General features: G+C 53.2%; 3 protein-coding genes across 3 annotated transcripts; all 3 read left to right on the top strand.

Moving 5' to 3' along the window:
• Nucleotides 1-33,785: 33,785 nt before the first annotated feature.
• LOC113181340 (keratin, type I cytoskeletal 42) lies at nucleotides 33,786-40,354 on the top strand. Its single transcript, XM_026386828.2, is given in 9 exon segments — nucleotides 33,786-33,990; nucleotides 33,993-34,207; nucleotides 36,334-36,416; nucleotides 36,546-36,702; nucleotides 37,769-37,930; nucleotides 38,501-38,626; nucleotides 38,865-39,085; nucleotides 40,038-40,087; nucleotides 40,257-40,354. Coding segments are annotated over 9 exon segments (1,296 nt in total). The 5' UTR covers nucleotides 33,786-33,806.
• A 2,097-nt stretch (nucleotides 40,355-42,451) lies between these two features.
• LOC113181374 (keratin, type I cytoskeletal 17) lies at nucleotides 42,452-47,272 on the top strand. The gene is made up of 8 exons (XM_026386872.2): nucleotides 42,452-42,883; nucleotides 43,880-43,962; nucleotides 44,365-44,521; nucleotides 45,121-45,282; nucleotides 45,840-45,965; nucleotides 46,061-46,281; nucleotides 46,379-46,404; nucleotides 47,178-47,272. The coding sequence occupies exons 1-8, from the start codon at nucleotides 42,452-42,454 to the stop codon at nucleotides 47,270-47,272; spliced, it is 1,302 nt and encodes a 433-aa protein (XP_026242657.1).
• A 6,439-nt stretch (nucleotides 47,273-53,711) lies between these two features.
• LOC113181391 (keratin, type I cytoskeletal 16) lies at nucleotides 53,712-56,392 on the top strand. Its single transcript, XM_026386925.2, has 8 exons — nucleotides 53,712-54,209; nucleotides 54,657-54,739; nucleotides 54,866-55,022; nucleotides 55,135-55,296; nucleotides 55,392-55,517; nucleotides 55,813-56,033; nucleotides 56,121-56,170; nucleotides 56,295-56,392. The coding sequence occupies exons 1-8, from the start codon at nucleotides 53,712-53,714 to the stop codon at nucleotides 56,390-56,392; spliced, it is 1,395 nt and encodes a 464-aa protein (XP_026242710.2).
• The last annotated feature ends 12,842 nt before the right edge of the window (nucleotides 56,393-69,234 follow it).

The following is a 69,234-nucleotide window of genomic DNA, read 5'->3' as shown; positions in this document are numbered from 1 at the left end:
TAAAAGCAGGCTTGTAATTCCAGCCTGCCGGGACTGTCCCTCCCGAAACCTGTGGGAATAGAAGACAGTACCACAGCTCTCTAGGAGTGCAGCTTTATAGCACAGAAAGTTGCAAAAAGCGGTGGCGGGGGGACGGGGGGGGGGGTGTCTTGAGAACTTACAGATAACAGAATTTTGACAAGCATAATACAAAGGCAGGTAGTAGGTTAATGGTCTAAATGGTTCAGCACTCAGGGAGTAAAATTAGATCCCAACATCAGAATTTATGAGGTGCCATTAGATTTCAGAGAGGGTTGTTAACTGGTCAGGGAAAACCAGGCATGGGTGAGTTCAAGGCAAGGGCAGGCATTTCTGGAAAGTTTAAAACATCAAAATATGGCCAGGCCAAATAGAAATCCTAATATTTTACAGAAAGCAGAAATGAATCTTTTATAACTTTTGACAAGATGGCTCCTGATCTTCAGAGCGAAATAGGCTGGGTTTATCAGTGGTGGAAACTATAGGAAGTGGGCCTGCTTAGAGGAGATAGGTCACTGGGTATGTGCCTTGGAAGGATATTTCATGACCCTGGCCTCTTCCTTGCTCTTTCTTTGCTTTCTGACCACCATGAGGTGAGCCGCTCTGAACCTACTCCCCTGTTTGATTTTTTTTTTGCCTTTTCTATCAGAATCTTTTCCATATCAGCTTCTAAAAGTTAGATCTTCAAATACACCAGGAGTATCTGAGTATCTACAGTTTTAACCTTGATCTTGTACATAACTCTGAACTATTATAAAAACAAACCTATCTGGACACAGAGACACATGACCCTAATCCCAACTACTTGGGAGGCTGAGACAGGAGGATTGTAAGTTTGAGGTCAACCTTGGTGACACCTGCCACAGGCCGGCTGCAGCAAAATAACTGGGGGGTGACGAACAACTTGTGTAGATTGATACAGCAGGAGAGGGAGCCGTTTACTGTAGGACAACAGAGGTATTTATACATTCCACACAGCTTATCTTAATTAACATAAACTAGATACAGCAGTCAACCAATAAGGAATCTCCACACTTAATGGCTTGCTGGCGTTACTTCACAAACCACTCCCTCTGCAAAATGCCAGGCGCCATCCAGACTTGTTTACAGACTCTAACATTTGCCAGGCGCCATCCTGACTTGTTTACAGACTCTAACAGACACCCTGTCTCAAAATAAAAAATGAAAATATCTGGGATGTAGCTCAGTGGTAGAACATTTGCCTAGTGTGCATAAGGCCCTGGATTTGATCCCCAGTACCTCAGAAAAGAAAGACTAACCAGGAAGAGAAAGGATATCTCCTGTTTTAGTCAGCTTTTTTTTTTTTTTTTTTTGGTTGTTGTTGCTGTGACCAAAATACCTGACAATTTTTGAGGAAAAAAAGTTTATTTTGGCTCATGGTTTCAAAGGTATTATTCCATAGATAGCTGTCTCCATTCTTCTGAGTAATCAGCTTTCCATTATACCTTTCAAAAGCTGATCATTTCACCTCTGAGAATTTTTGCATTGGTGAACACATGAGTTTTTTGGAGACTCCTCATATCTAAACCATAACTATAAGGTCCTTGCTTAGCATATGGACTGCCATCTTAAGTGACAGCCGCCATTTTAAGGAAAAAGTTTCGCTTTCCTGCCCAAGGGCATTTCTGAGAAAGGCTCACTGCTCCCTCATACCAACCCACTCCCTTAACCACCCTCATTAGGACCTGCCCAGCGCTGATTTCTGAGCCTCGCCCATAAAAGTCCCAGAACTCAAGCCTGTGTTGCCTCTCTCTCCTATAGAGAGATGGCCTTTATTTGTCAGCTCTGACAAATAAACTCTTGTGTGTATCTCTGCCTGGTCTCCATCTTTCATTCCTCACTTTCCCTTCACTTTGAACTTGTGATCCTCTGGTTTCAGCCTCCTGAGTCGCTGGGTTTACAGGTGTGTGTGCATCACCATGTCTGGCCATAAGATTGACTTTTGAGGCAGGATGTGGTGACACACGCCTGTAATCCCAGTGGCTTGGGAGGCTGAGGCAGGAGGATCATGAGTTCAAAGCCAGCCTCAGCAAACTAACAAGGCCCTAAAGCAACCCAGGGAGGTCCTATCTCTAAATATAATATGGAAAAGGGCTAGGGATATGGCTCAGTGGTTAAGTGCCCCTGAGTTCAATCTCCAGTATCAAGAAAAGAAAGAAAGAAAGAAAAAAGAAAAAATTAAAATTAAAAAAAAAGTTTGACTCTTGATAATAGTGGAATATGCCTTCAAATCCCTCCTCCTCTACCTCCTTCTTCTTCTTTATCATACTGGGAATTGAACCCAGGGGCGCTTAACCTCTGAGCCCCATATCCAGTCCTTTTTTATTTTGAAAACAGGTCTTGCTAAGTTGCTTAGGGCCTCACTAAATTGCTGAGGCTGGCTTTGAATTTAGCAATCCTCCTGCCTCAGCCTCTGGAGCTGCTGGGATTAAAGGCATGAGTCACCATGCCCTGCAGCAAATTCCTTCTTGAAGAAAATAAAACCTTGCTTCTCTGTGTTTTTGAGTTGTCTAAATTTTTAAAGTGCACTCTTTAGGAAAATGACTCATAAGAAGGACAAAAAGGAAAATTTTAGAAATAAACTGGCAAATAGAAAATCTTAAAATTCCTTTGCACAAATGTCAATGAAAAGCTCTAGTCACCTGAACAGGTAACTTTAACTGCCAGAGAAACAATTTGCACCCATTTAGTGAGATTTAGATTATTACACATGACAAATGGACAGCATTTCAGATTAGAAGCCATAAACTCCATTTGCATCTATCCGTATGTAATGTATGTCTCTGCATATATGTATGGTGTTTAAATGGACTATTATTTTACCTTTGGATGGTATCACTAGAAATAATTTGTAAAATATCTATTTAATTAGGTTAGAGAAAAATAAATGGTTACATAAATTATTTTTTTTCAGAAAATAAAACTCAAATGGTCTTCAGGTTCATGACTTGAATAATCTTTAATAAATAAAAATATTGGTGATATAGTAAAAATGGATATTCTACCTAGTTTTACTTATGCTCTTTTTCTTTGCTTTCTTTCTTATTTTTTTCCCCCTGAAGTGCTTGGGATTGAATCCAGGGCCTTGTGCATGGTAGGCAAGAGCTCTTCTATTGAACTACCCCTGCATGTGATTCTCTTACAAAATGTGCCAAAAGGAAAAATAACTTTTTGCAGCTAGTTTTGTTTAATATTGTAATATATCTGTATTTAAAAGTTCCTAAAGTATTATTATTATTTTCAGAATTGGGGATTGAACCCATGAGAGCTTTATCACTGAGATATATCCCCAGCTCTTTTATTAATTTTGAGACAGGATCTTGCTTGATTACAGAGGCTAGCCTCAAGCTTGTGGTCCTCCTGCCTCAGCCTCCTGAGTTACTGGGATAAGAGGCATGCACCGTCATGTCCAGTTCTAAAATATTTTTGATACTTGAAATTTTAAATTTTTACTGTTAAATTAAATGATATCCATTCAGTATCTTAGATCTTTTCCTCATAAGATAAACTGCTAAAACATTAATTGCTGAAAGCAAGTTTAAGCTTATATATTTTTGGCTTCTAATTAAAGAGGAACTGGAGATACTTGGGTCTGCTGATAAGCATTCCTGTGTTATGAGGAAGTGTATGCTATTTAAAAACTATGCAATTATGTACTTCCTAATTTTCACTAGATGTTAAACTTACTAAGGATTGAGAATTCTAATTAACACTCAACTGAAAGTACTGGAATTGTAGATATGAAAGGAAACAAGTATACATGAAAAATGTACAATGCAAGTAGGGTATGGTTTTAATAAGGAAAAGCATCCAAGCTCTATGTTTTCATTAAGGAAAAAGACAGCAATTTTATCTTAAAGCAAGATGACTGAGTCAAGCACAAGGGAACACACCTGTAATCCAGTGGCTTGGGAGGCTGAGGCAGGAGGATCACAAGTTTGAGGCCAGCTTCAGCAATTTAGTGAGACCTGTCTCAAAAAAGTAAAAAGGATTGGGAATATGACTCAGAGGTAAAGTGCCCCTGGGTTTCATTCCCAGTACCTGAAGAAAAAATATATATATATATAATTTCTCATTTCAGAGTTAAAAAAAAGAAAAAAAAATTGAACTGTAAGAGGCCTGTGAAACGGATTTTTTTTGTGTGCGTAATCCTACTACTAAGATTAGACAAAAAAACTTTATAAGGTTCCCCCACCCTCAGAGAAAAATTAGCTCATTAATGTACTGATGTAAAGCTAAAATTCATCTTTTTCTCTGTTAAAAGGATAAAGTTTTCTTGGAGTATTGGACTGCTCTTGATTGTGCAATTTTTTTTCTTTACTTTTTAAGGAAGTATTTTTCCCAGAAAACAGGATTTTTTTTTTTTGTAGCAGGGACTGAATTCAGGGTACTTAACCACTATGCTACATCTTCAACCCTTTAAAAAAATTTTTTTAGTAACTTATTTTATTTTATTTTATTTTTTTGTGGTGCTGAGGAGCAAACCGAATGCCTCACACATTTTAGGCAAGTGCTCTACCACTGAGCTATACCCCCAGCCCATCTCCAACCCTTTTTATGTTTTATTTAGACACAAAGTCTCATTAAGTTGCAGAGGCTGATCCTGAACTCGAGATCCTCCTGCCTCAGTCTCTCAAGTGGCTGGGATTATAGGCATGTGCCAGTGTGCCCAGCAAAGATTTTATTTTTTATCAGAATAATTTCTCATATTTCATGTTGTTTTTTATTGGGTTGTTGATTACTTAAGAAAAGTGAGTCTTTTCAGTATTAAAAGAGCAGAGGGATTCAGGTGTGGCTCAGGGGTAGAGTACTTACTACCTTGCATATTTGTGAAGCCCTGGGTTCAATTCCAGCACCATAAAAACAAAGCAAACTTCTTTTTTTACAATTATATAACTTTCTGTATTTGCATTTAATCCTTTTGTCACTTTGGTTTTTACAGTGACTTATCATCTTATTTAATCATGTTTTAAACTTTTTTTTTTTTGTACCAGGGATTGAACCCAGGGTTGCTTAACCACTGAGCCATATCCCCAGCTCTTTTTTAATGTTCTACTTAGAGACAGGGTCTTGCAGAGTTGCATAGGATCCCACTAAGTTGCTGAGGCTGGCCTTGGATTTGCAATGTTACTGCCTCAGCTTCCTGAGCCTCTAGGATCACAGGAATGTGGCACTGCGCCCAACTCACACATGAGATCTGAGGGATACCATATATCCAAACTACAAAAATTGACCTGAGGCTGTGTCTCAGCAGTAGTGCACTTGCCTGGCATGTGTGAGGCGCTGGGTTTGATTCTCAGCACCACATATAAATAAATAAATGAAGATCTATCAACAACTTAAAAAAAATTGACCAGATATTTGATTATGTTAAGCATTATAGTTGTATGTGGCTATATTGAAGAAAAAGAGTTTTATCTGCTAGCTACATACTGAAATATTTATGGATGAAATAATAGGATGCTTGGGATTTGTTTGAAGATAAAATATGGGAGAAGGGGGGAGTTGGTTGGGGTTTAAGACTGACCATGACTTGATAATTGTTGACTTTGGATGATGGGTACATGGACATCTATTATTTTGTACTTTGGTGTATGTTTTAAAAATTCCATAATAAAAGGTTGACACATATATGTCTTGACTCTCTTATTGGGCTGAGAAAATAATTTTACGATTTTTTAATGGCTGCATATTTTTTTTGGTGTAGATTTGGCAAAAATATTGTAATCATGTCTTTTCGTTGGGCATCTAAATAGTTTCCAACCTTTGGTTCCAACCTGGGATTGCTGGGACAGAGTGGCTCATGCCTGTAATCACAGTGATTTGGGAGGCTGAGGCAGAAGGATTGTAAGTTTGAGGCCAGAATCAGCAAATTAGTGAGACCCTGTCTCAAAATAAAATAAAAAGAATTGTGGATATGAATATAGTTAGTGGTAGAGTGCCTCTGGGTTCAACCCTCAGTACCCGCATGTACCTCCCATATGGCACCAAGAATAATGAACTTGTGGATAATTCAACACATAGACCCTTCAGAATTCGTAAATTTTTCTAAGTAGGTTTTCCAGATGAACAGATCAGCATACTGTTTTTTTTTTTTTCTCTTCTCTGTATTGGGGATTGAACCCAAAGGTGCTACCACTGAACTAAATCCCCAGAACTTTTCATTTTTTATTTTAGGACAGGGTCTTGCTAAGTTGCCAAGGCTGGCCTTGAACTTGTGATACCCCCTGCCTCAACTTCCCAAAAAGCAAGCATTTTTTTAAAAAGACATTTGCCACACTGACCTGCACAGACAAATTGGTTCCTGTTCCCTCCAGCAGCCTATGAGAGGTCCTTACCCCTTTCTTATGGAGACTCAAACTGGTCATTTCCTTGGTTTCTATGAACCTCTTTCAGATCTTTGCTAAGGGCTTTGCAAATCTTAGTTCAAAACATTTAGTTATTATATCCACTCAAGGAGGCAGGTACTTTCACTATTGCCGTCTACAGATAAGGAGACCAAAGTTCAGAAAGAGTAAGTGGCCAGTTTGAAGACACACCATTCCCAGCAAGCTGTGATTGACAGGAAGAGCTGTCAATCCCAGGAGGTGGCCTGGCAGCCACTGGCTCTTTCAATGGGCATCTCTCTTCCTTGGGCTTCTCTGCCAGCTCTCCTTCTTTCTCTGGACCCTTGCATGACTCTAAGTTTTCGCTTCCTGCTTTGGTGGATTTCTTGATCCTTTATTTTGAAGCCAACTTGTTTCCCACCAGCTCTATGAAGATGAATCCTAAATTTGGGTCTCTATTAAATTGAGTTTTCATGGATTTCTACGTCCAGGTCTCTCTCCAGGGGAGGTGTCAGAATCACATGCAGCTCAGTGCACACATGCATATGCACATGAACGTGCGCACAAGCATATGTGTGTGTATACACCCATCTTCCCCCAACCACACGATTACCAAGTGGGCTGAATGAAGTTAACCCACAACACTCCCTGTTGATGTTTAGCAAACATCTCAAATTTGACGTGAACCAGACAATGGAGACAACTCTGTCGCCTTGGAGACAGCATCCTTGACTCTTCTCCCATTCCACATGCAAATGATCAGAAAGTCCTGGGCTCTTGCTCAGTGCTCCAGAGTCTGACCATTTCCTGCTTCTGCCTTTGCCCCCGCCCTGGCATCCCTCCCGGGGTTATGCAGTGGCTTCTCATCTCCCCTAGGCCCTCCCTGCTGTCTGCTTTCCACGCAGCTGCCAAAGCCTCCAGCACGGTCTCTGAGGTCTCCTGGCATCCATTTGCTGACCTTTCTCAGCTCATTTCAGCTCCCCTGCCCTGACTCCAGCCCCGTGCTGGGGCTACACATGCCAGAAATGCTCCCGCTTTGTGGTCTGGAAGCTTCTCCCAGGACAGTTACGTGGCTTCTTTCTCAAAGTCTCCAGGTTTTGCTTAGATGTCACCTTTGTACCAGGGCCTTTCCTGACCACCCTATTTTAAATCACGTCCCCTTTAGTTTCTCCATGGTCCCTTGGCCTGTGTTTCTGTCCCTTTTCTCCATAACACCTTCTATCACGCTCGTAGCTTCCTGATTCATTAGGGCCATTAGCTGCTGAGGCTGCCCCACTGGAATCTAACGCCGGGTTCACGATGTGCCCGCGCTCCTTTGGCAAAGGGCAGAACGGGCGCACTTCCCGCTGTGGCCGCAGGGTGGCAGCACAGACCGGGCTTCGGGCGGAGGAGCTCTTCCCGTGCCCTCCTGAGTAACAGGTGACCTTCAGGGACTGTGCTGCCGGGCCCTCCCTAAAGGGCTTTAGGGCTGGGACAGAGACACCAGGGGCCGGTTGGATGCTGGTTCTGTGCTTCAGCCTTGGGCAAAGTGTCGCCTGTGTACCAGGAGTGAGCCTGTCACAGAGTTGTAGCAAAACCCGTGAATATTCATCTCCCTGTCCTTGGGCCCTCCGGGTCAGATTATAGATGTGACATCCATGGCATTCTTTCCTTTTCTAGGATTCTGTGGCTGAGCATGGGACCAGGGAGCTTCCTGGGCCCTGTAGGGTCCTGTTTCCATAGCGAGGCCGGTTTGTGCCTCACTTAGAGACAGGTTTGGTCTCCTCGGGGACCTGGAAAACACCGGGGTTCTGAAAACTTCTTGCCGCCTGATCTGGGGTAAGCTCCTTCACATCTGTCACGGGAGGGACACTCTTCCTGGCTGGGATTGGTAAAGTGACAAAATGGGCCTGGGGAATTATAACGCCTAGTCGGTGGCATCTGCCAACACCGTGGTTGTTATTTTGTTCAAGTTCCTCCCAGCCCCAGCAACTGACGGTTCTGACTTCTCCTTACAACTTGAGAGGGCAGGGGAGGGCGGGATGCCTAAAATGTGTTTTCCAGGGAGCAGGTGAGAGGAGTGAGAAGGACAGAGATGTCCTGGAAGTCCTTCATCCGTTCAGTGAGCAGCGGAGCACCCACCTAGCATCAGGCCCTGCAGTCCGAGTGAAGAGGTGAACAGGACACATGTCCTGCCAACAGGTGACAGAGGTCAGCCAGGGTTCTGGGGAGCACAGGGGAGGGGGATCTCCTGCCAGAGAAAACTGGTGAGCACACAGAGGAGGGAAGGCATGGGGACCCCCAGGCAGCTTGGGGTCAGTTCTCTGAAACATTGGCTCAGGGCAGACCATGTTGAAGCCACTGTGAATCCAGGGCTAAACTACAGCAGAGGAGGTTGCAAATGCGGAAGTGCATGTGGGGTGGGGTAGGCAAGTTCCAGACTGGCACAAGCGGAGTGCTAGGACCTCAGGGCTGGTAGGCCAGTGGGGTGTCTTTGCCTACTTCTTGAAGGTAAGTGGGCTGTGTGGAGGGTGGGCAGTGGACTTCCCTGATTTGGTGGGGATCCGACAGAGAGGTGGAGTGGGAACCATGGGCATCTGCCAGACAGAAGGAAGGGGCAGGTGGAAGAGAGAGAGGTGGGGTGGACAGTGCAGATAAGGTGACCAGGGCTTCTTGGAGCCTCTGAGCCTCAGTTAAGTCAGGTGATACACAGGAGAAGTGGGCAAGAAGAACAAAGTGAGGACTATCTTGATTCCATACTGAGGAGTGCCTGATCAGGGAGGTGATAATGGTCCCTGAGCAGGTCAAAGGGCAAGTTCTGGGGGAATTAGAGCTGGGGGGGGGGGACCTTTCAGGACACTTATCTGATGCTTTCCTCAGATGAGGAAACTGAGGCACCGAGACAGAAAGGGAAACCTACTACCCCAGACTGTGTTCTTGGTTCTTTGTAGGACTTTTTTTTTTTTTTTTTTTTTTTTTTTTTTTTTAATATTTATTTTTAGTTCTCGGCGGAAACATCTTTGTTGGTATGTGGTGCTGAGGATCGAACCCGGGCCGCACGCATGCCAGGCGAGCGCGCTACCGCTTGAGCCACATCCCCAGCCCAGGACTTTTTTTTTTAATATTCATTTTTTAGTTGTTGTTGGACAAAATATCTTTAATTAATTAATTTATTTTTATGTGGTGCTGAGGATTGAACCCAGGGCCTGGCCTGTGCTAGCTGAGCTCTCTACCGCTGAGTCACAACCCAGCCCCTTGGTAGTACCTTTTTAAGATGCAGGACCCTGACTAATAGCTTGTTGGGAAAGGATCAATTGGGATGAAACCATGTCAATGTCAACATCACCATCATCAGCGCTGAGTACCTATGGGTGCTGAGCACTCCCCAACACTACCTCTTTCACATGGACAACCCTGAGGTCAGCAGGGCTACTATTCCTCTTACAGAGCAGAGATAGCAGTTCAGAGAGGTTAAGTAACAGACCAGGGCTCCACAGCCAGGGAGGGGATAACTGGGAATTCACATGCAAAGCCTGATTCCAGAGTGCCCTCCCTCTGCCCTGTGATACTTCTTCTGCTGTCACCATGAGGCTGTCACAGGGTGAGGGACTGTGGTGGTGGTGAGAGTACAGGATGGGACTCTACCTGTGTATGCCCCCAGGGCCACAGGAGAAAGAAAATAACAAATGAAGATAAAAAAGAACACAGGAGGACTTAAGGCTCAATGCATGGGTTGGGTAGAGGTTGGGTCAGCCTACCTTCAAGTCCCCTACAAGTCACTCTCTGGCAGCAGCTGTTGTTTGCTTAGCTCCCCAGGAGTTAGAATCAGAGCCACAAGGAGCAAATGTTTGTCTGGTTTCCTGCTGGCAATATCAATGCTTTCCCACTAGTCAAATAACAAGCAGGGACGAAGTGCAATTTTTTTTTAGTGGACACTGGCTTGGCGGCTACAACCTTGCCTAGAATAGTTGGCGCTTTGGTCTCGGTTATTGCCATACCTGGCTGCACCTGCCCAGTCTTTTCCCCATCCCAGTTCAACTTTTGCCCCATCTGGGTTCCTAGGTGCGCTTTCAGAAATGGCCATCAGGTGGCAGCAGACGCCAAGAGTCAGGGCTCAGCACACGCTGGCCAGCTCTGATCACCGGCAGGGGGCGCTGCTGCTCTGCAGGTGGGCAGGCGAGGTCCTGAGGCAGAGAAGGTGTACCTCTGGGACTAACAGAGGTTGAGCCCGCCCCGCTAGGGTGCTGGGGGGATGGGGAGAGAGGGTCCTAACCTCAGCCCAAGAGGAGGGCTGTGTTTACTGCCTTCATTTGGAGAGTGAGTAGCTAACCCCTACTTTACCAACATTATAGGCAAATTGTAAAAGGTCATGTGGCAAATATTTTAGGTTTTGCCAGCCAGAAGGTCTCTATTTCAACTATTTAGTTGTGAATAAATGGGTGTGGCTGTGTTCCAAAAAATCTTTAGAACACCAAGATTTGAACCTACCATAGTTTTTATATGTTACCAAATGTTGTTCTTTTGATGTTTAATAGAACTACCTAAAAAAGTAAAAATCATTCTTAGCTCTTGGACTGTATAAAAACAGGCAGGGTGACCCTAAACCAGGGCCACTCTTTTTTTTTTTTTTTTTTAAAGAGAGATTGAGAGAGGGGAGAGAGAGAGAGAGAGAGAATTTTTAATATTTATTTTTTAGTTCTCAGCGGACACAACATCTTTGTTGGTATGTGGTGCTGAGGATAGAACCCGGGCAGCACGCATGCCAGGCGAGCGTGCTACCGCTTGAGCCACATCCCCAGCCCCAGGGCCACTTTTTATAGGAGGGCCCCGTGATGGCCAGCTGCCCTCTCTGCTCCCTGCTGGCACACCTGGCTGCATTTCCCCACCAGCAGCCTCTGCCTTGTCCGTCCCTTCTCTAAGGAAAACCCTTGTCCTTTTCATCTTTGGAGGCTCAATCTTGTGGTCTCTTTTAAAAATTCAAGTTTTTTGAGGATTAATTACATAAGATTAAATGCACCTACTTTAAGCATAGAGTTCACGAGGTTTTTTTTTTTTTTTTTTTTTTTTTTTTAAATTTATTTAGCTTGTTGGCTTTGGTGCTGAAACCCAGGGTTCCTCCATGCTAGGCAAATGCTCTAACCATTGAGTTACACCTCCAGCCTGAGTTCATGAATTTTGACAAATACACCCAAGGAACCACCACCACTGGGAAGACAGCGAACATTCCTTCATCCTGAAAACTTTCCTGTGCGGAAAGTTTTCCTCGTCAACTTTGACTTAACATCAAACAATAACAACAACAACTGAATCTCCCAATGATCAAGCACTTGCAATGTGCTGGGCCCCAGGGAGGCCCTTGACGAGTTCTCACTGAAGCCTGGGGAGCCTGGTGAGGTAGGAGCAGGTGGCAGAGGTGGGCACTCGCCTGAGGCCCCGGGCTGTGGGATGGGAAGTGACAAGCCCGCTGTAAGAGCAGAGTTGGGGAATTCTGGCCCCTGGTGCCCAAGTGCTTTCCTTCACTACTGTCTTGCCCTGCCTGTCCCAGCCCCCTCTGTGTCCCTAGGGCCATTTTGAGTACATTTCCTTGACTCTTGGCTATTCCAAATGTGGCCTGGGACCTGCAGCCTTGATATTCCCTGGGCACCCATCCAAAATGCCCAGTCTTGGCCCACAGTGCCGGGTCTGCACCGTGGCATCAGAGCTGAGAAGCTCTGTCCTGGGCTGTCTCCACTCCTCAAGTGGTGGCTGTGCCTGTGTCCCTGTCCTTGATAAACCCTGAGCTCCTGGAGGGCAGGGGCTGGGCCTCAGGTGCCCACTTCTTGAGCTCTGTCCTCCAGCCCCCTGTGAGTCAAGGCTGGATTCCTAGATGCAGGAAGAATGGGAGGTTGGAGCCTTGGGAGAGGGGTTGGGGGCATGGGGCTGGAGTGGGGCCAGCGGGCAGGGGTGGCCTAAACACTGAGAGTTTGGAGGTCTGGTTCCCCACTTGTTCTGGCCTTTGCCCAGTGGACTCAGGCAGTGTGGGTAGATTTGCATATCATTTGCATGCACATTGCTTTGCTTTTGGACGCCCTTTTGCCCAGAGGAGCAGGTGGATTTGGGGGGAGGGTGAACAGGACAGAGGATAGGGCGTTGGGGAGGCCCATCCTGGGAGCAGGTCTGGAGTGGGAAGTGCTCTCTGCCTCTGGGCGAGGGGAGGGGCTCACTAGAGCCTCCCAGGCCGGCACCAGCTGGGGGAGCAAGGCTGGCTGCTGGGCTGGTCCTGCCTCTTTGGCTTGGAAGGCCCTTTCCCCTGTGTCCCTGTCACCATTCTGCATACTCTCCTCAGGCTGTGGGATTCGCTGCAGCAGTGAGGGGGAATGTTGAGCTAGGAGACCTAAAGGAGCCCTCCTTATAAGTCTGCTTACACACAACACAAAAGCAGGAATCCTGCAGGAGGGACCCTGGGGGGTCAGTGATGTGCCTGCAAGATTCTGCTTTGGTGTAGGGCACCGACTGAAGACTTCTAGAATGTTCCTGCCAATTCTGAAAATACCTTAGTTACTCTTCTCTTGGTGTCCTCAGTCTTAAAGGGGGACGAGTCAGGTGAGGTGAATTTAGGGATAACAGGCCTTGTATCACCAGCTTTTAGACTCTCATCCCTTGAATGATTAACATGCTCATAGGCAGAGGGCCCTGGGAGTGCCACTGCCTATGGTGCCTGTGATGGTCCCTGATTGTCTCAGAAGCTGGTAAAAGTGGGCTCTGGGAGGTGGCTCCTGCTCTTTTGTGGTCTGTGCCTGGCTCACTCTGCAAGTTCACTGAGTTGGGCAGTAAGTATACATGCATTAATTTTTTTTTTTAAATAATCCTGGGGATGGAACCCAGGCCTTCATGTGTGCTAGCTCAGTGCTGTCTCGCTGAGCTTGTACCCAGCACACACGCAAGCATCTTCCTATATAAAGAAAAAAAGTTGAAAGAAGTGCGGCTCCAGTTTTCAAGGGGCTGGGAGACCGTTCCGGAATGCCTGTCCCTCCCAGCACCCTTTGTGGTTCGGGCTCTGGCTGCGTTCTGACCAAGTTTTATTTGTTACTTGCTCTTCTTTTCCACTGGACTGTGAGCTACCCGAGGGCAGGGTCTGTCCTGTCCATTCCTGTGTCCCTTGGCGTGGGACCAGGATCAGAGCAGGCGCTAAGTACATGGGTGATTCCTCAATATCTCTGGGGCTCCCCAACTCTTAGAGGGGGTGCCCTGCCCTCCGCCAGGGCAGTTAAAACACCCCTGCCAAGGACCCAGGGTCAGAAGTAGGAATGGGACAGTAGAAGGTGCCGGAGAGAGAGGTGGAGCTCGGGTCCCAGGATGGGGACCCAACATCTGGGTGTCAGCCCTCTGCCTACTCCTGTGCTGGAACGCTGGCCTCTTGCCACTCTTCTATCCTGAGTGTCACCTTCTCTTGCCTGTGGGTCCCCCTGACCTTGAGGCTGCCCAGGTTTCTGCAGAACCTCCTCCTAGACTTGGGGAAAGGAAGCAGAGACTGGGCTGCTCTGGACTTGCCCCATCCCTCCTCTGCCCACTCTGTAAGCTAGGGCCACCTTGTCGCCCGAGGGCCCCCCACAAGCAGGCTCCCAGCCCCCTCCCCACTGTCTGGAACTTGTCATTGAAGGACTTTAATTAGTGGCGTGTTCTTTCTGGCCCAGTTTCCTTCTGTGGCAAGTGGGAGAACAGTGCAGGCGGCTGGGAGGTCAACTGAGTTGGAGGTGTGTGGAGCAGAGGTGGCTGGGAGGGGTGGCTAGTGAGGGGCCAGCTGAGGTCTGCCCTGTGGTGGCCGATGAGGGGTGGGAACAGCCCCTGCTAATCTGTTCCAGGCTGGGGGTGCTAGGAGAGCCTGGGAGAGTTAGGGGCCTGGGTTTGACCACCCTGATCTGAACTGGCTGCATCTGCCTTGGGCCTCAGTTTACCCTTTTGGAAAGGGGATCATTTAGTTAGATTGTCTCTTGGGGCCCCTCAAGCTTTGAGGTTCTTTCCACTTGATGTTGTGTTTGGCCTGCACAGGGTATTACTTTGGGATTAGTATCTAAATCGAAAAAACTGGGAGTTTCCTTACCAATCAAGTTCCAGCTTCCAGAAGGCAAACAGGAAGGTGTCACCACTGTGGAGTCCATGTTCATCTCGGGGAAGGGACTCACATCTCACCAGCCAGGCCCCGGGAGCCCGCCACTCCCACCTTCCACACCCAGAGGCCCAGCCATGCAGCAACTTGAGCATGTGCCCTCTGGTCCCCCTTCATCTTGGGGCTGTGCCTACCCGGGACCCTCTGCTTGTGGCTGCCCTTGCCCAGGCCCGGGGTCAGGCCCCGCGCACAGCCCTCCTGGCCACAGCTGGAGCACAGGCACGGACAGGCTTCTTTCTCTTTTGTTTTGCCAACCTGAGGCTTCAGAGGGCAGGTCTGGATCGGACTGGTGTGAGCTCACGTGTTTACCAAGCAGAGAGTTAGGCCTCGGCATTTCCTGGGGAGTAGAGGGGGCCTTGGTCAGGGCCCAGGCACAGGCATGTGTAGCGGAGGGGTCCCTCCCACCTGGGGCCCAAGCCCTTCCCTTCCCCCTGGATGATCCATTCCCAGGGTCTTGGGGCTGCCCACGCTCATGGCCTTTTTCTGCACTGCCTGGCCAGTCCTCCCGATTTCTTCCCTGACGGCCCTCATTCAAGCTGCAACTTCTTTTCCTCTGCAGCCCCAAGCATGGGCCCGCCTGCTCTGCACTGACCCGTGCCATGTGCTCCCCAACTCTGGGGGCCTCTGTCCTGACGCCCCTGCCCTTGGCCTCCAGCTCAGACCCTCACAGCTGGCTGGGAAGATGGTCCAGTGGCTTCTGTCTGCAAGGCAGGGCTGAGCCTGACGGGCATCTGGTGAGCACAAGGCACCAGGGGCTTCGTGGAGGTGTTGCTGGGAGAGGGAGAAAGGGTGCCCCTGCCCTGCAGCCAGTCAGATGGGAGGGCCCAGCCCCTCCCTCATTTGGCTGGCCCATCCTGACCCAGCCCTGGGCCCCTGCACTCAGCCATCATGGCATCCACTGGGTGCCAGTCCAGGCTGGGCAGTGGGATACAGAGATAAAAAACCCTTATGGCCAGGAGCCCCAAGGCTGGTCACAATTCCCTGTCCCCAAATCTGACCTTGCCACTGCTCAGCTCAAACCTGCCCAGCTCATCAAAGTCAATAGAGCAAGGGAGACCCCTGGGCGACTACCCGGGCCAGCTCCTGACACTGGGTACTCAAGTTGAAGCCCAGAGAGGCCCTGATCTGCCCAAAGTCATGGGCCTAGACCTGGTGTCCTGGGACCTGTCCTGGGTGGTCTGAACCAGGCTGTGGTGTAGTCAGTCCTGAGGGCTGGGACATGCATAGTGTGCCTGACTTTTGGGGACTCCCTGCACTCCTCACCCCCACTGTGAGTGGTAGGGGCGCCTGCCCTGCCCCCAGCATGCTCCACCTGGCCTCGCCAACTTTCCCATAGCCACAGAAAGGCAGGGCTGGGGCAAGTCTGAATCGGCCCAGGGAGCAGCGAGTCCCAGCCGGCCCTCCCTGCCCTCTAGCCCTGGGAGCGGGAAGTGAGATCCACACCCCAAATCCTCCTGCCTCCCTTCCCACCCACACATTCAGCCTGGGGCCCAAACATGGCAGGGAGCCAGCACCTCGTCCTCTGTCCTTGGTTACCGAGGCACAACACCCAACACTGGAGACTGTTTGTCCTGCCAACGCCGCACCCCAACCTGGGCCTGCACGCCTCTGCCTCGGCAGGGAGAAGCCTGGCTGGGTGCAGGGCAGGTGGGCAGAGGGCACAGGGCCCACAAATTGGAGACCCTTCTCCTCCCAGTCCAGGTCCCTAAGATGTCCTGGCTCAGGAATGCCACGCTGTGTTCCCAGGACCTTTGGCTGTAGGGCCCCAGCCCAGCTGCTGCTCTGAGCGCCTAAAGCCTTGTAGGACCTAGGAGGAGAAGGGCCAGGGTGAGAAGCTTGGTGCTTGAACCATAGCAGAGAGGAGAGAGAAGGTCCTTCCTTCCAGTTGGTCAGGGGGGTCCGGGGAGGGAGGCCTGTGGGCCCTCTCCTACACAGGGGAGGACCGGAAGTTCACCAGCCCCAATAAGATCAGAGGGCCCCCAGGACTGGGCTGTGGCTGCTCCAGCGTCAGGTTGGGGGCTGGCTGAGTGGTCAAGGGGATGTGATGTCAGGGCCTGGGGAGGCAAGGGCCATACTGGGAGGGGGACAGCATTTGTGGCTTTCGCTGGTGCTGGGGATTATAGGGAGATAGTGAAAGGCCAACATGGCCTCTGACCCTGGGGGGTGCCCCTGTCTGAAGGAGCAACAGGGGCCCTGGCCTGAGAGGAAGGCACAGCCCCATCCACACTGGGAGACAGGAGGAGAGGACTTGGGTGGCTCTGTCTGGGGCACTGGCTAAGAAGGCCTTCGGGTCTTGCGAACCCTTCCATTGGATGGGGAGTGGTGAATCAGGGTCTTTCTGCTTCTCCTTTCTGAGAAGCACCTTCCCTGGGCTTGTGCCCCGCCACCCCCAGGTTACCAGGCCTGGTCAACATTAATAGTTTGCTGTGGCCTGTTAATGCTTCCGGGTTAAGCCCCAGCTCCCCTCAGCCCCCTGCTGAGGACAGGGCCCTTCATAGTCCCTGTTAACAGATGAGGAAACCGAGGCTGAGAGAGGTGTCAGGGAAGGGCCAAACCCCCTGTTTGGTGGCTCTGGTCCTCAGGGGCAGACCATCATGTCAAGAGTCCCCACTCTCCTGACATTTGGGAGGACGTGCTTGGGTACTCCCTGGGAAGGTGCAGGGGAGGGGCATGTCCGATGGAGTCCCTGCTGCTCCCCTGGTCCTGGAGCTGGTGGGTCCTGGGACTCGGCTCGCAGCCCCTCTCCGACCCTGTCCCTGGTTCCGTCTTGGGGTGAGCCTGTGAGCAGGGTGGGGTGGGAGAGACTGTCCCTGCTGAGGCTGCAGATTCCCGGCCCACCCAGGCTGAGTCAGCGCTGGCGGGAGCCAGGAGGGTGGCAGCTTTCCCAGGGCCAGTCTGGGCGGGCAGCGGTGGCGTCCACATTCCTCCCAGGCGGTGGTGCGTCTGGGCTTGCTGAGCCAGGTGTGCTGAGCCTCGCCCGGCCCCCGCCCGCCTGTACCCGAGCCAGCCCAGCGCCCAGGCCCTGCAGGGAGGTGGCTGGCAGCTGCTGGGACGGGCTGTGGGAACTGCTTGCCTTGCATGTCTTTGCTGGGTGGGGTGCACACTTGGGGGAGAACAATCTACTGGAGCCCCAGTGCCCACGATGGCCAGGGCAGTTGGGATGCCCACTCGTCACCCTTTCTTAGCCTCTGCAATTGGAGAGCTGGAGGCTGAGACCCAAGAGAGTCTGATTTGGAGCCTTGTCCTTGTTCATGGCTCAGTAAATGCGGGTGGCAGAAGGCAGGTGTTCTAGGAGCTGGGCTGGAGGGACCTGCGGAGCTGGGAAGCAGGAGGCCATGTTCTGTTTGCTGCCCCTTGTCTAGGCTGACCAGATGGTGTTCTGGGGTAGAGACTCTAAGTTACAGCCTTGTGCCCGTGGGGGCTCCAGCTCTGGGGGCTGCTGCCAACATCTACCACCGGGCCCTGCTCCCTCTTGCCCCAGCTGGGCTATCTGCACGGGCATCTGGGGCCAGGAGGGACCTCCCTGGTGGTCGGTCAAGGTTGGTCCTCACCACTCACTTGTGGTGAAATTTTTCCTGCAGGCTACTCTGGGCCTTGGTCTCTTCTATGGGGACAAGACCTCCCTGGCTCTGCCAACATCATTAGGGTCTTGATGGGTGAAATGTGATTTTTTTTCCCCAGTATCAACCACTCCTAGCCCTTTTTAATTTTATTTGGAGACAGTCTTGCTAATTCTCTGAGGCTGGCCTAAATTTGCGATCTTCCTGCCTCAGCCTCTGGAGTGGCTGGGATTATAGGTGTGTACCACTGCACCAGGCTTGGAATATGATTTTGAGGAAGTGTTTGGGACAGGAGGGGAAGTGCAGGGACCCCTTCCTTCCCTGCAGTGGGACCCCTCACCCCTGCCCAACCCAGATCTGCAACTTCCCATCATCCTCTGGTGTCAGGCCAGGATCCTGGCTGGAGTTGCAGCCGGGAGCCTCAAGCCTGGATTTGGGAACTCTGCCTGATGTTCAAGCTCTTCCCTGAAGGCTTCTGCCTGAGCCCACATTTCAGTCCCACCTGAGACCAGCTGTGGGGTGCCCCCTTGACTCCCTGACACCCCATTCTGAGGCCTCAGCAGTTTTGAGACAGCCCCTGGGCCTGGGCTGGATCCTCTGTCCTGGGCCTGGGCTGGATCCTCTGTCCTGGGCCTAGGCTGTTTCCTGGGAACCCTAGGGCAGGCCCAGGACAGCCTGGGATGCAGAAATCCCTTCCCAGGCCTTGGTGGGAACCGAGGAGGCCTGGCTCTGAGCCCAGGGTGGGTGTGGGGATTCTGTCCTACGCAGGAAGTCGGAAAGGGTGACAGCAGGGCCGTGGGAAGAGAGGCCAAGGGACAAGCTGGGATGTTGGGCCCTGGATGTCCCTCACAGCCTGCTCTGAGGGCTGTGGACTGCCCGGCCGGCCCTGGAGAGGGGTATGGGGGGCAGAGTGGAGCAGGGGTGGGCAGGACTGACCTGGGACACCCCAGGCTGGGGCAGGGACCCCTCAGCTCCTTTTTCTGGTGGCAGAATCTTCTCTCCAACTTTTTTGGCTGAGGTCTAGGACACCCGGGAGGCAGGGAATCTCTGGGGACTCTAGTTGCCTTCCCTCTCCCCTGTCCAGGGCCTTGGGGAAAAGAGGCAGCACTTTGTCCTGGCCATGAAAAGAAATACCTCAGCTCTTGATGGCCCTGCCCTGTGTCCTGTGTGCTGAGGTTAAGGGTGCTTCAGTGTGTGCGCGTGTGTGTATGTGTGTGTGTGGGTGTGTATTGATGGAGGAGGCAATTGTCCCAGGGTAGGTGGGCTCCTGGGCATTCAGACTGGGGTCCTTGGAGTTGGATTCTACACCCTGAAGGATTCTGGGAACTGTCCCTGAGAGATGGGCCCAGGGCAGTCTGGGAAGTCCTGGGAACAGGTGAGAACAGGCTGGAATGTGAGGGCCTGCAGGGTCCCCACCTCCCTCATCCAGGAATGGGCCCTCCCCGGGGAGAGCTGGGACCCAACCCTTCCCCAGCTGTCCCCAGCTCTGCACTGCCAGGTCTCCTCAGCTCTGGGTCCCTCCTGGGGGGCTCCCCCATACACCTCCTCGCTCTCTGCTGGGCTAGAACAGCTGGCTCCTCTGGGGTGAGCTGTTTGAGGGACGCTGGCATCTCCCTGAAGCCTCTTAGATTCCTGGTGCTGTGTTTCTGGCCCTTTGCCCAGACCCACCTTCAGAGGGACCCCGTCTGATGAGCTAGGGAGGGCCGTGGCTGCACTGTGGGGGCTTCCCTGAACCAGGGGGTGGGTCTCTAGGCCAGCTCTGCTCTCTGGGAGGGGCTGAAGGAACCTGCCAGTGCTGGAGATTCTGGGCCCAAGTTCCTTGCTTCTGCAGAGAAACTTTGTCCTCTCCTGCACTGGTGGCCTCAAGACCCAGGCCACCCTCTTTAGTGTGGCAGGCCTCTCACAGGCAGGCCCCTGCCCACCTCTCCAGGCTCAGCTCCCAGCTCTGCCTCCCTCATCCGGGAGTCTCACTCTTTCCTGAGGGTGCCAGGCCCCTATGTGCCCCCGGCCTTTACCCTGCCTGGATGTCCAGCGTCTGCCTCTGACTCCGTCTGACCCCCAAACTCCCTCCTGGCTTTCCTGCCTCTGGGGCCATTTCAGGGTCCTTTCAGGGGCTCCCGCAGCTCAGCCTGTTCAGGCCTCTGATGTGCTGATGAAGTCCAGGTGTCTCCCCTGGAGTTAGAGCCCCCAAGACCAGGGGCCTTGTGTCAGTTGTGTCCCTGTCCTGTCCCCAGGCCAAGCCCCCCTCTTATAGATCAGGGGTGACCATTAGTAAGAGGTAATCCTGTAAGAGGTGCAGGGAGTTCGGGGGATTCTTCTGAGGCCTGCAGACTTGCATGGGGCTGTCACACAGTCCTGGCCCTGAGTCTGCTTGCTCCAGGTTGAGGGGACACATCCTTCTATTTTGCGATTATAATCTCTTGGGAAGATTCTAGAAATCTCTCCTGGGGTCAGGGAAAGTTCAGGTTCCTTCTTTCCCCATGTGAGGGTGTAAGATTAATAGGCTAGAGCAACAATGGCAGCTTTGTGTGAGCGTGCAAATGAGTGTGCAAAGTGTGAATGCACAGGAGGCCTGTAAAATGAAGTGTACACAGCGTGTTTGTGAGTGTGAAAGTGTGTGAAACGTGTTAGTGTGAGGCCAGTCAAGTTTGCATGAAGGTCTGCGAGTGAACGTGTGTGACTCTGTGAGCATGTGTGAATGTGTAAATTGAGTGCATTGAGTCTGAAAATGAGTGTGTGTGTGTGTGTGTGTGACCTGTGGGTGTGTGTGAAGGTGTGCATATGGGTTTATGAATATATTCCAGTTTGTGACTCACATAGTCACTCACAATGTGACTATGTGAGTATGAGCCTGAGAGTCAATGTGCATGTGCAAATGTGTGCGAGCCATGTGCACGTGCAAATGTGCATGCAAGTTGTGTGTGAGCATGTGTGAGCTGTGCATGTGTGCAAATGTACATTGAGCGGTGTGTAAGGATGTGTGAGCTGTGTAGATGAGTGTGTGTTGGAGCTGGGCACTTGTGCAAATGTGTGTGTGAGTTGTGTGAGTGTTTGGCTTGTCCTGCAGGAGTGCTGGCCTGGGACTGAGAGCAGTAGGGGCAGCTTGGGTCTAGGTCCTTTCCTTCCCCAAGGCCAGGATCAACGACAGGGAAGCTCAGAGCCCTCTGTGAGTCTGGGGAGATCTGGGAGCTCTGAGGCTCGGCTTTGCCCAGGAGTCTACTCTGAGGGGTGAGTGGAGTGGGAGATGGGAGTTCCACATTCTAGGAAGAGCTCAGAAGCCACTCTTTTTTTTTTTTTTAATATTTATTTATTTTGTAGTAGTACACAATAGTTTTATTTTATTGATTTATTTTTATGTGTGCTGAGGATCGAACCCAGGGCCTTGCACGTGTGAGGCGAGCGCTCTACCGCTGAGCCATAACCCCAGCCCCTCAGAGGCCATTCTTAATTTAATATGGAATAGAGTCAAAATAACACGGACACATATTTAAGAATGAAGATACAACGAACACCTCGAGTCTGCCACCCAATTTCAGACACCCTACCTTTGACATGTGCCCTTCCCACGCTCTGCTCGCCCCTGGGTCACCACTAGCCTGCATCTGGGCTGCTCTTCCCTGGCTTTTCTTCACGGAGTGGAAGCCATCCTCTGCAGGACGGCCAGGAAACACACGAACTTCCCCCTGATCTGGTGCCCAGAGTGGCTCAGTGCTGCCCTCTGGGGGCAGGGACTCGGCTTCTTCCTGCTCAGACTCCAACCCGGGTGAGAAGAAGGCCACTCAGTTCACGGGGAGAGACCCCTGCAGACAGGCAGACAGGTGCATGCGATCTCTGTGCACATGCAGGTGCGGGATGCAGGTTGGCACACAGGCACGCACACGAGTGTGCGCATAGACGCTTTTGTCTGTCATTGGTTTGTATCAAGTCCCCAGAGGTGCCACAACCTATGTGGGATGTGCCAATGTAGCTGCTGTTCCTAAGAAGTTTGCAGCAGGAAGTGGGTGGTCCCTGTGGGGAGGAGGTCCTGTTCAGGGCCCTCAGACTCAGGGCTGGGGATGAAAATGGATTTGGGGTGAGCAGTTTAATAGAGGGACTAAGAGGGTGGGTGAGGAGGAGGGAAATGCTCCCGTGGCAGGGAGGGACTTTTCTGAACTGTAGAATCAGAGGTAGAGGTGGGGGAGGTATGCCTTAATGCATAGGCCAGTTGCAGGAAAAAAATTTCAGGACCATGGGCCTGGAGGCAGGGGGATGGACACAATGGCCCAGCTGGGCCTGGTGCTGTAGGGATCATGGGACTAGGGAGGGAGGAGTTGGGGAAAATGAGCCGGGCTAGGTCCCTGGAGAAGGGGTGGGTTTGAAGAGCACAGGTGGAGGATGGGTCCAGCCCTGGAATCCCTCCCCAGGCCTCAGGCAGTTCCTCCTGAGACTGTGCCCAGAGGCCAGCAGAGGGCGCTCCTGCCACAGAGTTGGGGCTCAGGCTGCGTGAGGCAGTAGTTTCTTTCTTGGAAAGTGACTGGGCCTGGAGCCCAACCAGAGGCATGATGGCGTCCCCCTTGGGAGCCACCAAGGAAAGGGGTGAGAAGAGACAAACTCACGAGGTGAGGCGGGACCCACAATGCTCTGTTGCTCCCTGGTCAGGCAAATGTCTGGCCAAGGTTTCCCTCCTCTTATGTCCAGGTGGTGACCTTGGAACCACCCCCAAGAAAGGACTGATCCCCTTTGCCTGCCCTGGAGCACTCCTTCTGGGCCACAGGGTCTGTCAGGGCCAGTTGGACTTTCTAGAAAGTTCCCTGGTGTTCTAGCCCAGGGCTCTGCCTGAGCTTCCCTGCCTGGCCTCTAGGAGGAGGACTTTCCACTGTGCTCCTTCCTCAGCCTGCCTGTGGGTTCCAGAGTCCTCAGGCCCTTGATCTTCCCCCAAAAGGGTTAGAGGCTTCGAGGGGTTGTTGAACACAGCTCGAGGGGAGGCCACTGCCCACCAACGGCTGCAGGGGGTAGAAGAAGGCCTCCCTGGTGAGCCTCCTTCCCTCTCCTGAGGTCTCCTGGGCAGAGGCACCTGGAGCTCAAGGCGTCTGCTGAGTCACTGGTTGGTTTATTCTGCAGTCACGGGCTCTGTTGGCTGGGACAGAGAGGAGGAGGCAGGGAGGGAAGAGATGGGAAACAAGCCACGAGGACTCCGGGTGATGCTTGGAGAGTGGGGTAGCGTCTGCTCTGAACCTCTTCCTCTGGCTTCTCCCTCCCACCCCGGGCCATTATCACCGCCCACCTGCTTATCCCAGAAGGTGCAGTGTCATCCTGTCATCCTGCTGCCTGCCCCGTCCCTGTTTTCCTCCAGGTCTGGTCCTCACCCCCCCCCCCCCCCAGTCTCTCCCCCAGGCCGGTACATCTCTCTCCAGGGCTGATTCTGGTCCCGTCCAGCTCTTATGTTCCCACCCAAGGGAGCCCCTTCTTCAAAATACTGGACAGAAAAGAAAGAATTGGCAAATGTGACCTGAGGGCGCTGTCCGTCTGGCAAAAAGACCCACAAACCAAGCCGAGAAGCCAGAGAGCGACTGGGAAGGATGCATTCGCGGCACCTGTGCTGAGCCTGGCTCCCTGTTTATGAAAAGCTCTCCAGTCAGTGAGAAGACCCCATGGAACGAGGGAAAGGGGTGAAATGAACAGGAAGGAAACCCAGAAGCCACTCCAGGGAAAGGTGCTCCATTTCACTTGTAACTGGAGTGACAATCGGCCAGGTGCAGTGGCGCACGCCTCTAATCCCAGCGGCTCTGGAGACTGAGGCAGGAGGACCGCAAGTTCAAGGCTCAGCCTCAGCAATTTAGGGAAAACCTGTCTCATAAATTAAAAAGGGCTGGGGATGTGCTTAGTGGTAAAGCGCCCCTAGGTTCACTTGCTAATACCAAATTAAAAAAAAAAAACAAAACAAAACCAAAAACAATGGAAAACAGTAGCAGCAATAAATGGATCTTGGTGGGACCTATGCTGGTGGAAGTTTGAAGGAAACATTACTCTTACTCTTGGTTCGTGGGAGTGGACATTTGTAGGAGTGTGTGTGTGTGTGGGGGGGGTACTTGGAATTTTACCCAAGGACACTCTACCAATGAGCTGCATTCCCAGACCTTTTTATTATTTTTTAAAATTTTTAATTGATTAATTGATTGATTTGGTGCAGGGGATTTAACGCAGGGGTGCTTAACCACTGACCCACATCCCTGGTCCTTTTTTTACATTTTATTTAGAGACAGGGTCTTGCTGAATTGTTTAGGGCTTCATTAAGTTGCTGAGGCTGGCTTTAAACTTGTGATCCTCCTGCCTCAGCCTCCCAAGCTGCTGGGATTACAGGCGTGCATATATATATTTGTTCTAATTAGTTATACATGGCAGTAGAATGCATTTTGACGCATCCTACATAAATGGAGTATAACTTCTCATTTGTCTGGTTGTACATGATGTAGAGTCACGGAATCCTATATGCACATAGGGTAACAATGTCCAATTCATTCTACTATCATTCCTACCCTATGCCCCCTCTCCTCCTGCACTCCCCTCTGTCTAGTGCAAAATGCTTCTATCCCCGCCCCCCTTATTGTGAATCAGCATCAGTACATCAGAGAAAACATTCGCCCTTTGGTTCTCTGGGATTGGCTTATTTTGCTTAGCATAATGTTCTCCAGTTCCATCCATTTACCGACAGATCTGGCCAGGACTTTTTAAGCAGACATTTTTACTGTGGAGAATTTCAAGTAGACACAAAAGTAGAGAGAAGAGCAAAGCAATCTCCCTCGCACTGGCTGTGCAGTGCTGGTCATGGAAGCAAGGTACCGTTCCCGTTTCTGCTCTCCCCTCACCAGCTTTTGTGGTGGAGGTCAGACTATTTTAAAGCAAATGAAATGTCCTTTCATTGAACTCTGGAAGAATATTTGGCAATAGCTACCAAAGTCAAAAATGGATGTACCAGTTGGGTGTTGTCCCAGCTGCTTGGGAGGCTGAGGCAGGAGGAATGCTTGAGCCCAGGGGTTTGAGGCCAGCCTGGGGAAGAGAGTGAGACCCTGTCTAAAAAAAAAATTACTATTAAAAAAAAATATATATATATATATACACACACACACTGAGAATTGAACCCCGTGCCTCTCACATGCTAGGCAAGCGTTCTACCTCTGAGCCACAACCCCAGCCCCAAAGAATTTATCTTTTAACCCAGTAATCCCACTGCTAAAATCTGCCCTAAAAATATGTCTGTAGAAGTTCATCTTGATATGTGTTCAGGGAAATTTAGAGACAGGGTCTTGCTGAATTGTTTAAGGCAAACAAACATTATAAACAAAAAATTGTTTATAAAGGTCAAACAACTCGGAGGCCAGAGAGGCGGTTGGTGGGGAGGGAGTAAATGAGTTACCATTCACGGTCATGATGCATGACAAGGAGTGAGGTGGCTCCTCAAGAGAGACTGTTCATTGAGAAATTGAGGCCTCAAAGAGTTGGGGGGTATTCCTATTTATTGGTTGATTGGTTAGTACTGGGCATTGAACCCAGGGGTGCTCAACCACTGAGGCACATCCCCAGCCCCTTTTTATATTTTATTTAGAGACAGGGTCTCGCTAAGTTGCTTAGGGCCTCGCTCAGGTGCTGAGGCTGGCTTTGTGAATCAGCATCCACATATCAGATGCTAATCAGCATCCACACATCAGCCTCGGGAGCCACAGGGATTACAGGTGTGCACCACCACGCCTGGCTAATTTTTTTTTTTTTTATTTTGAGACAGGATCTCACTAGTTTTCAGTCTGGCCTTGAGCTTGTAACCCTCCCGCCTCAGCCTCCTAGGTTTACAGACGTGAACCACCACACTGGGCTTAGTACTATTCCTTTTGTAGAATTGAAGTCTATTCACGTAGACTGTTAAAACCAAGGCAGGACTGGGGATACAGCTCCGTGGCTGAGCTCCACCTTAGCATGGAGAGGTGCTGGGTTCAACCCCCAGTACTGCAGAGAACAAAACCCAGCAGAGCACAGGACGGCCGAGATGGAGTCCAAACTCTTCAGAGTCCTTTCGTGGTGGTCTCCTTTCCAGCCCTTGTTCCAGGCGCTTCCCCTGAGATGCCCTGTGGATTGGCCCAGAGAGTCCCCAAAATGGGTTCCAAGGAGCCCAGCTCCTCCTGGAAGCCGCCCCGGGTCCAGGTAAGCTTGGGAAGCACATGGCAAAGTAGAGAAGCCCATGGGCCTGAGCCAGTGGAGGCTCTGTGGAGTCTGTAGTGAAACAAGCAGAGACTGATCAGAATGTCCCCTGCCCGGCCTACCAGGCCACGGGTCTTGGTTCTCAGGTTGGCTCTCAAGAGCAGCACCAGGCGAGCTCGGCTGCATGGGGCGTGAGAAGCCCTCCTCTCTGGGGGCAGCTGTGCCCCTTCCTGGCCTCGAAGTCCCAGTCTCTCCCCTGCTCACTCTACCCCAGCCACACTGGCCCTTCTTTCTGACCCCTGAAGAGGATATGCCTTGATCCAACGCGGGACCTTTGCACTAGCTATTACCTTGACCTGGAAGGTCCTTCCCTGTCCAAGGCTGGATTTTTCTTAAACTCACTTTTCCCCTTAGCTGTCACTAGGAGAGGACTTCCATGGCCCCCAAAGCTGTCATATCCCCTTTGTATTTCCCTGGGGAAGGCATCGTTCTCTGGTTTGTTGGCCATCCAAATTTCTCACTAGATAATTGGCTCCGGAAGGGCAAAGATATCTTGTGTCCATCACTGTATTTCCAGAGCTCACTCTAGCACCCAGCACAGAGTAGGTGCTCAACTAACAGCAACCACAGAAATGTGTTTCCTTACAAGGGCCATTTCCCGAGGCACTCCTCTGGCATCCACCTAGAAATGCTGACCCAGCTGTGAGTCTCCGGTGCTTCCCAAACACACCAGGCATGTTCCCGCCTCTGCCTGGACCATATCTTCTCAGTCTGGCAAAGCCCCACCCTGGCTTCGAAACCCGGCTTTGTTGTCCCTCCCTCTGAAACTGTCCTCAGCAGCCTGTGTGTATGAGTCGCTCCTTCCCAGTCCTCCCAAGGTGCCTGTACACACATAGCTTTATCACAGCACAATGCCATTGTGCTGGGACAGACTGGACGCCTGTTTTTCTCCTGCTCACCGCCTGCTCTCATCCAGGGCAGGGCTCAGCTGACTCAGTTCTGCATTCTGAGTACCTGGCCCAGTGACTGCCACACAGTGAATGCAATGAATGGGTGCTGAATGAAGTCCAAGTTCTTCCTGCCTGCGCCCACTCAGCCAACATGGATAGGGCACTTAAGGTGTGCAAAGCCATGAGTTAGACCTTGTAGTGGGACCAGAAATAGACAGAAATCCACCTTTTGGTGGTAAAGGATCATCATTCCAGAAGAGGAGGAGATTCTCTGCTCAATAATTCTAACACACGTGAGGGTGGCTAGCACTCATGGGACAGAATGGGCTAGTATTAGTCTCCTATTGCTGCTGTAACAAATTACCACATATTTAGGGGCTTAAAACAACACATATTTATTCTCTTAGAGTTCTGAAAGTCAGAAGACAAAGTAGGTCTTATGGGGCTAAATCATGTCAGCAGGGCTGTGATCCTGGTTCTAGGGGAATGTGTCCCCTGCCCTTTTCAGCTTCCACATTGGCTCAAGGCCCACATCACTCTGACCTCTGCTTCTGTGGGAAAATCTTCTCTGATTCGGACCCTCCTGCCTCCCTCCTATCAAGCTCCCTCGTGATTACACTGGGATCCCATCTGCATAGTCCCTTTGCCTTGTAAGGGGCATATTCCCAGGTTCTGAGGATTCGGACAGGGACTCAGATGGGATTCAGAGGCGGGGAAGGGTTACCTCTCCCTCAGGGAGCCCTCTGCAGCCAGCTTTGGAACCACTTTATGTCCAGTCCATAGTAACCCCACAAGGGTCCTGCTCCTAGCTACCGAGAGTTGGCGTGGACGTCTCATGGAAGACTGTGGAATAGTCCGGTTTGGACCCCAGGTTCTTGGACTTGGAGTTCAGAGCTCTCTTCATGACATCTAGAGTCATGATCACAGAGAAGGTGGTGCCTGACCTCAGGGACTGTGAACCCTGGAAGTGGGGTCACGTCACCATCAAGCCTTGCTCAAAAACGTATCACCCTGAAATGCTAAATGACGAGGCACCCAGGGCCTGGTGTTCCAAGGCAGAGGCAGCAGGGTCACAGGGCTGCAAAGTTCACCTAAGGGGAGCTTGCTCCTGGCTACCTGGCGAGGGCAGCCTGGCACCAGGATGGGGCAGGCCTTGAGGAGGAGGCGTGGGGGGAGCAGGGAGCATCCAGGCACCTGAGAAGGACTCCCTGGCCAGGTCTCCTGTTCTGCCCTTTAAAAGAACGGATGAGCCGGGCACAGCGCTGCACGTCTGTAATCCTAGCAGCTCGGGAGGCTGAGGCAGGAGGGTGGCAAGTTCAAAGCCAGCCTCAGCAACTTAGTGAGACCCTGTCCCGCCCCCCCCCAAAAAAAAAATAATAAAATGGACTGCAGATGTGGCTCAGTGGTTAAGTGCCCCTGGGTTCCATACTGGTACCAAAAAAAAAAAAAAAAAAAAAAAAAAAGAAGGGACAACTTCTCCCCATCTCCCCATCCTTCTCCCTGATCCTCTTCCTCTGATGTCCCTGCCCCTCCCTCCCCTGGACTTCTGCTTCTTCCTCCCCGGGTCATCCTTTGATCCCCTTCCCCTGGTCATTCTCCCCTGGTCCCCACTCCCCAGTCTTCCTACTGTCCTCCTCGCGGGTCCTCTGGGTCCTCCCGGCTCTGCTTCCCCCCTGTCTGTTGGGGCAGAGGGTCCCAGTGTGGTGGGCTGGGTGACCAGCACCAGGACAAGGAGCCAAGAGACCCTGCTGCCTGCAGGTTGTGTGAGGTGAGGGGATCAACTCCCACTCCAAGACTGTTCCCCACCCAGGGGGAACCCTCGATTGCTACCCGGAGGAGGTATCTGAGCTGAAGGGAGAGATGGCCTCCTTTCCAGGAGGCTGGTCACACCTGCCCTGGAGGAGGCCACACAAGGAGAGCACCATTAAGTCACAGGTGTAAATCAGTGTGAATCTGGAGGGAACAGCCAGCCTGCGCAGGGCTCCCGGAGAAGAGCAGAGGGGGCAGGTGGGCTGCAAAGGCTGGGCCTGGGCCCTCAGTGTCCCAGGGCCCCTCCGCCAGTCTGCAGGGCCAGGTGGGCAGGGGGTGTGAGCCCCAGACCTGAGAGGGGAACCTGCCCGGCTGCTGCCCTTTCACCTTAACAAACAACTCCTCAGGAAGGAAGGGGGAGAGGGGAGGTAGGAAGGGGGAGGGCCGGGGAGGCAGAGGGGAACACAGAGGGACAGAGGGGATGAGGGCTGGCGGGGCAGAGGTGGCCTGGCACACTGGGGTCCTTCAGCCTGCGGGCAGAGGTGGGTTTCCCCCCTCGACTCCCTGAGGCCTGGGTCTTCCTCCCCCTGGTTCCCAGCCCTCGCTCCTGCCCTGGACCTCCTCGGGGCCTCCTGACCTTTGGGTCATTTTCTTGGGGAGCTGAGGTGGCTCTGCCTGGAAGGGCAGGTGTCACAGGCTGTCTGTGCTGTCTTGGGGCCACCCGAGTCAGGGTTCCTGGAAACCTGTCAGAGGGAGGTGGCTGGGTGGGACAGCAGGGAAGAGGGGCTGAGTCTGCTGCTGGCGGGGGAGCCCCTGGCGTGTGCGGGAGGCTGTGGAGCTGCAGTGACGGGCGGGCGCATCTGGAGGGCACGGGGAGGTGCAGGGCGCGGCCCCCTGGGAGCCAGACACAGATCATTAGTGGGTGGATCTGGGCGGGATGCTGGGGCCTCGGGACAGAGGCCAGGGAACTGCATAGAGGAAGAGGAGGATTCCTCTTGAGGGCGGGGTGGGCAGGAGTGGCTGGGGAGGCTGCGCTCTGGCCAGGGGATGCCTGTCCAGGGGTAGGAACTGCTTGTGTGTGGGGGGTGAGGTGAGGGTAGGGACCTGTGGGTTCCTGGCAGGCCCTGCCCAACCTGCCCCAGTCAGGGTGCCTGCAGTGAGAGGGGCTCAGTGGCTGTGGAGTGAACGGAGCCCTCAGCCCTCGTGGCAGGGCCTGGGGGCAGAGTGAGGCCTATGGAGTCCTGCCCTCATCAGCCACGTTGAGGTCCAGTTGGGAGCCCACCTCGGTCTTTGGGGTTTACTTCCCCAACTACCTGATACACACTTTTCCTTGGGGGGAAGGAAGGTATCTATGTTCCCTTCCTGGGCATCGTGGTTGTCCCACGGTCAGCACTTGGGCTCCATGACCCTAACAATTCAATAAGCACTTATAGAGCACCTGCTGAATAAAAGCCCTGCTTTGGCTGTAGGGTGGGCACCATTGCAGGAGTCGACTGGTTTTTTTTTTTGGTACCGGGGATTGAACCCAGGGGCACTTAACCACTGACTGAGCCACTGAGCCACATCTCGGCCCTTCTTAAATTTTCAGATGGGCCTCACTAAATTGCTGAGGCTGGCCTTGAACTGGTGATGCTCCTGCCTCAGCTTCCCGAGTGGCTGGGATTACAGGCGTGTGCCACCGCACCAGGCTAGGGAATGACTTTTAATGTTTGGGGGACTACAGGAGCCAAGGTCAGCTGGGCAGATGTGGCAGATGTTAGCATCTATTGAACATCCACTGTATACAGGGCCTCCACATCATTCTTTACCCTCCTTCTTCCACCAGTGTAAGGGGTGAGCATCCATGTGCTGCCTCTCCAGCTCCTTGGTCCTGCTCAGATCCCAGGGTTGGATCTGTCCCTGCCTCACCTGGAGCCTGGTGGCTTTCCAGCAGTCTCTGGAGAGGAGGTGGAGGGTCTAGGTGGGGGCAGAGCCTGGGCTTGGCTGGCAGGGCTCTCCCATCGTCCTGGGCCCTCCTCTTGCTCCTGTCTCCCACCTGTGCTTGACTCCAGGCACCTCTGGGGCTGGCATGAGGAGCCCTTTGGACAGCTTCTTCCTCTTCCTCTTGGTCTTCCACATGAGCCAAGCTGCTGACAGCTGCGGGGGTGGCCAGGGGCCTCTCCCTCCGGGGGCGGAGGGCAGGCCCAGGCAGGAAGGCTCACAGCCCAGAGGTGCACTGCGGGGTCCTCGGCCAGGTCCTGCCAGGCCTTCCTCGCTGGGCAGGGAGAGTGGAGGCTGCTGGAGGCCCTGGTTCCAGGCCTGGCCCTGACGCTAAAGCTGGCCACCTGGACGGCCACCGCTCAAGCACTCTGCACTCGGTTTCCTCACTGCATGGTTGTGAGGCCCGAGGGGAAATGTCCAGGTCTTCTTAGCCCTGCCCAGGGATGGCCGCAGAGGGTCGGGAGGCTTCCTGGGGTCCCCTGGCATCTCCGTGCTGTGGTCTTAACTCCGGCTTCTCACTGGGGCGGGAGGCTGAGGGCCTCTCTGGGGTGGGTGTCAGAGGGGCTTCTTGGGTGGTGCAGTCTCCAAAGGGGCCTGGGAGTCACTGACTCCCGGGGGAGAGACTGAGAAATGGGGAAACCGAGGCCCAGAGAGGGAGAGGCCTGATGTCAGAGGCGAGGGGCCTTGTGGGGGCTAAATAGTGGTAGTGGGGTAAGAGGACTCTGGGATTTTGGAGAATTAACAGAATCTCCTTGAAACTGGGCCTCAAGGTCAAGGTCTGCAGTCCCTGCAAGTAGAAAGATGGGGAGCTGGAAAGTTCATCAGTCAAATGGGCAAAACTGGAGGCGGGGGTGCAGGGGGTGGGGGCCTGGGGCCACACCTGTGGCTCATTGCCCTGCTCCTGAGGAGACTCAGTCCAGAGGGACGCCCAGAGGAGACACCAGGGAGGGGAGGCCACAGAGAAGCAGGGAGGCTGGGGGCTTGGGCTGTAGGGAGAGGTGAGAGGGCAGGGTCACAGCAGGCTGGCTGCCTCCCCAGGCCCTGGCTTGCTCCAAGGTTAGTGCTGAAAGGCAAGGCAGTCCTTCCCCCAGCCCAGAGTGAGGCCCACCTGGGGGAGGCCAGTCAGCTCCTGGGGGAGAGGGCTCTTGGGAATGTGGCTCTGTCAAGAGGAAGAAGTGGGACCTTCACTTGTGTCCTCCCGTGGGAGGTGGTTGGTTGGTGCAGGACCTGCCTCTGGCCCCCTCAGGTGAACCCAAGTTCTTCGGGGTCTCTTCTATCCCCCAAGACAACCTAGATTGCTAGGAAGTTCTTCCTGAGGTCTAACCTTGGGGTGGTCTGAAGTTGCTCTCTAGCCTTGGCTTTGAGCTTCCTCCCGCCATTCCCTTCACAGGCACGGTGGGAACAGGATGAAGTCAGGGCTCTGCCCCTCTCCCAGATGGCCTTGCCAATCCCACCCTGGCACTGGGCAAATGAGGGGAACCACCCTGTGAGAGAGAACCCTCTTTTTCTTCATCTTAACATTTTTAATATTCCCCCCACCCCCATTTGAGAGCTCACTTCTAAGCAGGAAGTCCTTCTAGCAGTCTAGCCTCATCACAGGAACCCTGGGTCACAGAGAAAACTCCCTCCCTCCCTGACTCCAGTTGTGGGCAGACAGCCCAGGCCACCCATGCACCTTGTCCCTCAGGCCCTGGCTGCCCCCTGAGGCTCCACATTCAAACAGGCCCAGCGCAGACGCCAGTGTCCTGGCAGCGCCTAAATCATTAGTGCCGCTGTGATTAGGCTGCTAATCTCTGTTGGGTGGAGTGGGTGCCGGCTGCCAGGCTCTGGGATCCTGCTGGCTGCTGGGACAGGGACATGGTTCTTCACTGGGGCAGGATGCCCACCGAGGGCCACCCTGGCCATAAGCCTGCTTCCTCCCACTCCCCGGGCACCTCCTCTGGGATTCCCTCTGGATGGGCTCAGGCGCAGGGCTGAGAGCTGTGGAGGGTGAGCTGGGAGGTCACCTTCACCCTCTGACCTCAGGCCCCGTCCCCTTGGCCCCCACCCGTGCCTACAGTGTGGACAGAGCTTGACTGATGTCACTGTCCCTCCAGATTCCCCCCAAAGCTTCGGGAGGCAGAATGACCTCCTTTTACAAGTGAAGAAACTCGGCTCCCACCCTGGCTTTCTGATAGAACTGGATCCCAAGCTCCCTGGGGTCGGTGACCATGTCTGTCCCCCTGACTCGGGAATCCCCCAGGCCTGGGGCGACGTCTCCTCTTGCAGACTTCGAATAGTCCCAAGGGAGCTGGGGGTTCCCTCAAGTCACCCTCCCCACTGAGACGCAGGGGGGACTGTCCCGGCCACGCTACACCTGGGGGAGGAGGTTGGGCGCCAAGTCTCTCCACCTTCTCCCGAGGCCCTGGCATGCTCCGTGGGGGGTCAGACCAGCCCTCTGGCTCCCAGGCCTGTGCAGCCTTGTTCCAGGCCCTTCTGCTCCCAGGGCTGGGTTCTCCGGACTCTCCCCCCAAGAATGAGCTCAGCCTCCTAATTGCGGCTGAAGATGGAGGATCACCCTACCCCGGGGCTGAGGCTCCAGTACCACCTTTGTTTCTGAACAATGAACTGCTAAGAGGCCATCTTGCCCAGGCTGGGCCTGGGCACAGGAAGGGGCCTAGGGGAAGCATCTGGCATGTCCAGCCTGAGCCCCAGGCCCTGGGCGGCTGGGACAGAGGAAAATTATATGGCTGGGGTTTTGGCTTGGACTTCAAGGGCCAGGGGCCCAGCCTCCCTTCAGTTTGGCTATAAAGAGTGGCCCAGGGTCTCTGTCCAGACCAGACCCTGAGCCTGACCTGTGGATACCATGGCTGCCACCACCACCAGCATCCGCCAGTTCTCCTCCTCTGGCTCTGTCAAGGGCCTGTGCATGCCCGGCGGGGGTTTCTCCCGGACGTCCTCCGTCCGCGTCGGGGGCGCCTGTCGGGCCCCCAGCCTCCTGGGAGGCGGCAGCTGTGGCAACATGTCCGTCACCTCGTCCCGCTTCTCGTCGGGTTTCGGGAGTAGCTACGGCGGTGGCTACACCTGCAACCTGGGTGGGGGCTTTGGCTCCAGCTTTGGGTGTCGGATGCCCTGCTGGGGGGCGGTGAGAAGGAGACCATGCAGAACCTCAACGACCGCCTGGCCTCCTACCTGGACAAGGTGCACACCCTGGAGGAGGCCAACGCCGACCTGGAGATGAAGATCCGTGAGTGGTACAAGAAGCAGGGCCCCGGGCCCGCCCGCGACTACAGCCACTACTTCAAGACCATCGAGGACCTGCGCAGCAAGGTGGGAGCCCGCTCTCTGCCCTCTGTCCTCTGCCCTGCGTTCCTGCTTTGGCTCACCCCATCCAGCTGCAGATCCTTGCAAACAAGGATCCAGACTCTCATCCCTCCCTCTCCCTCCCTCCCTTTCTCTGAACCCAGCCCTGGCCAGTTTTTCTGGGTCCTGCACCTGGAGGACATCCTGTGCTGTGAGGTCACTGGGCGCTCTCCAGGGGGACAGAGTAGAACACCTCCCTCCCTAGAGAGAGCACATTGGGGGTGGGTGATGGAGGAGAGACGGGGAAGTCTTCAGAACCTTGAAGGCAGAGACGGCGTTCCTGGCGTAGAGAAGAGCTTGGTGAAGGCAGAGGACTGGGAAGGATTTGCGCGGCTATTGGAACAGGAGGCTGGAGTGTCTTTGCTGCTCCTCTGAGGCTGCCCTCCTGCCTGCCTTGCCTCCTCCAGGCAGCCCTCCTGGATGGATGTCACTTGCCTTCTGTCCCCAGGTCTTGGGGTCTCTTCAACATTCTGAGGTCCAGTCTGTGTGCTTTAGTTGTGGGTCTTCCCTACTCTCCGTGATGGTCTCTTGAGTTCTCCGAGGGCAGGGACCATGTCTCTCCTGGCAGACTGAGGGGCCCCTGGGGTCAGAAGCTGCATTTTCCCACTCAGTCTGAAGCTAGTCTAATGGAGGGGACACCCCGCCGCCTTCCCCTGCACTCATACATGCTCTCATGCCCTCTAAGGACATGGCCGGAGCGGTCTGTAAACGTGATCGTTCTGGTCTTTGGTACTGACTTATTCTGGGAGTGTCCGCCAAGCTGTGGTCCTAGTGGGGGCTGAGGGGGCAGCAGGGCATGCTGGGCCTGGCTGGGCCTGGGCGTTGAGGCCTGCCCAGGCTGCTGGGTGGAGAGCCAGGCCTGAGGCTGCCCTGTGAGGGGCTCTGTCTGCTCCTGCCCGGGACCTCCACCAGGCAGGGAATTCCTGCCATTTCGCCTTGGAAGCGGAGGCTCTGGCGGTGCCAGATCAGATACCAGTTTGGTTGGGGAGTCGGGGAACCCCGGGGAGCCCTGGTGAGTCTAGTGCTCTGAGCTACGGGGTTAGCCAGCACCCGGCACCAGACTCCGTCCCTCTGAAGTGTTCACCGTGGACCCTCCCTGTCCCCGCCGGCCTCCTGGGCACTGAGATGGGTAGGAACTGAGCTCTGATAGATGTCGGCTCTAGAGGGGCCCACTGAGGCCCGGAGAGGGGAACAAATTGGTCTTCAGGCTCAGCGGCTCCAGGGTCACCTCCCAGAACTCAGGCCCTTGAGTGAGGCCTGGGAGGGGAGCTGGTGTGACCCTGGATGCCAGGGATGGCCTGGCTGGGGATCGTCCCTCCCACACCCTCAGCCTTTGGGTCTTTCTGTCCCAGTCCAAGATCTACCCAGCTTAAGTGCCACCTGCAAGCTCTTCCCTCTGCACCCCGGGGTTCTCGATCGGGGCTTTTCTTGCATGTGTCCAAGGATCCCAGTGACAGCAGCAGTGATGATATCCAGCCCTCTGCTCCTCCTCATGCTCATTCAGCTGCCCAGCAGGCCTTGCAAAAACCAACCAAACCAAACCAAACAGCTTTGCTCTGGGTTAGAGGTGGGAGCTGTCATAACCTCATCAATGAGTGAATGAATCCATCTTTTAATTAGACAAACGTACCCTGGGGGCTGACTCTGGGCCAGGCGCTGTGCCCAGTCCTTAGGATTCCAAAAGGAATGAGGCGGATATGGCCTTGTCTGGCTCCCCTGCAACTCAGATTCTAGGGGAGGAGGAAATAATCCAAAAAGTCTTGGAAACCAGACTGCCACCTGGAGAGTGGGAGGGAGGGGGCCTGGGGAGGGGGTCCAGATGGGGCATGTGGGAGGGCTTCCTGGAGAGGGTGACAGTGATGGGGGAGGGGTGCATAAGCATCTTTGTCCTGGTGTCCCTGCTTACCTGTGCCTGGGCATGGTGTCCCACTGCTCCGAGGCTCTTGGAATTCACATCAGGGTGCTCAGAGGGGGACACCACAGGGACCCTCATCACCCTCACTCTAGTGCATTCCCTAAAGGCTGCAAGAGGGGTATGGCCAGGCCTCGGGGCTGCCTAGGGAGTATCTCACGGAACCCACCACCTCTTCTAGATCCTGGCAGCTACCATCGACAATGCCAGCTTGGTGCTCCAGATTGACAATGCCCGTCTGGCCGCTGATGACTTCCGCACTAAGTGAGTCTGGGCTCCCAGGCTGCCCCGGGGGCTGGTGGTGGGTTCCCAGCTCTGCATATCATGAGTGCCCTTTGTGTTGACCGGGGAGTCCTGGTAGCACGCTGTGGCTCAGACCTCCAACCCCTCCAGGTACGAGACAGAGCTGAACCTGCGCATGAGCGTGGAGGCCGACATCAATGGCCTGCGCAGGGTGCTGGACGAGCTGACCCTGGCCAGAGCTGACCTGGAGATGCAGATCGAGAGCCTGAAGGAGGAGCTGGCCTACCTGAAGAAGAACCACGAGGAGGTGAGGCCCAGTCACAGAAGGCAGGAAAGGCCCTCCTGGGAGGGAGCAAGCAGGCCTGGGCTGCAGAATCTCCCCAGGTGGGGCCGTGAACTCAGTCCAGTTCCTAGCCCTGACACTGACCCCAGCCTAGAGGGCCCTGGGGGAGGCCTGGAGGGGCCCATCCTCCAAAGACTCTTCCCTTGCCCCTTGAGGCTTGGCTCACTGCTTCCCGGCAGTTAACTCACTAATGAGTAAATCAGTCTAACACACAATGCTAATTATTGTAATTAATTATAATAGTGATAGTCCTAACAACAAGAAGCCTTTGCCCAGCACATTACATGTGATTCACAGCAATTACTGCAGCTGATATTGACAACATTGCTGGGAGAAAGATACTCTTTCCTTCTTTCTGCCAGTAAAGAAACAGAGGCTCAGAGAGGTTAAGGAATTTAGCCAAGTCTGCACAGGGACCTCACCCCAGGTCTGTCTGACCAGATCTACACTCAGATCTGACTCCACCTCTCCTGCCTCCTTTTTCCAGAGAGTTCTGGGTTTTAGGTACCCAAAGGCTTAGTCCAAGAATGGAGATCCAGGGTTCTCTCAGGGACACAAGTGGTCTTCGATCCCCTTCTTGTGGCTGTAGGGGGTGCCTGATTCTCACACAGTAGGACATACAGAAAGTGTTTCCCTCGTGCAGTTGCTTCAGTGAGGCCTGGCTCCTGCTGACACCAGCATAGGGCTGGTCCTGTTCCCGTGCTCCCGGGTGGTAGCAGGGACAGGGCAGGCATCAGTGTGGCCAATGAGATTGCCTTGGCTCATCCTCTGCACGCTGAGAGTTGCTGTCTCTCTCCTGCCCCCCCCCCCACACACATTGGAGATGGGTGGAATCTCCCCTCAGCGTCTCAGTGTGTGTTGGGGACATTGTTGCTATCCCTAGTTCTGTGCATTTGAGACTTGACATCCCCCTCGGGCCGTCAGGATGAGGAGCTGTTGGTCTGTCTGTCATCAGCACATGCCTCTCTGAGGTCCTGGGGTCTCTCCTTAGGATGGCCCTGGGTGAGCTCCTGCTGTTTTCTCTGCCCAGGAAATGAATGCCCTTCGTGGCCAGGTGGGCGGGGACGTCAGCGTGGAGATGGACGCAGCTCCAGGCGTGGACCTGAGCCGCATCCTGAATGAGATGCGCGACCAGTATGAGAAGATGGCCGAGAAGAACCGCAAGGATGCCGAGGACTGGTTCTTCACCAAGGTGGGTGGCCGTGTGGGAGCAGGTGTGCTTCACTTGTGGACACATGTGCCAGTGCTGTTGCGTGCTGGAGCCCTGGCAGATCCGCAGGCTGTCCCAGTTGGAAGGACCTTTGGAAACCAATTGGACCAGCCCTCATGCTTAAATGTGAACCATGAAAAGGGAGAGGCTTCAGCTCCCGAAGCCCTCCGTGGTGGCCTGGGGAACAGGTCCAGGTCTCCACAGCCCTGGCCAGGGCTCCTCCCACCACAGGTGTTGCAGGATGTGTTTTGGGATCCACAACTCACACCCGCGGTAAACACACACTGAGCATCTATAGGGTGCCAGGGACATTAACAGACACACAACAAATAAAGCCTGATCCCTGTTTTTGAGGTCCTTCTGGTCAGTCGGGGATAACGGTGCGAATGTCTGCTGAGTTCCATGTAGGCGCAGAGGGTCTCTGGGGACGGGTGCCTTTGGGTCCCCAGAGAGGCCAGGAAGATGCTGGGGGGTGTTCCAGGAGAGAGGGCAGGGGCCGCCCCATCCCCCTGTAACATCTGCTCAAGCCCCTGCGGCCCTCCTGCCTTCCAGACGGAGGAGCTGAACCGCGAGGTGGCCACCAACACGGAGGCCCTGCAGAGCAGCAGGACGGAGATCACAGAGCTCCGCCGCTCGGTGCAGAACTTGGAGATCGAGCTGCAGTCGCAGATCAGCATGGTAGGCCTGGGCCCTTCCCGCCCAGGTGGCCCCACCTTGTAGACTCCTGCTCAGAGGGCCGGGGCTCCCTGCCCAGCCTTCCCTGGCATCCATGGCGGGTCTCTGCCCAGCTACAGCCCCACTGTGCTGGTTGCACCCACAGCCCCACCGGGGGGGGGGGGGGGACCCCTGTGGGTGCCCCGCCTCAGGAAAGGGTCCCAGCTCACAGTCACCGTGACCCCTGCCTCTCGGGCCACAGAAAGCATCCCTGGAGAACAGCCTGGCGGAGACGGAGGCGCGCTACGGGGCCCAGCTGGCCCAGCTGCAGGGGCTCATCAGCAGCATCGAGCAGCAGCTTTGCGAGCTGCGCTGCGACATGGAGCGCCAGAACCACGAGTACCAGGTGCTGCTGGACGTGAAGACGCGGCTGGAGCAGGAGATCGCCACCTACCGTCGCCTGCTGGAGGGCGAGGACTCCCAGTGAGTGGGGGCGCCCCGACACCTGCTGGGGTGGGCTGGAGGCAACTCTGCCCAGGGAGTGAGATGGAGCACCCCACTGGGGCCTGACCATGAGGAGGCTCCGACGCCAGAGGACAGCATCTGGAGTGGATTGTGTAGGCAGCTGGGAGCCATGGAGGGATTTGGAGCCGAGGAGGGCACGACCTTGTAGATCTTTTAGAACATTCACTTGGGCTGAAGAGGGAGAAATGGATCAGAGAGGTTAGGGTGGGCTGGAGAGACCTGTCAGGAGCAGAGTCAGGCCAGAGGAGTCCTGCTGTGTGTGGGGGGAAGGGGCAGGAGGGAGGCAGGGCTGGACACCCGAGCATGGGGCCCACTGCCTCAGTCAGTGCTCAGTGAACGTCAAGTGAGCACGTGAGGAAGTGGGTAGTGATGACCCTGAGTTTCTGGTCTGGTGGACTGTGTGGCTGGTGACGCTATCAGCCAGGACAAGCCTAGGAGCAGGGCGGGTGAGCCTCTGGTTTGGAGTTGGGACTGTTGATGGAGACCCTGCTGTGAAGGGCTGGCAGCGTGGCAGTGCGCACTGAGTCACATGTTCTAGCCCTTTGCTTCCTGACAGTGGTGGAGTCCATCTGTAGTCTAACCACAGTCTCTCCTGAGTCTATTTGCTGGGCCCTTCAGGATATGGAAAAACCACTTGCTCAGCTCCTCCTTGTAAATTCTGGGTTAGTGGTCACAAAGTAGCCACAAAGTGCCTCCAGGCTGTCCCTTTTTCTTCCTCCTGCTGTGCGGAGTCTGTGAGGCTTCATCCTCAGGCCTGAGCACTCTGCGCTCCCAGCTGTGAGTTCCCAGTTTGTAGGGAACTCTCTCCCTCCTCCTGGGCCTCCCTCGCTGTGGATCCTCCCCAGCATGCTCCCAGGGGCCCGCTGGCCAGCCAGCACCCTTGGGCTGACCCGTCCCCTTCTCCTTGCAGCCTGGCCTCTCAGTATTCCTCGTCCCTGGCCTCGCAGCCCTCCCGCGAAGGTAAGAGCTTGCCCCATCCTGCCCAAGGGAGGGGCAGCGCAGACCCAGCGGGAGGGGAGAGGCTGAGGATCTTTCTGTGTGGGAGATTGGGGGAGCTACAGGTGGGGTGGCTGGTGTGGGTAGGGTCCCCCTCCTGAGGCTCCTGTGCCCCGTCCTCCACCACCTGCAGCCACGGTGACAAGCCGCCAGGTGCGCACCATCGTGGAGGAAGTCCAGGATGGCAAGGTGGTCTCCTCCCGCGAGCAGGTCCACCGCTCTACTCACTGAAGCCCCTTTCAGCATATTGAAGGCCAAGGGGCAGCCATCACCTCCAGCTCCCAGCACGCTGCTGCTAGGCCCCAAGCGCCTGCCTGGGCCCCACCCCATGAGCTGCTCAGCCTTTCTGTATCTGCTTCCTGCAGCCCTCCCAATCAGGGGCCTCCTGAGTTGGCCTCGTGACTGCAATTAAAGCTTTGCTGAAGTTCAGTCCTTCAACTTGTGATCTGGTCTGGTCATTGGCTTGGGCAGCGTGGGCTGAGGGATTTTGGGGGAGGAGAGTTCACTGAGCGTCTGGTATCGCTTGTCACCTGCCCACCTGTCCAGCCCACTCCATTCAGGCCTGGGGCTCCTGGGAAGATGAGAGGGGAGGAGGCGGAAGTGTTGAGGGTGGAGGCCTGGGATAGCCCGCCAGGCCCGGGAAGTTTCCAAGAATCAGCCTCTGGCTCCCCGTGTTCTGTGGCTGGTCTCTGGCAGGGCCCCACAGACTTTCTGGGGAACACTGCAATTAAAGAATGCTCATCAGGCCCTGGGGGGCGGGTGGCGTTCAAGGGCAGAAGGACAGGGGCTGGGCAGGGGGCTTTCCGGAGGAGTGGTCCAGAGCACTACTGATGGATGAGAGGGGGTGGCAGCTGCCCAGCCTGCCCAGGAGACCAGACCGGCTCTGCCTGGCTCAGCTGGGGGTGTGTGTGGGGCGGGGTGGCCACTGTGCATGTGAGCGTGGGGGGCGTCCTGTTTGCTTTGGTGGCTTGGCAGCGGCTGGGCTATTGGGGAAACGCTCTCAGCTGCTGTCTGGGGGCTGCCTGGGCCTGTCTGGGAGGTGGAACACATTGGCAGTCTGAAACACGACCACATTCCGCCCAGCGGGCCTGTCGGGACCCTGGGACCCAGGGCTGGGCTTGGGATGATGGGCAGGGCAGGGTGGAGCCGTGGGGCAGGGCACATGGCCACCCTGGGAAGTCACATCTTGGGGAGTCTGGAGAGGAAGGGCTCCCGATGGGGGGGGTGTCTTTTTTGGAGCGATGTCCGTTAGGTTTCTGTTTGGCTGTGGGATAAGGGCCCCTCACCCTTCCCTTAGGTCTCTCGGGGCACGGAAGGGGTCAGGAGGGTGGAAATGAACACACCACTCACAGATACCCTCTTACCACCCCACTCCTCCCACGGCCCCCATTTCCCCATCCTGTAGCTAAGCTCTGCTTTGCATACCTCAGTCCTGGATGTCACCTGTAGGGGGAAGGAAAGGGAAGATTTATTTAGAAGAGAAGGCTGGGTTCCAGGGGGACCCAGGGATGGGGCCAGAGCCAGAAAACTGACCAGAAGGAGCCTTTGCCCCAGAAGTGCATCCCTAGGTGCCAGGGTGGCACAGAAGGGGAGTCCTTGGGAGAATGGGCATAGTGGCTTGGTGAAGGGTTAAGAGGTAGCCCCGCCAGCCCAGGCTGGCTCCCTTGCTAAGCCCTAGTTTCCTCAGGTGGGATCTGGACTAGTGACCTGAGGCTCAGGGCGTTCCTGTGTTGTTGGGGGCTGGGGGGGTTCAGGTCAGATTCCAAGGCAGGACGAGTGCTCCATCCTTTCTGTCACCCCAGCACCCAGCCTGGGGACTGCCACGTGTATGTGGTGATGTGTGGCAAAGGAAAGCTACCTGGTGGGGGCGGGGGCCATCCCATTTCTCCATCGGACCCAGCGTCCAGGAAGCCTTTGCTGAGGTGGCAGCTGCTTGGGAGGGCCTGTGACGGTGACGTCCTGCCTTCTCCTCTTCTCCGTATTAGGTCATGGGAAAGCATAGCTGGAGGGCCAGCCTGATTCACAGGTGACGGACCTGAGACCAGAGACACACACATGCACATGCAGACGCCCAGCGCGGGGGTTTGGAGAAATGAGGCAAAGCCCTGATGTTGGGAGGGGAGGGGGGCCCACAGCCACCTGGGAGCTGGCAGGTAGCCAAGGGTGATGAAAGCCCAGGGGAATGGAAACAGAGCGGCGAGCCTGTTGTAATCGCTACGCCCACTTGCCGGCCTATAAAGGAAGCGGCGAGCCCCAGCAGTAACACGCACCTTGGCGCCTCGCTACCTCCCGAGCCCTCTCGTTCTGTGCCCGCCACCGGCTGCCACCATGACGACCACCATCCGCCAGTTCACCTCCTCCAGCTCCATCAAGGGCTCCTCTGGCCTGGGGGGCGGCTCATCCCGCACCTCCTGCCGACTGTCTGGCAGCCTGGGTGGCGGCTCCTGCAGGCTGGGGTCAGCTAGTGGCCTGGGCAGTGCCCTGGGGGGTGCCAACTACTCTAGCTGCTACAGCTTCGGCTCTGGCAGCAGCTATGGAGGCAGCTTTGGGGGCGTTGATGGGCTGTTGGCCGGAGGTGAGAAGGCCACCATGCAGAACCTCAACGACCGCTTGGCCTCCTACCTGGACAAGGTGCGGGCCCTGGAGGAGGCCAACACCGAGCTGGAGGTGAAGATCCGAGACTGGTACAAGAAGCAGGCCCCTGGGCCCGCCCCCGACTACAGCCACTACTACCACATCATCGAAGACCTGAAGAACAAGGTAGGGCCTGCTGGCAGGAAGGGCCCCCGGGAGCATGACTTCTCCCATGTCCTGTAGAGAAGGCCTGGAGTCGAGTCTGGGCTGCCACAGGGTTGCAGGGAGTCCAGGGCTTGGCGTCCAGAGCCTGTCATGGAGACCCTATGTGGCCCACATTGCCCTTTCCTGGGGCAGCATCCTGGGCCACAGAGAAGCAGGCCTTGTGAGGCTCCTTGGAGCATCGATCTTCCCCTCAGGCAGTGTCTTGTCTCCTCGTGTGGTTGCGGGATAGTTCTCGAGGATGCATGTGGAGGCCTGGTCCCAGGCAGGGCATCAGGACACATGGGCATCTCTCCTTTAGAGCAGAGGCCGGCAGCACCTGGAGTAGTGGGATGGGGGTCTGAGCCAGCTCCTGATGGTACCTGCTGGGAGGAGAGGCAGGAGGGCAGGGGTAGAGCTCAGCATAGGGGTGGTCTCTCATGGGCCTTGTTTAGGGATTTCTCTGTCCCTCAAGATTGGGGCTCTGCAAACCCCAGGGAGTGGGACTGAATGATGGAGCCCCAGGTTAGCACTTCCCAGGGGTTGTGATTTCTGATTTGAAATCACTGTTGGAGAGGGTTCCTCTAGCAACCTTTAGGGAGAGATCCTCAGGGGCCAGCTGTCAACAGGGGATTGGTCACACTTCCCTCTTCACTTTCTGGAATTCTGGAAGAGCTGAATGTCTGGGCCGAAGACATTCTCCCATTCTCCTCTGGAGCTGCCACCTTCCCAGCTGGCTACCTCCTCTGCTTTGAGGGCGAGCCCTGTAGCAGGGTTAGGGATAGATAGGGGTAGGGGAGGCAAGTTTTGGCTCATGAGAGTCCCTCTTGCCCTCTTCTGCCAACAATGATGGCGCAGTGTATGGGAGAGGCTGGTGGGAAGGTGGGGTTCCTGAAAAGGCAGCTGGTCCTGGCCCCCAGGTGGGGAGGCCTGCTCGGAATCTGGAGCTAAGCTGACCTGGTTGCCTTCCCAACTCCCCAGATCCTCACAGCCACGGTGGACAACGCCAACATCCTGCTGCAGATTGACAATGCCCGTCTGGCTGCCGATGACTTCCGTACCAAGTAAGTCCCTTTCAGGTGACTGGCTGGGGGAGAGCAGGGGGCAACCCCTCCTCAGTCCAGGACTCCCCTGGTGCTTGTGGCTAGGTCGAAACTGGGGTGGGGGCAGTCCTAGGGGCCAAGAGCCCCACCCCTTAGTTCAGAATGAGAAATGTGGCCAGGTCTGAGGGTCATTGGGCTTAGGCAGGTGGTAGGAGAGGGAGAGGATTCGGAAGGAGGCAGAGAGGGGGAGAAGCAAGGGAGAGGGACGGAGTGGGGTCCTGTTCTGTGATGGTTCTAGGGCTCCAGGCTGGAATTTGTTTCCACTTTATAAGTCCTTAGAGCCCTGGCAGAATGAAGGCAGGCAGGGGCCAGGGCCTTGTCCTGCAAGTCCAAGTCCACTGAAGTCCCTGGTTGCCATTGCAGGTTTGAGACAGAGCAGGCCCTGCGCATGAGTGTGGAGGCCGACATCAACGGCCTGCGCAGGGTGCTGGACGAGCTGACCCTGGCCAGGGCTGACCTGGAGATGCAGATTGAGAATCTCAAGGAGGAGCTGGCCTACCTCAGGAAGAACCACGAGGAGGTGAGGTGGCAGGGGCAGCAGGTCAAAGAGGCTGAGGAGTGGGTGGCAGGGCCCTGGGGCTGGGCTGCGGTTGAGGCAATGGGAGAGAGCAGAGCAGGCTTGCTGGGTTAGTCACCGCACAGGGCTGCCCCATCTACAGAGCCCTGAGCCAAGTGGTCCAGAAGGCAGCCTCCTCCATGTACCACACTGCTTCTCTGCGTCCAAAACCTCCCAGGAGCCACCAGGGCCTCCCTCACAATGACAGCAGATGAGTGGGGAGGTGGAATTCTGCCTCAGTTTTTAAACCCACAAATCTGTACCATGCAAATCCATTTGGAAGTTGGAGGAGGAAATTTTTGGGAGCACAGGCCTAAGAATTAGCTCTTTGGAGAGCTCTCAGTCTAATGAGGGAGGCACAATCTGATGGTTGAGGCAGGACCCATGGTGAGCAGAGGATCAGAAATCCTTAGGAGGGTCTGGGGAAAGCAGTTGAGCAGAGCAGAAGAGAGGTCTGTAGGAGTAAGGCATGGAGAGACCCAGATGAAGGGTGTGGGGAACTTGGGAGTGGGGGGGGCCAAGACAGGCTCAGATGCTCATGCCCACATCCCCCTCGTCCACAGGAAATGAACTCCCTGCGAGGCCAGGTGGGCGGTGAGATCAATGTGGAGATGGACGCCGCCCCTGGTGTGGACCTGAGCCGGATCCTGTCCGAGATGCGCGACCAGTATGAGAAGATGGCGGAGAAGAACCGCAAGGATGCTGAGGATTGGTTCTTTAGCAAGGTGGGGGGCTGCTGCAGGCCAGATGGGGGTGTAGGAGCATGAGCTCCAACAATAGCCCACTGCCTGGCATCTTGGGGCTGCTCCATCCTCAGTGAGGGGCCTGGACTCAAGAGATCAGGGTCACCAAGTACATCAACCGACTTGGAACTTAGCAAAAGCTGGGGCTTGGGGGATGGGTGGGGAGGAGGGGAGCCCCCAAGGAAAAAAGGCAGAGGGAGTTTCCATTGCTCTCTAAGAAGTCAGGAACTAGCACAGGCGCCAGGCTACATGTCCTGGCTGGCCCTCAAGTTTCCTGTTCTCTGCCTCCCACTTGTGGGGTTAACCATAAAGATTGAACACTTCAGAGTTCCTTCCTGGGCTTCAGGAAGTGAGAAGTGGGTGAGAAGGAGGAGAGAGGTTCAGGGTAGGTCAGGAAGGTGGCCCTGGCCCTGGGGAGGGGGATGTGCTGGGGAGTGAGAAGAGTCTAGGTGCTTGTCTGAGTCTGTGGCAGCCAGGGGCCATCTGATTTGGAGAAGGGACCCAGGCTCATGCTGCTCTGTCCCATGTCCTGTCTGCAGACAGAGGAGCTGAACCGCGAAGTGGCCACCAACAGCGAGCTGGTGCAGAGCGGCAAGAGCGAGATCTCTGAGCTCCGGCGCACCATGCAGGCCTTGGAGATCGAACTGCAGTCCCAGCTCAGCATGGTAGGAATGCTGCTGTGTGTCGGGGGTGGACCCAGTGCTGGGGAGGGGGGCACTGCCACCCTCACTGACCCCTGCTTCCCCCCGCTTTCCTATAGAAAGCATCCCTGGAGGGCAGCCTGGCAGAGACGGAGAACCGCTACTGCGTGCAGCTGTCCCAAATCCAGGGGCTGATTGGCAGCGTGGAGGAGCAGCTGGCACAGCTCCGCTGTGAGATGGAGCAGCAGAACCAGGAGTACAAGATCCTGCTGGACGTGAAGACGCGGCTGGAGCAGGAGATCGCCACCTACCGCCGCCTGCTGGAGGGCGAGGATGCCCAGTGAGTGGGGCCTAGGACCAGGGGTGGGGGCCTCGGGGCGAGGCACGGACTCTCCAGACCTCCATCTAATCTCCTCCCTGTCTGTGTTTCTTTGCAGCCTGACTCAGTACAAGCCAAAAGAACGTAAGGACCTTGATGGCTGGGAATGGGCCAGGGCAAGGGGCAGGAAACCCACCTGCATGTTGCTGGGACAGAGTCCCCAAGGAGCTCCTCATTGATGACTGAGGGTGGCTGAGTGGACCTGTTAGGACTCAAGAGTTGATGTTCAGGGAAAGGATCAAATAAGAGGCCCTGGCTGTTCTGAGGAGGGGGTGGGGCAGGGAACTGGTCCTTACCCTGTTGGCCTGGAGACATGGTCCCAGCTCTGGAGACTCTCACTTGATGGGAGTAAAGAGACATGGTCTCAGATGTTTGCTCCTGAGGCCTGATAGGTGAGCAAAAGCAGTCCTGTCTCCTGGGGACTCTAGCCAGTGGGAGATAGAGACGTTGTCCTTGTCCTCCAGATCCCAGTCTAATGCAAAGATGGATCCTAGTTTAATGGGGGTAATGGGAACCTGGATTTTGTCTTGGAGACTCCAGTCTGATGGGGAAGCTGGGGGCATAATCCCTGTATCAGAGACTGCACAGAATTGGAGATAGAACCCCTTTCATGGGGCATCTGGTCTACATACCCTTCTCTTGCGAAAGGTGCAGCGTGTCAGAATCAAATAACCCACTCAGGGAACATGAAGTCACCGGGAAGGGTGGGATGGAATGGAGGTGTTGGCAAGGACAGGAGGGACATGTGATGTTGAGGGGACAGCACAAACATTCACAGCAGCTGGGAGAGGACCAGGGGAGGGGGCTGGCTGGTTGCCACTCAGGGGCATAGCTCTAAGTGTCGGTTCCTCCTGCAGCCGTGACCACCCGACAGGTGCGCACCATTGTGGAAGAGGTCCAGGATGGCAAGGTCATCTCCTCCCGCGAGCAGGTCCACCAGACCACCCGCTGAGGACTCAGCTCCTCCTGGAAAGCCCCCCACATGGCAGGGAGGTGGCTGTCCCCTCTGCCCCACTGCCTCTGGCCTCTCCAGCCTCAGTACCTTGCTTCAGTTCCTTTCCCACATTGTCCCGTCTGATACCAATAAAGCTTGTTGACCCAGATGTGAACTGTGTGCTTGCCTTGGCTATTGAAGTGGGCATAAGTGACAAAGGATGGACTGGGAGGGGACGGGGGGGGAGGGGAAGCAGTCCTCAGACACCCACCCTGTTGACATGCAGGTCAGGGGTCAGCTTGGAACAGGTAAAGAGTAAGTCTGGGGAGAGCTTGGGTTGCTTTTCTGCTTCCTGAGCCATCTTCCCCTGGTCATCTGGAGGGTTGCCTGGGTCCAGCCAGACATGGAATGGGGTCAGCGTATCAGGTTGGGCCTCGGTAGCCTCCCGTAGCCTCCCATGTAGTTCTGAGACCTCTGGCAGTGGGAAAGTGTCTTCCTCTCACTGGGCCTCATTTCTCATCCATAAATGGACAGAAGATCTCAGGTGCAGGACTGAATTCCAAGGATGACTCATCCAGTTCTTGCTCCTCCCCCGAGAGGGGGCAGGAGGTGGGCGAGAATTGGGAGAGGCCCAGAGGTTGGGTAGGTGGAGGAGGCAGGCTGGGGTGAGGGCCCAGGTTCCCGTGGGAGTTTCAGGAAACCCCCAACAGGGGCTCCCCAGGCCCCTCCCTAGGAACAGGGGCTGGGAAGCCTGTGTACCTGGGAAGGCTGTGGCCCCAGGCCGTGTAGGGGAAAGGGTGGGGCCTCTCTGGGGATGTCTCAGAAGGTCAGCTCCCACCGGGTGGGGCAAGGTGGGGGACTCCACAGGGTGGCTGTGCCCGGAGTCAGGGCCCTTCTCCCTGGCCATTGGCCCCCCTTGGCTTCCCACCTGAGACAGGAGTGATGTGAGGGAGGGTGGGAAACTGCATGGCAGGGAAGGGGAGGAGGGGCAGGCCTGCCCCCGCCACTCCCCGGACACCCTGAGCGCCAGCCCTGTTTCATTCTGGGGCAGGTGAGGGGCAGGTGTGGAAAATAATGAGGAAACACCTGGAAGTCTGAGGAAACACCTGTGTCTTCCTTCGAGTAAATCCGGAAGCCACTGGGTCGGGCCCTGCCTTTCCGGTTTTCTTTGAGGAGTGGAGGCAGGTGGAAGGGGTTAATGAGAGGAGGGTGTCCCCACCCCAGTTCACTGCAGGGCCTTGGGGAGGGGTTCGGCTTTTGCAGAATCAAATCAGGGTCCTGCCACATCTTCCAGTGCCTGGAGGTGGGGGTGAGAACTCGGGGGAAGGGGACAGGAGCTGCCAGGGATAGGACAAGCAGGTGGGGGCAATGGTAAGAACAATGGTCACTGGGGTGTGGGTTCATCGGGTGGTGGCAGGTCATCTCTGGACCTTAGAAGCTGCGGTGTAAAACGAGGGTGAGAGGAGTCGCTAATGGCCTTCCAGTCTGGTACCCCAGGACGGGTTAGAGCCCGGAATTGAGCCCATGGGGGCACCTGCAGGACTCAAAGCCAGGCAGACCCTTCTCCATCAAAGCTGGTGTCTCTCTGCTGCCAAGCAGCAAATATGACAATTGGGATCTGATGGGGGCAGGCGGGAGGCCCATTCCCCCACCCCCCACGGCACATCTGCCCACAACCAGAAGAACCAGCCTGGGACTGTGCATGGCTCATCTTGGAGGGTGAGCTCATTTATCTGAACCAGAGTCCAGGAATTGGGGAGAGTCTTGGGAAAGGCACCCCATTGTATGGATGGGGACACTGAGGCTTCCAGGAGCAGTGACTCAGCCCTTCTCCTGGAGCCTGGCATGTCAAGGGTGGAGCAGGGCGGGAGAGGGGAGTGATCCCAGTCTGTGCTGGGAAGAGGTGCCCAGCCCCACTGGCTCTCAGGCAGGGCTGTCCCTCTTCTGGAGACTCTGGGGATCCACTCTTCCTGAGGGGTGGGTGAGGGGGGCCAGAGTGTAGGGAGGACTGGTGACGGCTCTGGTTGTACCTGTCTGGGGGGTCTAAGTCCCTCCCCACAGATTGAGGGGGCGGGTGGCAGAGAGCAAGTGCCAAGCCAGCAGAGACGGTGGCTGTCATGTTGAGGGGGGTTCCCAAGGGACAGTGTGGGGAGATTTGGTGTTTTATCTGGGCACCCCAAACAAGCTCAGGCTTCTGGGTTCATGCAACTGACCCTGGATTGGGGACCTAGTGTTGGGACGACATGGAGAGGGCTCATCCTTCACCCACACCAGCTTGCAACCCCGCCCCCTCACCCTGGCCACCACTGTGGTCTGTGATTGCCCCTGGAGTAGCCGCACCCACTCTCCTATGACGACACACACCTGATTCCCAGGCCACGCCCAGGCCCGCTGAAGCCAGCCCTGGGACTCTTCCTCCACCGTGCTGCTGCCCTGGCAGGGGCTGACCTGACATACGGCCTGGGGAAGAAGGATGTGGTGGTGGGCAGCTTTGCCCACAACATTGCCTGGCTCTGCGCCTGGCTCCACACTGAGCGGGAGGGAGAGGACACAGGCCTTGGCTCAGAGGGACAGTGTCTGCTCTGAGAGGCCCTAGCTTAGGGGTGGCAAGCAGGGTACAAGTGGCTGACCTGTGGGTCTCTTGGGGAGCTGAGGGGAGCAGAGAAGCCAGAGTCAGGGCTGTCCTGCCCCAGGCACAAAGGAGGCTGCATCTGAGCTTGATAGAACATCGGGCTCCCTTGAAGGCCCCTTGTTTATGACCAGTGTGAGGGGATGTGACTGCTCTCCCCCAGATGGTGGGCATCAAAGGTGCAGGAGGAGAAAGGACCACTGAAGTCCTCCGACTTGGGAACCAGGCACGGAGCCAGGGTCTGGACCCAGACATTTGTTCGCCATTAGGGACCCTGCCTGCTCTTTCCCTTATACCCATCATGACCTGACCACAGAGTACCGGCAGTCTTTACCACCCTCTCTCACCGGCTAGATTGTGTATTCTGAGGGCTGCTCTGTCTTGCTCTTTGAATCTGAGGGCCTGGCACATGGTGGGTACTTATAGAGACCTTTTGAATAAATGTGGTGGTGGCCACGGTCCTCCAGGGGCTTTGTTTATGTCCTTCCTTCTCCTCTCACGTGCCTGTACGGTCCCGCTGTTATTCCCATTTCCCAGAGAAGGAAACCGAGGCTCAGAGAGGCGAAAGGGCTTGCCAATCTCCGCCCTGCTGGCTTCAACTCCAGGCTGGTCTGTCCTGGTCCAGTCGGGCTCTGAAGCCCACGGTTCTGGCCTGCCCCCAGGGGCTGGGAGTGTGCAGCCCTCCCCTTCTCTCCACCTCCCAGCACCCTGGGCTACCTTCTGCCTCCCCAGCATGGGAATCTCCTGGGGAGCTTGTAAAACAGTCCCAGGACCAGGCTTGTCCTGGGCAATGCTAATAGAGGGTTTGGGGCAGGGGCTGGAGTCTGCGTGGGGATTCTGATGATCACGGCAAGCTGAGGCGTGGCATTGGCCAATGATGTTTCCCGGATAACTCCAAGAGTGACATGACCTCATCCTGAGAGGGGTGGGGCTAAGGATGGAGGGAAAAGCAGGGTGGGGATGGTGCCTAGATTTGGTAGGAGTCTGTACTCTGTGCCGCCCAGGCTGAGAGGTCCTGGTCTTGATGAGCTTGGGGCAGGTGTGCAATCTTGACCTGGAGGAATTGTCTCAACTCCTTCTCTGCCAACCTGGCTCCTCCCAAGCCCAGCTGCAGCCTCTCCAGGAGAGGACCCTTCAGAGGGCTCAGAAGAGGAGGGCAGCTTCCTCCTTAACAACCGAGGCTTGGGGTGACTCTCCTAAGCTGCTTCCTGCAATGGGGCATGACCGAGGACTGAGCACTCCAGGGTTCCCAGGGTTCCCTGCAGGGAGTGCTGTATTTCTGGCTGCAGTTTTCTCTCCAAGGTCAAGTGACAAATTCTTCTAAGGTTGGAGTCTATGCCATCATCTCCCCCACCCCAGCCTCTGAGTGCTGGGTACACAGTGGGTATGTGATCTGTGGTATTAGATGAGTGGTTTGATGGGTCAGTGAGCACACCCCAAGACCTTCAGTGGTGGGGTACAAACACACACACTGGGGGCAGAGAATGAAGAGATCCCTGAGACCCCAGCTGAGAGCCGGTGTGGACCTTGGCTGGGCAGAGGAGCTGGATCCCAGGCTCTGCTTCTCCACTTGCGTGGTGGCAACCCCGGGCCAGTCTTTCACTCTCTCTCTGGTTGGGGCTTGGTGGCCTTTGAAGGCCATTTCTAGCCCTGAGGGTGAAGTCTGTGGTTGAACTCCAGGTCTGGGCACTGGAGTTTTGGTCCCTGATTCTGAAGTCTCTTTACTCATATTTTGTGCTAGGGTTAGGCAGTATCAGGTTCTTTTTCCCAGGTCCAGCCCCAAAAGTGCCTGCATCAGCTCTGCTCATACCTCTGAGCTGATGGCCCATGAGCCTGAATGAGATGTGGCAATAACCCTGTGTCTCAGCTCTGGTCATGCTGAGACAGAATTTCCTGTCCCTGCACAGTTCAGGCACAGGCAGGCCTCTCTGGACTTCTCTCACCCCAACAGAGACACCACAGAACAAGGACAGTGGCCAGCGTCTCGGGTCACCCCACAGCACCCAAGGAGGCCTCCATGTTTTGGCCCAGATCCCCAATCCTCCCTCCAGCTTTCAGTGCCGGGGCAGGCTCTCAGGCCAAGGTCATGACCACTGTGGGCAGAGCTCATGCCAGGCACTGCTGGGAGGTGGGTGGAAATTAAAGTTCCTTGGCCCCTGCCTGCAGGGCATTGTGGGAGTTTGGAGAGCCTCTGTTCCAAGGCTTAACGCTGAGAACTTTAGGTGAATCCCCTCCTCTTTCTGATTCTCCCTCAGTCCTCCTTACTTTATAGGGTTAATTCAAGGATCAGGAAAATTGTATACATTTAAGAAGTTTAAAGACAGTGGCTCCGGATGGTGGACAGGGCATAGGTTGGGACAGCTGACAGTCTGGGGCTCATATATTATCCCCTGTTGACTGATGATGTCTTGGGAAGCCAGCTCCCTTGACTATGGACTAGTGTAGGAGACCCACCTGAGGCCCACCTCACAGAACCGGATATAGCATGTTGGAGTCAGGCAGTCTGTGTGGTGCCTGAGGGGCCAGGGGACCAGAGATTCTTAGTGTCCTCCTCCCCTTCCCCACTGAATGAATGAAGCTGCCAAGCCCAGCCTGGGATCTGTGGACATGACAGAGAGCTGTTGGGAACTGGTCCCTGGGCAGGACTGTTTCCATGTGGGGACTCTGAGGTCATGGCAGGACCAGGGGTCACATATAAAACTAGGGGCAGGACAGGGTGTCCCTCCCACCAGAGTCTAAGGTGGGTACCCCCGGTTAGGTGAGGGCAGTAGGTGGAGTAGAGGAGCCATGTGCTGAGTTGGGGTGCTCATCAGGTAGGAGTGTGGGGGTGCAGGGCCCTGGGTGGGGTGCTACAGTGGAGAGGTGGAGTGAGGGGCAGCTGGGCTGTAAGGGAAGGATGGGAGGCTAAGGAGAGGACAAGGGGCAGGGCTGGTCATGGGGCAGGGACAAGGGGGCCTTCCTTGCATGTTCCTTTGTGGCTGGTGGTGTGTCCTCCCCTTGTACAGATGAGAAAGCTAGTGTCCAAGGACCAGAGGACCTGTCTGGGCTCTGCAGGCTGTGGAGGGCAGCCTAGGAATGAAGCTGGTAGTGGGTGCTGTTTCCATGGCAACCTCAGAACCAGGCTAGAGCCAATAGGGAAAGAGAGTCCTGGGATTTTTAGATCTAGAAAAGATGCCCCAACCTTCCAGCCAAGCCTTGGAAAAACAGGCCTAGAGAAGGGAGGTGAGAACCCTCGGGTCATACAGTGAGACAAACAGAATGCCACCATGAACCCGGCTCTCTCCTATGAACCCAGCATATTGAACCCCCATAGCTGCACCCCGAGACAGCCCAGGAGGGCATCGCTGAGGGCTCTTTCAATGAAGGCATTCACTGTGGGGCAGGGAGTCCTTCTGTTGGGCTGACTCACTGCCTGGGGACGCGATTGCCACAAAGCAGCCTGCACCAAGGCCCCGCTGTCCCCTGGGGCTCCAGGAATGGGAGCCGGCTCCCGGCCGCCCAGCCTGAGTCACTGCTAACTCCGGGTTGTGCGTGTTTTTCACTTGGCCCCACACCCCCAGAGTTGGGTGGGAACTCTGAGACAGCACCGCACACAGAGAAGTGAGTCCACCCTGGGCTGAATAATCCAGAGTAGGAAGTCAGATGGGACTGGGAGTGATGAAATCAGAGGGGAACCCGGAGTCAGCAGTTGGAGGGCCACGCCTTCCCCAGGTGCATATAAAGGATCCCGGGGATTGAGACGCCACAGCATCCTCTCAGCCGCCCTGAGCACCTTTCTCTTCCCTCTGCCGACTTGCTCGCTCGCTCACTCACCTCCTCCTTGGCACCATGACCACCTGCAGCCGCCAGTTCACCTCCTCCAGCTCCATGAAGGGCTCCTGTGGCATTGGTGGTGGCTCCAGCCGCATCTCCTCTGTCCTGGCCGGAGGATCCTGCCGGGCACCCAGCACCTATGGGGGCCTGTCAGTCACCTCCTCCCGCTTCTCCTCTGGGGGAGCCTGCGGGATGGGGGGCGGCTATGGCGGTGGCTTCAGCAGCAGCAGCAGCTTTGGTGGGGCCCTAGGTAGTGGCTTTGGTGGTGGCTTCGGTGGTGGCTTTGGTGCTGGTTTTGGTGTTGGCGATGGCGGCCTCCTGTCTGGCAATGAGAAGGTGACCATGCAGAACCTCAACGACCGCCTGGCCTCCTACCTGGACAAGGTGCGTGCCCTGGAGGAGGCCAACACTGACCTGGAGGTGAAGATCCGAGACTGGTACCAGAGGCAGCGGCCCTCTGAGATCAAAGACTACAGCCCCTACTTTAGGACCATCGAGGACCTGAGGAACAAGGTGGGTGACTGATGGTTGGGGCATTGAGAGAGAGACTAGGGCTGCAGTGGCCTTGAGTAAATCTCTTGTTGGCAATTCCATTTACAAACAGGGAGACAGAGGTGCCTTTGGAGAGTGGCCAGATAACTGGTGGCAGAGGGTCCCTTTTCAGCATTTCTGTGTCTCAGCTGGGTCTGGAACTCTGCATCTCCATGCAAGAGTTCATTATACTGCATGCTCAATTTCTCAGCTTTGGGTCCAGGATAGGGGTGGTGGGAGATGTGGGTGCATCCTTGTACACCCTGAGCCAAGTGGAGAGGTGTCTTAGCCTGGTTGGGGGAATATAGGGCTTGCCCTGCCAGACAGCTGATCCTCAAGTTTGGAGAGACTCCTTTTGTCCCTCTCTGCTCTTCACCCTTGAGCAGCAGGGTCCTTGACTGACCTCCTGTCCTGTCAACCCCATTCCAGATCATTACTGCCACCATGGAGAACGCACAGCCCATTCTGCAGATCGACAATGCCAGGCTGGCAGCTGACGACTTCAGAACCAAGTGAGCATCCAGCATGATGGGCTGAGGGCAGAGGACAGGGGACAAAGGAGTAGGGTTATCCATCCAGACATCAATCCTTGGGAACCTTAAGGAGGGGACCTGAGGCTCTGAACTCTATCTTGCCAGGTATGAGCATGAGCTGGCCCTGCGCCAGACCGTGGAGGCCGATGTCAACGGCCTGCGCAGGGTGCTGGATGAGCTGACCCTGGCCAGAGCCGATCTGGAGATGCAGATTGAAAGCCTCAAGGAGGAGTTAGCCTACCTGAAGAAGAACCACGAGGAGGTGAGGCCATAGCCGGCTTTGGGGTTAGGAGGCTGGTTGGTTGAGTTGCTGGATCTGCCTAGGCCCAGGAGAGGGGTCAGCTGATCTGACATCCCCTTCTATCCCTTCCTAGGAGATGCTTGCCCTGAGGGGTCAGACTGGTGGGGATGTCAATGTGGAGATGGACGCGGCCCCTGGTGTGGACCTGAGCCGTATCCTGAATGAGATGCGCGACCAGTATGAGCAGATGGCCGAGAAGAACCGCAGAGATGCTGAGGCCTGGTTCATAAGCAAGGTAAGGCTTGGGTCCTCTGCACTCCTACAGGAGGACTTCCTAGCTGGGGAGGCTTAGGAGAGCCTCACACCTTTTGCTACTGTCTCCTATCTCAGACTGAGGAGCTGAACAAAGAAGTGGCCTCTAACAGCGAACTGATACAGAGTGGCCGCAGTGAGGTGACTGAGCTCCGCAGAGTGTTCCAGGGCCTGGAGATCGAGCTGCAGTCCCAGCTTAGCATGGTATGAAGGATGAAGCCCCACTGCAGCCCCCCAGTCACCAGCAGTGGCCACCCCCCGCAACACTGTCACAATCCAGTCCTATATATTTTTTTTTCCCACCGGTGGAACTGGAGTCACCATAGTATCCATTGTAGAAATGGAGAAATTAAGGTCTAGAATGGTGAAATAATTTTCTCCATGTTATCTGACCCAGCTGGAGTCAAAATCCTTGCATCTCTCAGGAAACGTGCCCAGAGACCTGGAGGGACAGGTGTGAACACCTCTGTTGACTTTCCTCTCCCTTCTCCATTTACAGAAAGCATCCCTGGAGAACAGCCTGGAGGAGACCAAAGGCCGCTACTGCATGCAGCTGTCCCAGATCCAGGGGCTGATTGGCAGCGTGGAGGAGCAGCTGGCACAGCTGCGCTGCGAGATGGAGCAGCAGAGCCAGGAGTACAACATCCTGCTGGACGTGAAGACGCGGCTGGAGCAGGAGATCGCCACCTACCGCCGCCTGCTGGAGGGCGAGGACTCTCAGTGAGTGGGACCCCCAGTGTCGCCTCTCAGCCTCTCAGCCCCCTGCTGTGTCCAGCTCATCTAACGCTCCCGTTCTTTCCCTCACAGCCTCTCATCCTCCCAGCACTCATCTGGCCAATCCTATTCTTCCCGGGAAGGTAAGTTTCCTGGGGATCCTGGGCACTGTGGCCGAGCCCCTCTCTGCAGAGCCCCTGGGTCTGCCCAGGAGTCTGCTCAGCTCCCAGAGCCCTTCTCACCTCCGTTCCTCTCTCTCTCCTGCAGTCTTCTCCTCATCCTCTCACCAGATCCGGCCCATCCTCAAGGAACAGAGCTCCAGCTTCAGCCAGAGCCAGAGCCAGAGCCAGAGCTCCAGGAACTGATCTGCCTCTCCCAGAACCTCCTGCCACCTGCAGGCCTCACCTCCTGGAGGCCTGGGCCAGGACCCTTTCTCCCAGCGCGGCTCCAGCTGTCTCCCTTTCCCTGTGCTGGTGGTGGGCTAATAAAGCTGACTTTCTGGTTGATGCAAACCTGAGTGATCTCTGTGCTTGAGCTGATGGGAGGGACGTTGAAAGTTTCTCCCAGGAGCCCTCCTGGGGCCCCATACCCTGAGGGTTGCAGGAAACAACATGTCTCAGAGGAGCTGGAAGGGTCTTCCTAGAAGAGCGCGATGCCATGGCGGGGTGGGGTGGGTGGGAGACAAAGGAAGCGGGGAGGCTTTGGACTTGAGTGGATGGTCTCCTTTGAAGCCTTCCACAGAAGTTCCTTCATTATTCTCCCTAAGGACCCTGTGAGGGCTGTTGTGATCCCGCTCATTTTGAGCTTGACACCCCCTGGGATTCAGGGAGGTTGAGTAACTTGGGTAAAACCGTTCAGATAGGAAGTGGCATTTGGAGTTCAAACTCAAGTGTACTTGGCTACAAAGTCCATATCTTTCTCTGACCATCACTTTACCTTTTTAGGTATTTAACCTAAAAGACTCCAAAGCTTGAGCTCTTAGCTCCACCCTTTGACTCTGTAGTGTTGGAGGGTGGAAGGGAGAACCTTCTGTCTGGAGGATTGTCTTCCCCACTCCATCAGGGCTCTCCTCTTCCTGATTGTCCTTAGCTGTCACCTGAATGCTGACGAGTCCCCTAGGCAATATTTGCCACCCAAGTCTTCCTCTTCCCTATGGCTACCACCACATTCACAGCTTCTCCCTCTCTCCCTGGAACCATGCACAGGCTACTATCTGGGGCCTCTTGCTGTCCATCTCTCCCACTCCTGATTTCTACCCAGAGACCTTTCTCACAAGAAGTGGTCAAGCTCCGGATCAAGGATGTCATCAGGACTCCCCACCTTAATAATCCGTGATGGTTCCCTTTTCCTTTGCTACTCAGCTCTTGAGTTTGTCCTGCTGCCTCTCCCTGTCCCGTGCCCATGAGTCACCCCTTCCTGACTAATTGCATGGCCCACACCTCTCAGTCACTGTTCCTTCTTCCTGATGTCTTCCATACTTTATAAATTTTAAGTGGGTTTTTTTTGGGGGGGTGGTTTTGGGGATTGAACCCAGGGGTGCTTAACCACTGAGCCACACCCCCAGCCTTTAAATTTATTTTTTTGTAGTTGTAGATGGACAGAATACTTTCATTTTATTTGTTTATTTTTATGTGGTGCTGAGGATTGAACCCAGTGCCTCATGCATACTAAGCAAGTGCTCTACCACTGAGCCCCAGCCCCAGCCCCAAACTTTATAATTTTTAAATAAAAAAAAACAAAGTTACATATGTATAACATCTTAATACTTTTGTGTGTGTGTGTGTGTGTGTGTGTGAAAAAGAGCCATTTCCAAGTGGACCTCATTTCTAATTTCCTACTTCCCATTTTCAACATAAGCTGTTTATTTTGGTATTTACTTCCTTCCTTATTTATTTATTTTGTCGATGGACAAGATACCTTTATTTTATTTGTTTTTATTTTTATGTGGTGCCAGGGATTGAGACCAGTGCCTCACTCATGCTAGGCAATCGCTCTACCACTGAGCCACAACCCTGGCCCCTTACCTCTTATTTCTAAGTGATAGGAGTATTCTACCATTTCTTGATTTCTTAAATGTAGTTTTTAATCACTTGGTTTCCTATGAAGGATGAGGGCTCAGTTCTCATATATTGCATTGTTCCCCCTACTTTGTTTTTAAAAATATCTTTATTTTTATTCATTTGTTTTTATGTGGTGCTGAGGATCCAATCCAGTGGCTCATGTGTGGGGGACAAACACTCTACCACTGAACTACAACCCCAACGCCCCCCTGCTTCTTCTTAACTTCTCTTCTTCCCACCTCTTAATATATTAATATTTTTCATTAGTTAAATGTTTAATGTTTACATTGGTATGACTACTTATATATTATTCATAGTGTGGTAGTAGAAGCAAATGTGACTCCATTTTGTTTTGTGACTTCATCCTGTAGAACAACCATGCTAAGTAGAAGGGTCATGACTGGGGCAAGATGTTCTTTTCCTTTTGCTATAGAAACCTTTAAGAGCACGGAACTACCTAATGGGGCATTGTTTCTGTAACTAGGGTAACAGGGCTCTGTTTCTGTAACGGGGGTGACTGGGCTAACTGTGATTGGTTAGGCTTCCCACCGCTTGACTGTACTCTCTTGCTTCTGTAACCTGGCTTGCTTGTATTGGCTGGAACCCCGAACATCCCTTTTGCGGTTTTCAGGCTTGTAAGGAGCGCCCTTGCAATTGTTCGGGGCTGATCAGGGGAACAGCTTTATGTTCTGGTCAGCCGCCACCGGTGTGCTTCAATAAAGGCTTGATTCGATTATACGTGAGTGGTCTGGAAGTCAGTTTATGAAACCCCGGGATGAAGCTTTAACTAATAACAATAGTCAAATCATATTTTTTACTATATTGAATTTCCTTGAAATAAATACATATTTTTCAATTTGCTTAGGTTTTCTATGTACCTATCATTCATTTGTCCCCTAACTCATGGCTGGAAGTATGTCTCTTCTTTATGGTATTCCATTAGTATCAGCTTCTTGAAGGTGTCTCTCCTGGAGCCCTGTCCTCCTGCCCCAGTGTTTTCTGAGTGCTCCCCAGGCCTGCTGCCCAACTGTCATCCTAGAATTTCTCTTCACTCTCATCCTGGGCATCTCTTATTTTTTTCTGTATTGTATCCATGGTTTTCTGAATCCCATGTCTCCCTGTTTCTCTCCTCCCCCTCTTTTTAAAAAAATATTTTTAGTTGTAGATGGACACAGTACTTTTATTTATTGATTTTTATGTAGTGCTGAGGATCGAACCCATTGCCTCATACGTGCTAGGCAAGCGCTCTACCACTGAGCCACAACCCCAGCCTCTCTACTCTCCCTCTTAATTTTAGTGAAGCACACCTTGTTCACCAAATCTGCTTCCCAGATCATAGGGTGAACCTATGACTCAGAAGAACTCAAAATCCCAATATGCAAAGGTAATCACTGGTACCAAGTTTCTTGCTCATAAACACACATAACACACACACATACACACATGAAATATGCTTATATCTACACATTATAATTGTATCTATAATTACACTGACCGTTCATACCATTTTGCATTCTTTTTTCTTTTTCTACTGGGGATAGAACCCAGGGCTTTGTACATGCTAGGCAAGTGCTCTATCACTGAGTAGCACCCTTGGCATCCATTTTTATTATTACTATAATAGAAACATCTTTCTGTATTATTAAAAGTGTATACATTTCTAATGTTGTTTCCACTGTTTGCTGCTGTCATTGAAAATAGCACAGCAATGATCATCTTTCTGCACAACCCTTACACCAATATTTTAGATTATTTCCTTAGGCTAGATTTACAGGAGCATAATTACTAAGTGAGAAGATACAAATGTTTTAAGCTTCTTGATTGGTATTGTGAAATTGATTTTAAATGAAGCTGTGCCAATCTGCATAATTTGCAAGCAGGCAATGGGAATTTCCAAACATTTACCCCGACTGAGCATTGTCTTTTAAATACTTCTTGTGTAAGTTGATTCATGTGTCACTTTTAAAGCTGACGCTATGGAAGGCCCTTACACAGGGACATAGACAGGCTTACTACCCAACTCCAGGGCTGGTGCAGATGTTCATGAGTTGTTCAGTAGCGAGATGTCAGAACAACCTCTACTTGGGTGCTTTTATTAGTATTATAATAACATATAATATAGTTACCTGTGCCTCTGTCTTCAGAGACTCAGGTAACTATATTATATGTTATTATAATTACTAACCCTTGGATTACTTAGGCTTGAGTTATTATCAGAGTTTGTGAAATACTATTTTAGATATATAAATACTATATTTAGATGGACCCTTGGGAAGCTCCATAAGAAAGGTCCCTGCTTGACAGATGAGAAAACTGAGATCTGTGTTTGTCAGGCTTGCATTACTATAATGAAATTTCAGAGGCTGGTTCTGAAAAAGAGGTTTATTTTGACACATGACTGTCAAGGTTCAAAGTAGTAGATTGGGCAGGAGGTGGGTGGGCATTGGTTCGGCCTCAGGTGTTGGCCTTCTTGCTGGCAGAGTTCCAAGGTAGTACAGGGTCCCTCTTCTTACCATAGCGTCTCTACCCTAATGATCTTATCTAAACCTAACCACTTTCCAAAGATGCTACATACCCCCCAATACCATAGTTGATCAAGTTTATCCCCTTTTGCTACAATGAACATATGACTTTTGGGATCGTACTCATTATGAGATGTGGGGCAGAGAGATCCTATTCAAATCATAGCAAGCTCTAAAGTAATTGAGGCATAACAAACAAACACAATAACATTCTCAGGGTCTGACAGCTTGTTAGTAAAACCCCTGAGAGCAGGAACCATGTTTTTCTTGTTCGTCGCTGTATTTTGTGTTAATGGAACATTTACCTTTAAATGTTTTTTATTGGTTCTTTTAGTTATATATAACATTTGGATTTATTTAAAGAAGGACAATATCAAAGCAGAAATGTGAGTTTCCATTTCAATAAAGGAACTAGCTTTTCCATCTAGGAATGCTTTCTGCTTGGATGTCTCAAACTCAGGTTCAAGTCCCAAATCAGACTGCATCTGGCTTTTGATGGCCTCTCCCACTTCTAAAATCCTGGACCCGAGGTACTCCCTCTGTGCCTCGTAACTTGTCAATTTGGAACACACCCTCGGATTCCTTAGGCTTGAGTTAGTGTCAGAGTTTGTGAAATACTATTTTAGATAATTGCATGAAGTGCTAAGACAATAACTGGAGTAAGAATTAATGATAGCCCATAAAGTGTATCTGCTGATGTAAATGAATTAGTGGTCAACTCGTAAGGTTTTGCTTTCTTTGGAGCCATTGTTTCCAAGAGCTATAAAAAGCTCAGTGTCTCTCCTGGTGTCTGAGATAAGCAACTGGCTATGCTTGCTTTCCCACCACTGCAGCATGTTTAAGACCTTCTGACAGCTCCCTGAAAGACAAACACAAAGGAGACTTTTTGTTTTCTAGTCAACAACAGCCCTTAGACAGTACCTTACACACAAGGGGTGCTCATTCAAGATTTGTGGAGTCAAGCCATGGACCTTTGGTTTAGAAGTCTCTGCTCCTTCAGATTTCTGTGAAGTACTGCAAGTACTTCTGTGCATTCCATGTGCCTCTCACTATGCCAGCACCAGGTAGATGAGAGAGTGAATACCCATTGAGTCCTGGAGGGAAGGAGCCCTATCTACCAGAGCTGAGGCACCAAGCCAATGACTTGGTCCTTCCTCTAATGTGCTAGGTGGCTCACCACCTTGGGCAGGTGTAGCTCCACATTGCCTTTCCCATTACTCAGTGGCCCATGATGGCTTTGTGTGGATGGAGGTGTGGCAAGGCAAAGATGGCGGCTGTGCAGGAGGAGACCCCATTTTTTGACTTCACTCCCTGCTAACACATTGCTGGTCTGCAGGGGTCCCTCTTTCTCCTCCAACTATAAAATTATTGCTTATCAAACAGATATACGTTTTTTTCCCCCCTTAAGCTTTTAGCTACTACATGGAGAGTATGACAACATAAATGATATGTAGAAAAAGAAAACATCCATCCATTGTCTAGTCCCAGAGTTTTTATCCTCCAAGACGATTTTCCAGCCTCATGATGTGGGAATCAATAGCAAAGATGATTTGCTGGTTATTTAGGGGGTTTCATTTAATGTTTAATTCATAGAGATAAAAGGATATACATATGAGGATATTTATTGCTGCATTATTTGTAGAGAGAGAAAATGAAAAGCAAATTTTGTACTGGTAATGAATGGGTTGTATAAATAATGATCCATTTATACCATGGAGTATTAGGTAGTCATCAAGGTCAATAAATTGGACCCGTGTCAGATGGCAAGGAGGGATTCCTCCAGGTATTGGGGAGAGAGAAGAGCATATGTAGTATATTGATTTTACTTATGTGAAATAAACAATAACATATCCCTCATTTCTCATTTACATATATTCATATAGTATGTATGTATGTATGATTATATGAACACCAGAAGTATGAACAGATACATATGAAACTATTAACATAGATTGCTTTGAGGTGGGGTGGAAGGATGTGAATGGATGGAACAGGTAGAGGGCTTCAGGGATCCAAAAGGTAGGGGGCTACAGGGATCCAAGAAAAATAGGAAGAGAAAAAATGGTGCACAAACTTTTATACTTATGCATAAAATTGTGCATGCATGTGTATGAATAAAGAAATTAAACAAAAATTGAACATTGGGCTGGGGATATAGCTCAGTTGGTAGAGTGCTTACTTCGCATGCACAAGACACTGAGTTCAATCCCTAGCACCAGAAAAAAAAAATTAAACATCAAGATTCAGTTAATTTGTTAAATACCACATCAACTTCCTAGCTAATCTGACCTGTCAATTTTATATTACCATAGCATATGTTTTTAATTTACTTTGTGCTCAGATAATGATATGATTAGTCTATTAAAAGTGATAACCAAAAGAAAAAAAATAACTAAAGTAAGATTGTAGTCTCTTGCAAAAAGTGGAGGGTCGAGGCCAATTTAGGTTTGAATTTTGAGGGTGAAGTTGGGAAAATCCTCTCGTTTATGAGTCTTGGTTTCCTCATCGGTAACTTCAGGGTATTAGCATCTACCTGAAGGGGTCATGTAAGGATTAAAAGTGATAAATCGTAGACAAAACACACAGTAGATACCCAATAAATATTTATTCACTCATTTCCTCTTCTTTGTGACAGTTTTCAAAGGGGCCCAACCCTTTATTGCCTCAGTCAACTCTTGCAGCAGGGCTGGTGGACTGACTCTCAAGGCTGTGCTGGAGCAAATGCCTCTTCCCTGCGTGTTCTCTGTCAGCTCCATTCACCTGACTCATCCCATTACAGGGGAAGAAAGTGAGGCTCAAGGAGGCTGAGCAACTTACCCTAGGATGTATGGATGGTAGGTAGGGTGTCAGAATGGCTCCCAGGAGGGCAGACCCCTGGCCTCATTTGACTTGATCAGATTTGCAGAGAAATCAAGTTCTAGTGGTAGTTCAGTGAATTCAGCCCCAGTTCACTTAAGACTACTCTGGGGATATAGGTGTTGTGCTGGGCTCTGGGTAGGTGCAGGGCGGTAGTACAGCGACAACTCAGGAGCCACCCTGAACTTAAATGAAATACTTCTTATAGTAGGCAGGTAGGGAAGGTGCTCTTTGTCCTCTTTCTCCTGGAGGTGGCTCTAGTGTGTGTGGGGGTGGTGACTACGGTAGAGGTTAGTTTCACCTCTAAGCTAGCCCCAGGGAAGAGCTGCTTAAACTGGTTCTGTTCTGTCTACCAAGACTCAACTCAGGGGTGTCAAAAACTTTGTAACAAAAGTGTTACAAACTTCCCTTTTGTACCACCTCTTCCATCACCACTGTTTCTACCACAATCACCACATCCCATACCGTTATCACCTCCATCCCCATTGCTACAACACCACTGCTATACCCAATATCATCACCCCTACCACCCCACTCCATATCATTATCACCACCATTCCACCATCATCACCACCACCACCACCTCCATTATCTCCCACATGTCTGGGACCCTCACCTCCCACCCCCCATGGCTCTTTGAAGGGGCTGTTGTCCATGTGGGTTAAGTTGGACGAGGAGTAAACCAAGTCTTTGGACACAAAAGACACCACTCAAGCAGGGAGAGCACGAGGACAGACACGCCCTGGGTGTGGCAGCAGAGGGATCCTCTCTGGATACTGACAGAGAAGTCAATTAATAGAATCCTGTTGTTGGGATCCTTTGAAAAAAGACCAGATAATGTGGCCACCCAGTCTTGCACCTTGCCACCAGGGTTCCCATGGGGCTCCCTGGGGGCAGGCAGATCTTGGTTAGGCTGGTGAAGCCTGGGTAGCTTCTGGATGCAGCCTCCACTTCTGTCCACCTGGATGGTCTCCTCTTATCACTGGGGCCACCAACTCTTCTCCTCCTTCTTCCAATCTGTTTTCCCTCTTTCACTGGGAAGCGGGGTTGCTTTGCTTTTTGCTTGCTTCTCCTAGTCTATTGTTTAATGGCTTAAACTGCAAGGCCCATTGACATGCTGGAGCTGCCTTATATTGGCTCTTGAGAGCCAAGGTTCAAACTTCAGGAATTTTTGCAAGCTGACTGTTAAACACAGCCAGCATTTAACAATTAAATTCTATAAGCTTAAGGTTAATTAAATTACACTGAGAACAAAGGTAATACATAAAGCCCGTTGCTTCCAGCTTATTTTACTACACCTGTGCTCTCCAGGTGACTTATAATTATTTTATTCCATATGATGGATGTTCTATATACTGGTGTGTTACTGTACATCTCTCCCCAACTCTATGTTAAGTGACTTCACCTCTATTGGTTGAAATTGGCCATGGTGGGGGTATTTACACCATGAAAATAATAAACACTATGCATCAGAGCTTGATTTATTGATTGTTTAGACTTAAGAACATGATAAAGTTGGCCACTGAGTGCCCAGAAGTGTTTGGAGCTTGGTGTCTGCAGAAGGGAAGCTCTGATGCTGCCAGGTTTAGGGTATTTGGATTTTTAGGGCTGCTTGGCACTTTTGGGACACCCACATATTTAGCAGTAGTTGGAGGAGAATTCCAGGAGGCAGGAGCTGCAGGAGACACTGGCTCTTGGGGCCTGAGGCCCAGGGAGGCCTCCTCTTGAAGTCTGAAGATAGCCCTTCTCACAGAAAGGTTGTTAGGATTCAACGAGATACTGAGTTCCTGGCACAGCAGGAGCTCCGTATACTGAAGCCTCTCCGTCTCTTCTGATTCTATGAAGACCGTCTTCTGAGACCTTAGGAGATGCTTGTGTCTGTCCTGACTGTCAGATGTGCCTCCAGTTAGTGAGAGTTTTATATTCCATGTTTCCCTTTTATCTTGGCTGCTAGGAAGCCCAGAGCTGAGTGTCAGGTAGAGTTAGCCTTCTTCTTCCCTGTAACTATCCCCATCCCACAACTTGGGATGACTGCTTGGATCATAAGAGTTGGGCCAGTTCTGTGCCCCCTTCTTTTGATACCAGACACTTCTTGGTCATGGGTCAGGGGGGACATGTATACTTGCTGGGTTAGTCATAGGAATCCAGCCACTGACCACTGACCATGCAGAAGGCTTTCCTGTGATTTTTCAAATTTAAGTTAATCCTCTCTGGGTTTAAGCTGAAGGATGAGCTTAGGGCTGCCTTGTAGGTGCAGCTGGATGTGTGCAAATAAAGTTAAGAGAAAGAGCAAGGCAGAGGTGTCTGTGTAAGTGTGTGTGTGTGTGTGTGTGTGTGTGTGTGTGTGTGTAGAGGGTGGAGGCAGTGGGCCTCTCCCTGTGGCAGTCTTGTGCCCCCTTTTCCCTGTTTTGGTGATGAGAGCCAATGAATCTCCTCTTTTAGAAATTAATTCATGTTGGTTTTCTGTTGCTTGCAACCAACACGTGTTCATCAGTAGACTCTGTTTCCCCAGTCTTTCTTTCTTTCTTTCTTTCTTTTTTCTATAAGCTAATTTCATTTCTTTAATTTTTACCAAACTCTTGATTTATCTTCTACTCTTGCTGGATAGTTTTAGTTTTATGATAGAATATGTCTTTTTTCCTAAGCCAAGCCCTCTTTTGGAACCGGGGTTCATAAAAGTATTGCAGATATTGCCTCTATTGCCCCCAGAGTCAAGGCTGGAGGAGAAGAACCAGCTCTGCCTGCTGATGGGTGATCTAGGGGCCCTCCTTGGTCTCAGGACTACATGAGAACTGAGCTCCTGCCTCCCCAGCCCCTAATCGAGGTCAAGGGAAGCCAGCGCTGGGCCCCCAGCCTCAGAGGATCGTGTGTCTTCTCCTCTTATGTCCTGCTGACTCTTCCTCAGCAGGGTTCCACAGACTCCATCCTGGCCAGGTTCTTACAGACCTAGATCATCACTGATGGCCTCCGAGCTCTCCCCCTGGCCTCTCTGCCTGTTCTCCCTCCATCACTCCAGAGGCCAGCCCTGTTAAGAACTCTTCTTTGTTCTCTACCTCAAGATCTTTGCCTGAATTTTGATACCTGTTCTCTTTTGCGCTCACCCCTACCTCCACTGGTTGAACTATAGGGCTTGATTTAAGGATTTTTTTTTTTTTTTAAATCAAACACTGACTTTGCACCAAGCTCCTTGGCAGCCACTCACTCTGAATTATCTTACTCCTCTTGATGCCCCTGCCAGGTGGGAACTATCTTCATGCCCATGTGGCAGGACACTGAGGCATGGGGCTGCCGTGGCTTGTCAAGGTCTCAGGTCTGTTTGGGGGTGGAGTCTAGACTTGAACCACCGTCTTTTGGACAGGGGAGGTCCTGCTTCTTCCCCAGTTGTGACACCTCTCAGTCCAGGAAGGGGGGTGGGCTGCAAGACGCTGGAGCTCTGAAGCCTCTGACTGGTGGAAACAACTCCTTTCATTTCTACCCTTGAGGCTCCCGAGACTTGATATGGCTTCTTTCCCTGTGTCCTTGTCCCTCCATCCTGGCCTCAAAAAGACTCCTGACCCAGCTCTTCTGACCTAAGTGCTGACTCTTGGGTGACTCATCTGCTGAGGCCTGGAGTTCCCACAGCCATGCCCCCAGCTGGGAATGCCCTCCCCACTCCACCCTTCAGGCCTCTTCCTGCTTTCAAGCCTGAGTCAAAGCACCCTTTCCAAGAAGCTTCTGAGTGCTACCACCCTACTCTGCTGCTCCTCAGCTCTGGGCTCCCCTGAGCCTATGGGATAGAGAAAACCCTGGGCTTGGTTACCCTCCATCATCAGACTGGATGGACAGGGCAAGGGCTGTGCCTTCCTCACCAAACCCGAGTCACCACCAGGCACCTACTATGTGAGAGATTCTGTGACTCCCTAAGGCATGGCATAGAATAATGATGGGGACTCAGATCACAGAGGCAGTGGGAGGACAGAAGGAGAGAAAAGTAACATGAAGTGCCAGGGTGGGACTTCCTGGGAGAGGAGAGGTCTGAGCCAACACCATCCTTTACCTGGATAATGGGGAGTCCTCCCTACCAGTTTCCTTCTTCTGCCCATCCCCTCAAGTGTGTGCCACGAGATACCACAGTGACCTTTGGAAACATACCCAACAGCATCACTTCCCAGCTTAGAGCCCTTTAGGAGCCCTGGTATTGTCAGAGTGAAGTCTGAGATCCTCAGTGCCTTCCTATCAGGGGCCTCTGCTCTCAATTGCGCCAAGCAGTGGCAGCCATATTTAACTACTTGCAGTTCCCATCAGACCTGTTTAACACCTGTTTGTCTCTGCTCAGGGGCTTCACTGAGCAAAGGGGATATCTTTTCCTCTTTTTTGGCTTGCTTAGTATCCATTCATCTTCAAGGTTCAATTGATTAAGAGCTCCTCTTGGATGCTTGGGCTGGGCTGCCTGCCCTTTCTCTGAGCTCCATTTATCCCTCAACACCTGCCCACCCATCATCCACCTTCCTTTTAGTCATCCCTCTGTCCATCCACCCATCCATCCATCCATTATAATAATTTCTTCCTTCCAGCCATTCATTCATCTACTCCCTTGTCCATGTATCATCTTTCCTTCCATTTACCCAACCATCTGCTCAATCACCCTCCAGTCATTGATCTACCATGCATCCATCCATTTGGTAACCTATCATCATCCATCCACCCACCCATCCATCTAGTCATCTACTTTCCCACATTCCCTTGCTTTCCCCCCATTTTTCCTCTTTCTCCTTGACTCCTCACCCTCTCCCACCCTGACCTTCCTTCCTTCATTGAGCACCTGCTTTATGCCACATAGTCTTCAGAAATCACATCTTAAGCTATGTGTTGAGCAGAGACTTTGTCCTAAAGAAGATGAGGGATTTCGGTAGGAAGAGAGGACAGATGTGAACATTTAGTTAGAGGCTAGGAGATGAATGGGGATGTATGGGTCAGTGAGGAGACTGACCTGTTGAGGATGGGACTTGATTTACTGGGGAGGGGTGCAACATGGATAATGGGCTGGAGAATTTAAACTGTATTTTCTCTCTACTGGGGACTTATGGAGGGGTTGTGAACTAATCTGTTGCTGATTCTTAGCCACCTGACTCTGTGTTTTTGTTTTTTTTTTTTTTTTTTTTTTTTTGGTACCGGGGATTAAACTCAGGGGCACTCGACCACAGAGCCACATCCCCAGCCCTATTTTGTATTTTATTTAGAGACAGGGTCTCACTGAATTGCTTAGCGTCTTGCTTTTGCTGAGGCTGGCTTTGAACTCATAATCCTCCTGTCTCAGCCTACCAAGCCACTGGGATTACAGACGTCTGCCACTGTGCCTAGGTCTCCATGTTCTTAACAACATGAATGTCACTCTGGGGTGCAGACACAGCACATAATCTCACCCTGCCTAGCTCTGAGCCCTGGTGATATTGTTAAATATTTTTTACTTTTGAAGGAGACTGTGCTGTGGGACTTTGGACATGTCCCTTCCCTTTTCAGGGTTTCATGATTTCCCCTTATAAACTTATGACATTGATCTAGATGACTTCTGAGGCCCTTTTGGCTCTGAATTTTGGGGACTTTCTAGCAGAAGGCGAAAGTGAAGGTGGAAACCAGGCAAAGTGGGGCTGAATCCTGAGTATCTTCTTGTTGTGGACACTGAGAAGCTCCTTGACACCTGGGCCTCTGTCATCTACACGGTGGGATGATTAGCTCTTGGTGCACTAGCTTTTGCAGCATAGCTAAGAGGCTCAGACCAGGCCATGGACA

Source organism: Urocitellus parryii, chromosome 7 (genome assembly GCF_045843805.1).
Source record: "Urocitellus parryii isolate mUroPar1 chromosome 7, mUroPar1.hap1, whole genome shotgun sequence".
Lineage (NCBI taxonomy): Eukaryota > Metazoa > Chordata > Mammalia > Rodentia > Sciuridae > Urocitellus > Urocitellus parryii.
Note: the sequence above shows the minus strand (reverse complement) of the source record. Positions and strands in the feature narration are given on the sequence as shown.

Coding starts and splice junctions, on each gene's coding strand:
- LOC113181374 (XM_026386872.2), top strand. CDS start 42,452: ATGACGACCACCATCCGCCAGTTCACCTCCTCCAGCTCCATCAAGGGC. Junction 42,884..43,879: donor TCGAAGACCTGAAGAACAAG/GTAGGGCCTGCT, acceptor CCAACTCCCCAG/ATCCTCACAGCCACGGTGGA. Junction 46,282..46,378: donor CTGGAGGGCGAGGATGCCCA/GTGAGTGGGGCC, acceptor GTTTCTTTGCAG/CCTGACTCAGTACAAGCCAA.
- LOC113181391 (XM_026386925.2), top strand. CDS start 53,712: ATGACCACCTGCAGCCGCCAGTTCACCTCCTCCAGCTCCATGAAGGGC. Junction 55,518..55,812: donor TGCAGTCCCAGCTTAGCATG/GTATGAAGGATG, acceptor CTCCATTTACAG/AAAGCATCCCTGGAGAACAG. Junction 56,034..56,120: donor CTGGAGGGCGAGGACTCTCA/GTGAGTGGGACC, acceptor TTTCCCTCACAG/CCTCTCATCCTCCCAGCACT.